This window comes from Canis aureus, chromosome 31 (genome assembly GCF_053574225.1).
Source record: "Canis aureus isolate CA01 chromosome 31, VMU_Caureus_v.1.0, whole genome shotgun sequence".
Classification (NCBI taxonomy): domain Eukaryota; kingdom Metazoa; phylum Chordata; class Mammalia; order Carnivora; family Canidae; genus Canis; species Canis aureus.
Genome location: NC_135641.1, coordinates 23209826 through 23277463, shown reverse-complemented (window position 1 = coordinate 23277463; position 67638 = coordinate 23209826). Strand labels below are relative to the sequence as shown.

The window sequence follows — 67638 nt, the reverse complement described above, 5'->3', positions numbered from 1 at the left end:
GTGAAAAAGCCAGATGCAAAATGGTACATTTTGTTATTTTAATGTTATTTTAATTTTATGACATAAATACACTGGGAAAAGACTGGAAGAAAATGTGCCACATCTTAACAGTTGCTATTGCTGATAAATCAAATTATGTGATTTTTCTTTTCTTTTTTTTTTAAATAATTTTCTCTATTTTCCGAGTTGTCCGCACTAAGCATGGTTATCTTTGAAAACAGAAAAAGAAAATTAAAATTTTAGTGAGTTTGGAAACAGAACACTGTACAAGAAGCATGAAAGATGACCTCCTGTCTCCTTGGGTCGCTCCCTCATCCTTTAATTTTGATTGCTAATATCCCTCAGGCAAGAAAGACATTCTTCTCTGCAGATTTTTGGAGGAAAGAAGCTTGTTCTGTTGTGTCTCAATTTCTGAGAGAACCGGGTTCCTTTTGGGATTAGACAGTGTCAGCCAGTGTCAGCTGATGGGAGAGCTGGCTCTGAGGCCTGCGTTCCCTGCGGTAACCAAGCCGGCAGCCTCCTGACCGCGCTGGGCAGTCAGACTCCCAGGGCTGGAGCGCCACCTCGTGGCCACACGCATCCCTCCCCAGGGCGGCGTGGCGCCCAAGCGCTGCCCCACGTCAAGTCCTGCGAGTTACCAGACGCCAGCCGCAACCCACCTGTAGAACTCCCGGCCTCGCCTCGTGTGGCCTCGAACTTTGGTGCCAGAGAAGTTTCCGCCGCGTTGTGAAACAACGTGATGTACCAGGAACAGTCAGGGACCAGGTATATGCTTGGGAGGCCTGAGCCATCCTCAGGACCTTCCAAAGGACGGGCCTGCTCCGTCCTCTGAGAATGAACACACACACACACACACACACACACACACACTCTCACCACGTGCTCACACCCCTTCACTTTTCTCCCCTTCTTCCTTACAGAATTCAAACTCCACGACACAAATTGAATATAAAGCCCAGATTCAAAAATGAATAAGTAAATCATAAATAAATAAATAAATAAATAAATAAATACCCAGATTCAAGTGCCTTGGGAGAGAGGTCAGTCACAGAGAAGTAAATTTGTACCCAGGTACAAGTGACTTGGCAGATCTTCTCAGAATTCCATTTTTTTTTTTTTTTTTTTTTTTTGGCATGGGTTTGGGAGTCCCATATTTTCTCCATGAAATTGTGTGTGGTTTTATGGTGAGATTTCCAAATGTGCTATCTTGGCTGGGTTGACAGCTACAATAGCTCCCTTCTTCAAAAAAAAAAAAAAGGAAGGAAAGAAAGAAAGATAGATAGGTAGATAGATCCCTTTGGTCCAGTACCTGAGGCAGAATTGGGAATCTAGAAACCCCCTCAAGACTCACTTGGACCAAGAGTTGCAGGTAAGAACAAAAACCAACCTTCTATCCCCAACTCTAGGAAATCTTGTACCACAGGGATCAACAAGCTTTTCCTTAAAGGGCTAGATATAAATATTTTAGGCTTTGTGGGCCATATGGTCTCTAACTATGCAACTCTGTCATTGAATCATGAGCACAGCCGCAGGCAACACGTAAACAATGGTGTGCCTGTGTTCCAATAAATCATTATTTGCAAAAGCAGGCTTGGAACTCTGTAAGGAAGAAGAGACCCCCTGCTCTGAAGAGATGTTAGTGCTGGATAGAACCTCAGAAATCATCTAAACAACATCTCACTTCACGGCTGGGAGAACCGCAGCTAAGAGAGGCAAAGAGCATAGTGGTTCGTGCCTGCCAGATGAGAGATGGCATGGGCCCTCCATCAGCTCTGATGGACTCAGTGTGAGGGACACACAAACACCACTTCCTTCTCAGAAACCCTGTTCTCTTTCCCCTTCCTCGGAGAAATGGCTGACGGTGCTCATTGTCATCACTTCCCCTGGCCTTTCTGTGAGACATCTGTGCTAGCCACACTCTGCTCCAAGCCACTCCAGCCTGATCGTTACTGGGGGCTTACGGAGTTCCAGACGCGGTGCCAGGCAGCTCCTGTGTGTCCCTCATTTCATCTCTGCAACAGTCCCAGGAGAGAGGGATGTGATAACCTTTTTAAACATATGAATCGACTGAGGCTGGAGAGGTTACATGTCTTGCCAAGATTCCACAGAAAGCTTAGGGGAGAGCCAGGATTTGCTTACTTCCCCAAAGAGCCTCTGGTTCACTGACGTTGATTCTAGAATTTAGACAGACTGGCTATATCACTCCCTCCACCCAGACGGCATCGTCAAGGACCACCTCAAGGCCTCTTTCTTCTCCGTGAAGCCTTCTCCTACCCTTCTTTGGTCACCTATAGCACAGATCATGTGACCATCTATGGCCTTCTGTTTTGTATTGATCACTGTGACTTCACGTGCATTAACCTTTTTACCTCACCTTTGCTAGAAACTCCTCAGAGATACCACTAACAAGTGGCTGGTATATACTTACTGTGTGCCAGACTGCCCTTGCCATCTTCACTGCTACCACCTTGGTTCAAGCCACCGTCCTCTTGGATTTGAATTATTGCCAATTTGGTCTCCTTGTTTCCACTCTTGCCTTTTCATGGTCTCTTTTCAACACAGAAGTCACAATGATTCTGTAAAAACTGAAGTCCGTTCGTGTCCTATCTGCCCATACCTCTAATGGCTCTTTGTGTCTCTCAGAAGAAAAACCCATGGCTTACAGGACCAGATCTTCTATTAGCTCTGGCCTCACCTCCCACTTTCCCCTGACACTTGCTCTGTTCCAGCCACATTGGCTGTTCTCTTTGCCCAAAAGCCTCTTGCCCTGAATATTCACAAAACTCATTATTTACCCCCATCAGAAGGTGCTCAGATGTCACTTCCTCCAGGAGGCCTACCAGTTGTCTCACTTAAATCTCACATCCTCCCCTTCCCACTCTCTCTCCACATATACTCACCCAGCCCTGGTTTTCCATAGCACTATCACCTTCTAACACACAATATATTTTACTTCTCTACTATTTTCATTATCTGTCTCCTCTACCAGAATATGAGCTTCACGAGGGCAGAGCATTAACTGTTTTGAACTGTTTATTTTTGGTTCCTCAATAAGGGACTGGCAAATAGACATAGGAACATCAGGGACTTGCCTGAGGTGACTCAGCCAGCAAGCAGCAGAAGTCGGCTCAAACCCTCATCTGTCACTCCAAAACCTGTGTCTTGCCTACAGAGTGATATGGCCTCTCATAGATTCCCAGAATCCCAGGGCAGAACCCAGTGTAGACATGACCTAACCCCAGCATGCTCCTTTTTTAAAATGAAGAATCTGAGTAAGTCTATTGACTCACCCAGTGCCTCACAGCTAGAAGGCAACAGGCTAAGACAAGAATCATGGCCTCAGAGTGTCATTCCAGTCTACAAGTGACTTCAGGCTTAGCAGCCAGGGACTAAATACCGCATTTTATCTTTTATAGCAAAAGTCACGTTCTTAGATTAGATCTTATTGGCCAAATGTCTATCATTCCTTGGATTAAATTATTTTTTGTATTTGTAAAGCAGTTTGAGTCTTTTGAGGCACTCAGATCAAGACCATTCTGACTTTGAGATTTGTTTTTACTTCAGGGTTGACATTCTGGGGCCAAGTTTAAAGGCAGCTGTAGGACAGTGGTAAAGAATATGGCTCTGGGGATCCCTGGGTGGCGCAGCGGTTTAGCGCCTGCCTTTGGCCCAGGCGCGATCCTGGAGACCCGGGATCGAATCCCACATCGGGCTTCCGGTGCATGGAGCCTGCTTCTCCCTCTGCCTATGTCTCTGCCTCTCTCTCTCTCTCTCTCTCTCTCTCTCTCTGTGTGACTATCATAAAAATAAAATAAAATAATTTAAAGAATATGGCTCTGAAGCCAAAGTGCCTGGGTTTAAGTCCTGGCTCTGCCTTAGTGATCTTGGGGAAGTTACTTGTAGATCTTTCCCTCAGTTTCCTCATCTGTAAAATGGAGACAATCAGCACAGTGCCAGGCACCTGCTCAGTGTTTAGTAAATGTTAGTTATTCCTATAGTGGAGAATGAGATTTGGGGATACTTGACACTGGGTTTTACAGACTTTGGTGCCCCTAACAGGATTGGGTACCAGCATAAGTTAAAGGCATCATCTTTTTATCAAGGGCCTATCTGGGAAGTGTGGGGCGATCTGGCTTCTGAAATCTGGTGGAGGTGTGGGAAAAGAGGAGGGTGAAGAGATGTGCCACATTTATACATTCATCTAGTCATTTGTTGAACTATGACCAGAGTCGCCTACGGGGCAGAGAAAGTGCTCCTTGGCTGCTTTGCCTGCCACCAGTTATGTCTTAATTATGCACCAAGGAAGAAAGGCTAAATTGCTGCCACTGATACTGCAATATTTTCTCCATGCCACAGAGCCACCTCAGACTGTGGGCAAAGAAGATGTCCCCAAAGGGTAAGGGGACGCCGGTCAGTGGACTGCCAGCATTGGAATTCCCAGGAGTTCTCACTAAAACTATGGTCTTTCAGGCCCCAACCCAGACCTGTGGAACCAGGCTCTGCAGGTAGGGCTGGGAACCTATCCCTGTGGAGTCAAAGTCACCTGGGGGATTCCGACCAGGGGACCCAGGTCAAGAGGAGAACGCTTTTCCTGCTGCCACAGAAGGTCAGGCAGATGAGCTAGAAGAAAAAACCTTCTTGTCCAACTTTCCCATGAGACATGGAAAACTAAGACTTGAAGTCACAAAGCTAACTACTTAGAGAAGGGACATCAGTACGTGGAGACGGGAAGTGTAACCCTTTGTGTTTCTAGTCGGAGATCCCGCTCTCTGTGAGGTCCAGGGCAATCTGCTATACCTCTCAGCACTACACACAGAGCTAAGACATAGTAGGCACTCAGATGACGTGTGTCTACTGAAGAGAAGCCAGGGAAAGAGGCAGGAGGGAAGGAGAGGACAGTAGGTGTCTGGCTAACTTTAACTGCAACCTTCCAGGGTGCCTGGCTGGCTCACGTAGTAGAATATGTGGCCCTTGATCTCAGAGTTGTAAGTTGGAGCCCCATGATGCTCATAGAGCTTACTTTTTAAAAGGAGGTAGTGCCTGGGGGCTCAGTTAGTTGAGCATCTGCCTTTGGCTCAGATCATAATTCTGGGGGTCCTGGGATCAAGCCCCACATGGGGTTCCCTGTTCACCAGGGAGTCTTCTTCTCCCTCTGCCCCTCCCCCCTCGTTCATGCTCAATCTCCGTCTCTCTCAAATACACACACACAAATAAATAAATAAGATATTTTTTTAAAAGACGGAAAAGAAATAATTGCAACCTTCCATTTACCTAAGGTGTAGTAATCATGGGCTCCTACATAGTGAGCAAGTTTTCAAAGAGGCTGCCATGCAGACACTGGTCATGGGGACACCAATGAACCAGAAATACTCCTCTGCCTCTCCCTTCCCATCAAACTGTGGCACCTCCAACTTGCCACCTACTCAGGCACTTGACCTTCTCCAGGCTGCTATATATTACATGCTTTGGACCCAGGTGCTTGGCAGCCTGTGCCACCAGCTTCCCTAATGGACAAATTATTTCTACGGATGACTAAATATGTATAGAGACTAGAGGACAGGTGCTGGGTCCCCTTCACCCCTCCTTACCGCTCTCCTTGGAGAGGGAGCTCTTCCAGTATCAAAATATATTTAAGGTATCATACAAAAGGCCATCAGTGGGACGCCTCGGGGGCTCAATGGTTGAGCATCTGCCTTTGGCTCAGGGAGTGATCCTGGGTCCTGGGATCAAGTCCCGCATCAGGCTCCCTGCATGGAGCCTGCTTCTCCCTCTGCCTGTGTCTCTGCCTCTCTCTGTGTGTCTCTCATGAATAAATAAATAAAATCTTGAAAGAAAAGAAAAGAAAAGAAAAGAAAAGAAAAGAAAAGAAAAGAAAAGCCACAGCATTAGCAAGCAGAAACTCCACTGTGTCAAAACGCTAAAGCCCTCAGCCTGCTCCTACTAGGGTTGGAAGACCCTGGGACACTGGGAGGTGGTGGAGAGGAGAAAAGAAAAGACGGGAGGGAGGGCAGGGAAGAAAGGAATTCCTGGGACTTGCGGGAAGGGAAGCGAGAGGCAACCTGCTGGGAACAGTCAGGAAAATTGGCCCCTCCCTCTGGGCTTTCAGTGTCTTGGTGGTCAACTGCCACATTAACACACACACACACACACACACACACACACATATATATATACACATAATATTTTCTGCTAATGGATTCTATCTGCATATCATTTGGATACGGAGGGCATAATTGAGGGAGATATGGATATACACTTCAAAGTTTATTTACATAATATATAAAATTTGTATGTGTAAAATATATGCTTACACACAAATATATTTATTGTCTCCTTTTGGGGGTTTTAGTTACAAGTTTTCTTTTCTTTTTTAAAGATTTTGTTTACTTATTTTGAGAGAGAGCATGAGCAGGAGGGAGGGACAGAGGGAGAAGCAGACTCCCTCCTGAGCAGGGAAGGATCCCTGGACCCTGAGATCCTGACCTGAGCCAAGGCAGATGCTTAACCAACTGAGCCACCCAGGCACCCCTAGTTCCAAGTTTTCCAAAGTACCTTCATCTCTCTCTCTCTCTCTTTCTCTTTCTTCATTTTCACTCTTTCTTCTTTTTTCCCCTTATAAAACCCATGTGACAGGCAGAGAAAATATAATTAACCTGGTTTTAGTAAATGCAGAAAGTGAAGCAGAGATCGGTTCCATAGTGAATGAAGATCTGAATTAGAATCCAGAGTTCCTAAAATACTCCTGCCCAAAGTTTATCACTAAAAGATAAAAACTGTAAATGGCATCATTAATTTAAGAGACATTCCTTAAACAATTCAATCCTGCTCTTAATTTTTTGAATTGTGCCACTTCTGCAAGAGGCTGACCCCATCCATACATTTTTAAAATACCATTTTCATATTTTTTCTAATTTATATACATATATATCATTTTTACATAGTACTGACATGGGGGAAAAGTAGATCTTATAATGACAAAGCAGTTCCCTGAGCCCCAGGGCTGATAATTATCTCTATCTCCAGAAGTAACGATTTTCATCTCTTAGCTGTTTCATTACATCTAAATAACATATTAACTCTGCTAATTCTTTGTTTTTTCAGTATATTTCCTAAATTCCCGCTATGAAAGATGAGCTCTCATTTTTAGCGTTCTCTCTCGATTTCTCTCTCACGCACACACAGTCCACCACCATCACCGCCACATGTATACATAATTGCCTTTTGTTCATCCTCCCAACACCGCAACTGTGGGTTAGATCAATAATCAGGGCTTATGCACAGCTGAAGCAGAGCCATATGACATTCTATGGTTACATTTGCTTTTTCTACAAACTTTTGTTTTCCCAGGAGTTAATCATTGTGGATTATTTGCTTGTTTATTTCTTTTTCTGTGTACCCGTTACTAATTCATCCCCAAATTCTCTGCCAGATGTGTGAATATACTCATTGCACTTTTGTTCTTTCCTTTCCACTCTCAGGGTAACTTCAATATATGGAGTGTCCTTCCTGCCACCCCTCACATGCCATCTACAAACAAATGAGAACCAGAGACTCTAATGACTGGCTCCATTACACGGTCCCTCTCAAGTATCTGAGGTCTGGAGATTTAGACAGGTGCAACGTAACACTGATTGCACAATCCAAGACGCCTCTAACAAGTACCCAAAGTACATATATTTCATAAACGCCAGAGGGATGTTGTGGAATGAGGTCTATATTTTTGCCCAGACTGAAGACCTACCCCCTTTCCAGGGAGGGCAGAGCAGCCAGGGAGGATGAAAGGAAAGTGCTCAAAGACGGTTGCCACCCAACATGCGTCTTTCTCCTGGTCCTTTGGTTGAGATGGTTCCAGAAGTTGGCCACCGAAGCACCTTCTAGAGCAGTGTCCACTTCATCATTCAGGGAGGAACACTTTTACCACCTGGGCACCAAGGTCTCAGAGCACCAGTACATTTGGTGGAATCTCAAACTTGGTCAGTGCTCTCACAGTGAACTTTTTGCACCAAATGACCCTGGTCATAGAACCATCCTCAGCTCCGGCTCAGGAGCTAAAGGTCAGGATCAGGGAGATAAGAAACACAGGAAAGGGCAGCCTGGGTGGCCCAGCAGTTTAGCACCACTTTTGGCCCAGGGCGTGATCCTGGAGACCTGGGATTGAGTCCCACGTTGGGCTCCCTGCATGGAGCCTGCTTCTCCCTCTGCCTGTGTCTCTGCCCCTCTCTCTCTCTCTCTCTCTCTCTCTCTCTCTGTGTCTCTCGTGAATAAATAAATAAAATCTTGAAAGAAAGAAAGAAAGAAAGAAAGAAAGAAAGAAAGAAACAAACAAACAAACAAACAAACAAACAAACAAACACAGGAAGGACCAGAAAGAAAGTTCACTAAAAGAAGTTGAGCTCTACTATTCAGAGTAGAGCTGCTGCAGTAACTGCTTCAAAAGGTGCCCCCCTGGCTTACCACGGGTTTTTAAACTAGGTTTCAGAAGCACCTTTGCAGAAGCCATGGGGGAGAAGAAAAATGGCAGAGGCTTGAGGCAAAAGATGGCCAAATAAGCAGGGTGCCAGACCCTGCACCCCAGATTCAACTGAGCAACTCTCCTCTTAGCAGGTTAAAGATTTTGAGATTCTTCATACAATTTTATTTTCAAAAGAGGTTCCTAGTATGTTCTCTTTCCTAAGATAAATATACTAATGGAATATAGTCAGATATATCACAAGATACTCCGTGCCACTGCCACCCTAAACTACACACAGTCCTGCACTAGCCGTGTGGAAAATTCTCCATACCACTGCAACCAAAAGAGACAAAGATTTATATTCAAGGAAGTTTACCCACAGTATTGTTTGAATGGAAAAGAATAGGGCACAATCTAATGTTTGCCACTAGGGAATCGAGTAAGTAAATTATGGCATAACCATAGACAGAATGGTGTATCTCCATTAAAAATTACATTTTCTAAGAATTTGCCTGATATGGGAAAATGAAACATAGTTATATGGGATCAGTAAAATAGAAAACTGCATACAGGGTGGGATTCAAGGTTGTAAAGAAAAATAATTGTATACATACACACATACACACACGCATTCACCCACACACATAGTCTAAGACTATTGAAGGCTCTTATGTGCAATATATTGGAGGTAGAGCCCAAGGACTGGGCATAATATAAAGATATCACACTCACACTTTTCTTACAGCATAGTACTATGACACACACATTCTAAGAGGTGACTGGAATAAAAACTAAAAAGAGTACCTGGGTGGCTCAGTGGTTGAGCGTCTGTCTGCCTTTGGCTCAAGTCGTGACCCCGGCCGGGGTCCTGGGCCCACAGGGAGCCTGCTTCTGCCTCTGCCTATGTCTCTGCCTCTATGTGTCTCTTGTGAATAAATAAATAAAATCTTTAAAAAAAAAAAAACTAAAGGTCTATGAGGACATGGCAGCACTGTTTATGATAGCCAAAAGTTGCCAACAACCCAGAACACAAACCTACTACTTTTTAATTAAGCTAATCCCCACCAGGGCAAGTAGTGATCCATTAAGAAGACTATGTGCTCACAGAAAACAGAAAATGGTGGATGCCTTTTTCTTTGTTGTTTGAAGGCATCCTGAGCTGATGGCCAAGCATTTATTTAGGGTTCCCTTGATGAAAGGAGTCTGTGTTTTGGGTCCACTCAGAGAAGAGAAGGGGTAGGATTCTCTGCTGCTAATGTTCAGCTGTACACAGCCTTGCGTGCGTTTGCCTCTTACTTCCAAGGGTAATTAAGTCAACCCAGTCACCTCTCAACTAGAAGGCTGTATAACATGACTAAAGCTGTGGAGTGTCACGGTCCTGGGTTTAACTCCCAGCTCTACCCCTTATTAGCTGTGTGACATTAGACAAGTTTTACAATTCCCCTAAGCTTCGATTTCCTCATTTATAAAATGGGGGTTGTAGTAGTATCTACCGCATATCAATATAGTGAGGATCAAATGAATTTAAACCACTTAATCTATGCGGTACAGTCTAAAGAAATTAACTGCTATTATTTCTCAACCCACTGCTCTCTATCAGGCTAGTTTCCTCACCGCAACCAGCCTCTTACCCCATATTGTCATCCATCTTCTTCACTGCACTAAACTGATATGTGCTCAAGCAGCAGCAATTAGCTTATCAAAAAGGAAAATATAGAAATAAATCTGCCTGGAGGTGGGGGAGGCATAAAGCACATTCCAATCCAAACAAAAGACTTAGTGGTTAGCGGAGCTTGGGGGATCTGGAGAGGTTGTCTTGACTAGGGTGAAGCAAATGAGGCACTTGCCTCAGTATGCGATTTAAGGGATCGCCAAAAACTCCATGATGAAGATAAGTATTTTAATGCAATCACCAAAATCTAAGGTGAAAAAGTTTCAAAATGTTCAGTAAGGACAGGATGCAGCAAGGCCAGGATTAGGGTGAAGCAGGTGAAGGCTAAGTCTCCTTAGCATGTACAGAATTCCTGAGCATCTTAAATTCTTTGATTTTATCCAAGAGAGCCACTGCTGTCTGGCAAAACACACATTTGTGTAATTTTCTTTTAAACTAGAGGATTCCCTCTCTGTAGGAGCCTGACCCAGGATCCTTCATCCTTCTGGTTCTCTTTGGAGAAGACGAAGCCTTGGTGTACCTGCATTTCCCAGAGCAGTAAACAAGAGTGTGTGTGTGGGGGGGGGGGGGATCCCTGGGTGGCTCAGCGGTTTGGCACCTGCCTTTGGCCCAGGGCGCTATCCTGGAGTCCCGGGATCGAGTCCCACATCGGGCTCCCGGCATGGAGCCTGCTTCTCCCTCTGCCTGTGTCTCTGCCTCTATCATAAATAAATAAATAAATAAATAAATAAATAAATAAATAAATAAATAAATAAATAACTCTTAAAAAAAAAAAGTGTGTGTGTGTGTCTGTGTGTGTCTGTGTGTGCTCTCTCCTCAGAATGGGGACAAATTCTCAGGGGAGACAATTTGATTAGCCTAACTTGGGTAAGTATCCACCCACAAAGGCAGTCCCGGTGGTGCAGCGGGTTAGCGCTGCCTGCAGCCCAGGGTGTGATCCTGGGGACCCTGGATCGAGTCCCATGTCGGGCTCCCTGCATGGAGCCTGCTTCTCCCTCTGCCTGTGTCTCTGCCTCTCTCTCTCTCTCTCCGCATCTCTGTGAATAAATAAATAAATAATTTAAAAAAAAGTATCCACCCACAGTCCCCTCGGCTGAAACATTGTGTGCCCTACTCCATCCCAGTCACTATGTTAAGTATTAAGGATATATCTACTCCTTACAACAACCCTGTGATTTAGGTATTACTGCGTTGGCTTTTCAGATGAGGAAAGTGAGTTACATCTAAGTCCCCCGAACTAGGAAGTGGCAGAGCCAGGATGAGAATTCAGTTTTTTTCCGGTCTGGCTGCAAAGCCCATGCTGTCTTCAATAAACACACAGCCTCCCTTTCTTTATAAGAAGGACATGATAACTGTTCAATATTATAGTAAACTAACGCTACGTTATTGGTGTTCTAAAAGGGGAAAAATCACTTGTCACTTGGGGAGAAGCTGAGTAAAGGGGGAAAATCGGAATGTTGTGCCCAAGATCGCGAACCCAAGAAACCACCAAGAAGCCGACACCGATGCAATCACACGAGGGTTTATTTACAAACTCGAGCCTGGGACTTGGACCCCGAGACTAAGAGGCTCAGCAACTTTATAGGGGCCAGTGGCCAATGGGATACGCAGAAAGTTGCACAGTCATGCTGCTCCGCTAGGCCAGATTTCTGGTTAGGGTGTGCCCTGTTCATTGACTAGGGCGGGGCAGTATCCCTGAGCCGATTTCCGATTAGGGTGTGTCCTGGTCTTTGATTAGGGCGGGGCAGTGCCCTAAGTAATAAGCAGGTCAGCACAAGGCGGGTGCAGCCCAAAATAGAGTCAGTCCTGCTCTGCTTGTCCAGGGGTAGGGGATTTTGTTCAATTTCCTGGGTCCCACAGGAAGGACTTATTAAAGGCCTCATTCTAGTTTAGATAGGATCTAGGATTGAAGAACTTGATAAGAGAGATACTCCTGCTAAAATGATAAAGCTTTACAAGCCTGTGACTGCTTTAAGCATTAAAAATTTTTAAATGAAGTTCTTTACTTGTGTTTTTGTTTCTCAGATTTGAATGGATTTTTCTTATCAAATAATGCATTCCCCTGAAGAGGATTTAGAAAATTCTAGTAAGTGTAAATTAGGATCATTTTCCTCATAATATCACTACCTTCCTTGAGGGAATCACATTTAACATGTTTGATCCCATTTTTTGAAATTCATTTTGTCTTTTAATAGTTGAGATCATTCTTTACATACAGTTGGGTAGCTATTGAGGAGTAAAATAAAGATGAACAAAAATAAAGGTGAATAAAATATAATAAAATCGTATTAGTATATTCAAGATTTTACTAGTCAGGACTCTCATTTGCAAATAGACACTGATCATGAAAATTATTCAATAGTTATCAGTCCATTTTAGAATCTTTAGAAATTCTGAGAGCAGGGATCCCTGGGTGGCGCAGCGGTTTGGCGCCTGCCTTTGGCCCAGGGCGCGATCCTGGAGACCGGGGATCGAATCCCATGTCGGGCTCTCGGTGCATGGAGCCTGCTTCTCCCTCTGCCTATGTCCCTGCCTCTCTCTCTCTCTGTCTGTGATTGTCATAAATAAATAAAAATGTTTAAAAAAAATTTTAAAAAGAAATTCTGAGAGCAAATCACAGAGACTGAATGATCAGGACATGCCTCTAAATGATGCTATAGAACTGGTCTGGCAAAGATACCAGGGCTGCTGCCCCTGAGTGTAGCCACCACTTCTTAGAGCCACCAACACAGCTTACCTTGTGTGGGGGACAATGGAGCTTCAAGATAAACCTCTATACAAATGGGACTGTAATTTACAAGAAAAGCAGCACCACATAGGAAAGGACAAGTTATTAAATACTCAGTGTTGAGGAAGCTGGAGATACCTATATGGGAAAAAATAAAACAATCTGTGTCCCACACCACACACAAAAGTAGACTGTACTTGGAATTTAACCTAAATGTGATAGATGAAAACAGTAAATAGAACAAACTATGGAGTATCTTTGTTACTTATGATCAAGGAAAGACTTCATAAGTAAAATTTCTCAGTACACTCGTAGCCAGTTTAAGACTTTAAAGGGAAGATGTCACATACAAGAGCTACAGCATCCATCAGATGCTGAGAAACAAGCCATGCAGTCTGAATCAGAGCCCCTAGTCTGGGAAGACTAGTGTTAATTAAAACACACACACACACACACACACACACACAAAACTACGCACTCAGTTTTAATGGTATTGGTCCTATAAACATTCTGAAGAGGGCATTACTAACATTAAGACATTCATTTTCCCATAGCAAATCAGCAAAAGAAAATCTCTCCTAGCAGATTTGTCTGATAAGACAAATATCCGAAGACAGATTTTTAACCTTCTCTCTCACTTCTGTCTGGTTCAGAAAATTTTTCTGCATGCTGAACTCTCTTTTATTTCCTCCTATGTTGTCATAACCAAAACTGTGCAACTGCTGTGAAATGTTTTAAAAAAAAAACATAAAAAGAAAAACCTAGAGGAAAATGCAAGGGTACATTTATTTTATGTCAGGATGAGAAAGGACGTTCTTAGCTAAATAGAATTTAAAAATTCCTAACAAAGAAGATACGTAGCTCTGATTACATGAAAATGTATAGTTTCTTGTGGTCAATACATTGAGATAGCTACCCAGCTCATAGTGATTTCCCATTGACCATATTTGTGCCACTTCTTTTGCCAGTAAGAGAGCTGTGTCCCAGGATACGGGTAGGCACGTGACCCAGCCTAACCAATCAGTCCTTCTCTCTCCAATTTTGTCCTCCATTCATTCTACTACTATTTATTGAGTAGAGATTCAGTGATGAGCAAAATATTCCTGTCCTCTTGAAGCTTACAGTTTTGGGAAAATTAAGCATTAATCAAAACAAAGCATAGAAAATTGTTAAATAAATTATGTACAGCCAAATGGCGTGTAATATTATACAGCCAGCAGTATGCATGCAAGATATAACAGCACTTTTATAGTTAGAGAAAGGAATCCAATTAAAATATTGCAATTGCCAACAAGTCACAGGGAGGCAAGTTTCCACCTCACGTGGTCTAGATCTGCCCTCGGCACCATAAGCCTCCTAAGCACTCAGCTGTGCTCACAGGCATCCTGTGGTCTGGTCTCTAGGCTCCTGGAACTGCCAAACACTGTCATCTCAGTGCCTTTGTGATTCCCTCCAAGGAACACTGCTTTCTTGCTCTTGAAATAGAGCATCTTCATAAAAATAGCTTGGTATAAAGATCATGGTACATATTTACAATGGTATACCATGAACTGTTTTTAAAATATAAGCTAAATCTATGTGTACTGATATGGAAAAAATATTCAGTGTATTTTAGGTTACTAAGTGAAAACAGCACGTTACAGAATAGCATGTTAAAAGAATATGTGGGCAGCCCCGGTGGCTCAGCGGTTTGGTGCCGCCTTCAGCCCAGGGCGTGATTCTGGGGACCCGGGATCAAGTCCCACGTTGGGCTCCCTGCATGGATCCTGCTTCTCCCTTTGCCTGTGTCTCTGCCTCTCTCTCTCTCTCTCTCTGTCTCTCATGAATGAATACATAAAATCTTTAAAAAATAAAAAACAGGGGGATCCCTAGGTGGCGCAGCGGTTTGGCGCCTGCCTTTGGCCCAGGGCGCGATCCTGGAGACCCGGGATCGAGTCCCACGTCGGGCTCCCGGTGCATGGAGCCTGCTTCTCCCTCTGCCTGTGTCTCTGCCTCTCTCTCTCTCTCTGTGACTATCATGAATAAAACAAAAAAAAAAAAAAAGAAAGAAAATGTTAAAAAATAAAAAACAAAAAAAAATAAAACAATATGTATAGCATGATTCCATGTGTTTTGTGAAAAAGAAATTTATTTTATCTATCAAACATCTAAATTTCGTGTTTTTACACTAAATTTTAACTGGGGAAACTGAGTAATGAAACTGGTAAAGAAAGAGGAATGGAAAAGAGAACTTTCCCTTTTTACATTACATTATTATTGGAGGGCTTTTTTTATCCTCTGCCTATATTATTTATATAATAAGAATTCTGAGACACTTTGTTGTTGTTGTTGTTGTTTTGAGACACTTTGTAGGTTAAATGTCTGAGCTCTAAATGTTGTTATTTTGGTATTCTAGGTTTTTGCTACCTTTATCTCTTTCCCATATTTCTGTCTCTAGAGAAGGTCTCTATTTTATTTTTTTAAGCTGAGTTTTTCCTTAATGCTCAGAACACTCCAAAGCAGATTGGTCATTTCATGGTTATTTATACTATGCAACCATAGTCATCATACTAATTAAATGTTTCCTTAATTTCTTCTCAGTTTTAAGCTGGTTCATGAAAACCTGCCTTAACTAAGTCTCCAAGTTTTGACTTCCACATTCATGTTTTCAAGCAACGGGCAGGTGTTGAGTCACTTGATCTACTATTATTCTCTGAAGCCACCTCCACATCACTCCTTTAAGGATACTGCTTATTCAATGAAAAGTTTCCTTTACCATCTCTATACTGGTAATTCCAGTTCTATACATTCTACTCAGATCTCCCCTGAGTCCCAGATTGCTATAACCATTACTAACTGGACATCTTTGTTTGGATGTCCCAGCAAAACCTCATTTTGATATGTCCCAAACTGAACTCATCATTCTGTCCGCTTGCCCTTATTTTCTATTCTGGTTAATGGCACCATTGTCCTTTATCTTGTCACCCAAGCTAAACCTAGAAGTTGGCTTTACTCTTGCCTTCATTTCCACACCCCAGCAGAATTTTAGAGGACCATTCCTGGGAGCAATGCTGAATCAGGGTTCAATCAGGAGAGGTAAGCACACTGCACATGGTAACATGAATACAGAACTTTTTTGTTTGTGTGTGGTTCTCAAACAACTTTTAATAACCAGAGGTACCCTCTAGCTGTTCACTTCCTAGAAAGACAGGCTTCATCCAGCTGTACAGCCATGGATCCAACAGGCCACTTCTGACCTCCTTTTTGCTGACACAAGAATAAGGCAATTTCAAGTAATTCCCATGGAATTTTCCATTGTGTTTTTCTTCCTTAAAGGGAATTTATCTCTTCTGATAAGAGCTTTTGGGTTTTGCAAACTTTCCAGTTTCAGATATGAGCAAGGGAGACCGGTCAGAGTTTCTGAGTCACATTCCAAGTTAGACCCTCCAGAGTTTGCACCCCTGAGTCATGCCGAGCCCTGGAACCACGGGATTTGAGGAAGGAAAGCAGCGAACCTGCTCACACCATTCTACCCAGCACAAATTCCCCAGCAGCAACTTCCTGTTTGGGCTTCCTGTTTGTTCCAGAAGATTCTTCTCTAGAGGCCAGTTCAGTTCTAGAGGCCAACCACATTCCTTGGCTCATAGCCCCTTCCTCCATCTGCAAAGCCAGGCTTTCTCCTGATATCACTTCACTCTGACCTCAAACTTTTTTTTTAAGATGTTATTTATTTATTTGAGAGAGCATGAGAGCCAGAGAGATCACAGAGGGAGAGGAAGAGGCAGAGGCAGGCTCGCTGCTGAGCAGGGAGCCTAATGCTGTGCTTGATCCCAGGACCCTGACATCATGACCTAAGCCAAACCAGACGAACCAGACACTAGACCAACTGAGCCACCCAGGTGCCCCTGGCCTTGAACTTTTAATATAAAGAATTGTTAACTATAACTGGGGCTGGGGCAATGAGAAACTAACTAGTTTTTTTACTAGTAAAAAACTAGTAAAAAATAGAAGGATCTTTGAAGAAATAGGAATAGCAGATATAAGGAGAAGCCCTACCTCTAGGTCTACCTCAGAGTCCCCAGAAAAGACCTCCTTCTCCTCAAGAGCTGAGGTCCAGCCCTTTTCATAGAGAGCATAGTTGTGGCTCACTGGATTGCAGAGAAGTTGCTAAGGTGCCATCCTGGCAGAACTGAATAGAAATTTACCCTCTAGAATTTTTTGGAAATTTTCCTTCTAGGATGCTAAGGTAAGCTGTTCATGGCGCAGTGTCTCACCTACAAAACCACCTGATGTGGTACCAGGGAAAGCCACCAGCTGCTAGATGCTGCTGGGTGCTGCTGGGTACTGTGCACTGTAGGAGCAGAGCACTGCAAAAGCTGCAAATACAGGTAGCCCCGGTGGCTCAGCGGTTTAGTGCTGCCTTCAGCCCAGGGCATGATCCTTGGGGTCCTGGGACCAAGTCCCACATCAGGCTCCCTGCATGGAGCCTGCTTCTCCCTCTGCCTGTGTCTCTGCCTCTCTCTGTGTGTCTCTCATGAATAAATAAAATCTTAAAAAAAAAAAAAAAAAAAAAAAAAGCTGCAAGTGCTGCAGGAGCCAGAGGCCTCTGCTACAAAGCCTGGCTGGAGTTGGGGGTGGGTGCTCTAGAAGAAGCTGCTGGCTGCTAAGAGCTGCTGGTAGCCATGCACTGCAGGGGCTGGGATCTGGAGATGCTGCCAACACATTGCAGAAGCTCAGAGCTGAAGAGAGCTATAATCTCTGTTGGAGCTGGTCACTGGGGAAGCTTCATGTGCTGCAGGAGTCTGTGGAACACTCTGGAACTAAGAAATAAACCCTTTTCTCCTTGTAATGCCTGCACAATGCCCTGTACTGACAAAGCTTTAGTGCCAACTGGCAAAAAAGCATAGATAGATAGATAGATAGATAGATAGATAGATAGATTTTTTTTTTTAAGGACCATATCTATTTTCACAGAGCAGGCAAAAAGGATGAATTTGGAGCAATGAGCACAGGAAGTCAGATCCATTCATTCTCTAACGCCATTGCGACTGCTGTGGTTCAGACTTACTTGCTCAGTCTCTTTATTCCTTGTCTGGAACATTTAAAGAGGAACTGATTGCCTGGCTTGGCTGCTACTGGCCCAAATGATAACGTTGTATAAATTTGCAGAAGAAGGGCCTTCCTTTGGGTGTACAAAGCACATTGCCTGGGTATCAACCCTCCTGGCCCCTTGCTAGGCATGCCCTGCACAGCGGACTGCAGCTCTCTTATTCCTCATCTGCCCCTAGACTCCAGTCTTCCTTGGCCACACCACTCCACCACTTTTCTACAACCTAAACTTGACAATATAACTTACCTTTTAACCCCTCAGCACTTCCCTATTCCCTACTAAAAAAAAATCTAAAACTCCTTAAAAAGGTATATATAGTCTTCTGTGATCTGCCTCTTGCTTTCTTCTCCAGTTTATTGAATAACTAAATGGACAAGAGCAAAACCATAAATCAAAGAAAGAATGAGCTCCTGAATTCGTAGAAAGGACAGAAATTGAACAAGGGTCTAGTCTCTATAAGTAGAAACAATAATCAAATTTGGGGGCAGCTATGGCTTTTCTGTAAACTGTGGGAGTAAGTCTCAGTTAAGAGAGTACTCCTAGGCAGGCACCTTATTTCCTTTTGCATATACTTCCCCTACCAAGACAAAGTATTTATGGTCATTTTTCCCCTATGTCTTCGCCTTTTATCCATATATTCCCATCATCAAGATCAGTGAGGCCAGCCTCTCAGAGTCTACCCACTCACTGTTTCCTCTCCATTCCTGCTGCCAGTCCTTTCCACCTTGTCGCCACAGCACAGGAACCACATCCCACACAGTCTCTCATTCAACAGCCTGGCCCTGTGTGTTGGAGATATAGACATGAGTGACACATAAGCTCTCCAGACTGACCTCCATGTCTTTGTCCGTGCCAGGACAATCTTCCCTGCTTTCAGCTAGTCAGTCTCCTGCTCAGGAACCTAAAAAAGTACCTGTTGCCTATTCAATCATTTCTAAATTCATACTTTGCTTTCATTCACTCAACAAGTGTAACTAAAGGCTTACTACATGCCAGGTATTGGTACTAGGTATAAACCAGTGGATAAGATAGGCATGGGCCCTGTCCTCAAGGAATCTTGTGAGGAAGAGAGACATAAAAGCCAAAATCAGAGAAATAATTATAAAATTATTGTTTAACTACAACTGTTATAAATAATATGAGGGGTGCTTATAAAAGCACGTAAACAAGAGATTTAATCTAAACCAGGAAGCAAGGTGAGGCTTGAGATCTGAGTAGCAGCCCAAGTATAGGTGTGTTTTGGGAAAAAGGGTGGTTGTTGAATATCCCAGGAAGAGGGAACAGCTTATTCAAAAGTGTAAGATTGAGGATACGAGGAGTGCGAGAAACTGTGTGCCTATAACATGGCAAATGAGTGGAAGAGTAGCAGATAAGGAACAGATCATGCAGAGAATTAGAGCTTGTATTAAGGTTTTTTGAATTTTATCCTAAAAGTTATGAAAGCCATTGATCATTTCAGAGCATGTGGTACCATGACGTGACTTATGTCTTTTTCCCTCACCATTATATTATGAAAATGTTCAAACATAGTGGAGAGAATTGTACAATGAACACCTATCAGTTTGTTCCTGATCTAATTTTTAAATTACATCACATTGACAAGCATCTAGGTGTTAAAAAGGAGGAAAGAAATTTAATTTCTTCTTCTCGGGGAGGCTACCAGAAAGTTCAAAACTGGTACAGCTTGGCCAATAAAAGAACTAGAAATTAATAAGAGCATAAAAACACCAGGGATCATTGCAAAATTCAAAACAATTATTGGGGGAAAATGTACTAGAATTTCATCTTTATAAACTATAACTCCAGGTCCAAGGTAATGGTTTGAAGAGTTTTATCACTATTTTTTTTTTTTTTTTTAATGATAGTCACACAGAGAGAGAGAGAGGCGCAGAGACATAGGCAGAGGGAGAAGCAGGCTCCATGCACCGGGAGCCCGACGTGGGATTCGATCCCGGGTCTCCAGGATCGCGCCCTGGGCCAAAGGCAGGTGCTAAACCGCTGCGCCACCCAGGGATCCCACTATTTTTTCTTATTAGAATTTGAAATAAAGTGCTTAAAGCTGTAAAAACTCCACAAACACTAATTCAATTTTTAAGATAATTGGAAAATTCCTTAGATAATTGATCTGATGAGGCCCTGATATAGGTAAGGGGCATGGAAAAGAAAAGAAAAAATTTTTATTATACAGAAAGAATTGATGAGCTATGTTAACTAAATAAGGAGGGGAGAAGTTTTAGCAGAGACATTTAGATAGCCAAGGGAAAAAAGAAGGAAAAAAAAAAGAGAAAAAATAAATAAAAAAAATAGATAGCCAAGGAAGGGATTATTAAAATGATTATTTTAATTTTTGGACATGTTAATTTTTATAAGCCTCTGAAGTATCCAGGTAAAAATTCAGGCAGGCAACTGGAATTTAAGCACAAAACTGAGGAGGGTGTTCAGATGTGTGAATATAAAGCTGGAAGCCAGCAGCATGTAAGTCGCTGATTAAAAACCATGAAAGCAGTGGAGGATGGCTCTGGAGAGTATGTAAAGAAAAAAAAATAGGACAATTGTCACCTTGAGTCATCACCAAACCTCTGGGTCAAAGGTGCCTTAAATACTGATGCTGAACCAAGTAAGACTCAAATTGCCAATTCTTACGACTCAATAATAAAAAGACTGATAACTCAGCTAAAAAATGGGCAAGGTGGGATCCCTGGGTGGCACAGCGGTTTGGCGCCTGCCTTTGGCCCAGGGCGCGATCCTGGAGACCTGGGATCGAATCCCACGTCGGGCTCCCGGTGCATCGACCCTGCTTCTCCCTCTGCCTGTGTCTCTGCCTCTCTCTCTCTCTCTCTCTCTCTCTGTGACTATCCTAAATAAATAAATAAAATATTTTAAAAAATGGGCAAGGTATGTGAATAGACATTTCTCCAGGGAAGATCTACACATGATCAATAAACACATGAAAAGATGTTCAACATCATTATTAGGGAAATACAAATCAAACCCTCAATGAGATACCATTTCACACTTGTTAGGGTGTCTAGGATTATTATTATTTTTTAAGATTTAAAAAATTTACTTATTCATGAAAGACACAGAGAGAGGCAGAGACATAGGCAGATGGAGAAGCAGGCTAACCCCTGGGGATTGATCCCAGGAGCCTTGACCCCAGGACCCCAGGATCACGACCTAAGCTGGAGACAGATGATCAACCACTTAGCCACCCAAATGCCGCAGTGGCTGGAATTAAAAGCTCCTCAAAATGTTAAACATAGAATTAGGATACAACTCAGCAATTCCACCCCTAGGTATATTCCCAAAATAATTGAAAATGTATGTTCGACAAAACATCATAGCTGCTGTGATTACTCATAATGGTTAAAAAATGGAAAGTGCACTTTTGGGTACAAAAGTCTATCAACCAATGAATGAATAAATAAAATGTGATATATCTATATAATAAAATATAATTCACTAATGAAAAAGAATGAAATACTGATACATGCTACAGCATGCACAAGCCTTAAAAACACTACATTAAGAAGCTAATCATAAGGGACTTCATATTAAATATTTCTGTTTATATGATATGTTCAGAATAAAAACTATAGAGACAAAGTAAACTTCAGATTCCTTAGAGCTGGCAGGGTTGCAGGAGGGTGGAGAGGGAGATGTACAATGACTATGAATGAGTACAGGTTTCTTCTTAGGGGTGATGAAACTGTTCTAAAATTGCTGTGATGCCTGCACAGTTCTATATGTACAATAAAAACCATTTGAATTATTCACTTTATTTTTTTAAGATGTATTTATTTGAGAGAGAGCGAGCACGGGGCAGGAGGGGGGAGGTGTGGAGTAAAGAGCAGAGCGAGAGGGAGAAGCAGACTCCCACTGCGCAGGGAGCCCCATGCTGGGCTGGATCCCAGGACCCTGGGATCATGGCCTGAGCCAAAGGCAGATGCTTAACACTGAGCCAGTCAGATGTCCCTAAATTAGTCACTTTAAATGGGAGCATGGCATGGTATGTAATCATCTTAATAAAGCTGCTTAAAAAAATCAAATGGCCCTTTGCAGGTACCAAAAGTACCAAACCAGCCAGGTTATCATACTTCCTTTTTAATGGGTGATGGGTACATAGGATAAGGTCTGGATAGTACTGTGTTTATAAAAAAAAAAAAAAAAAGTATAAGTGAACAAGAGCAGTTGAAACCGAGGCTGTTCAAGAACTGTCTATCACGCCATTGGGTAAGAGAAGAGCAGCCCGGGTGGCCCAGCGGTTTAGCGCCACCTTCAACCCAGGACCTGATCCTGGAGACCCGGGTCGAGTCCCACGTCGGGCTCCCTATACGGAGCCCGCCTCTCCCTCTGCCTGTCCCTCTCTCTCTCTCTGTCTCTAACAAATAAATAAAACCTTAAAAAAAAAAATTAATCTTCCCTCCAGTGACATCATTGCAGTAGGCACCTCTGGCGCTTAAAATCATAGTTTACACCCGTGTTTAACGGTTCTTCCTTTCTGGACCACTAACTTCTTTCAGAATAGAGATTGTGTCTGATGTCAGCACCTGGAGATCTGAGAGTGCTTCACCATTTAATAGGTGCTCAAATGAAGGTTTTTTTCAGGAAGGATGCATCCACAACTGAAGCTAAATAAATGCAAGGCGGTAAACCATGGGTCGCAGTAGAAGGACATGGGGTCTCTCCAACCAAAAGGCGGCACAAAAACTAATAAAGCACAAGAAAGGAATCAAGGATGGGAAAAAAGGGCATCTCCTCCTTCCCACCGCCGCGACGCTTTCCCTGGAAAGTTCCAGAAGAGATGAGGGCGTGGCCGGTGACATCACCACGCCCCTCGGCGACCACCAACCGCAGGCGCAGGCCGTCCAGCACGCTTACTTTCCCGCCTCGCTGAGACCCAGAGATGGTGGGTGGGGCTGGGCGGGCTGCGAGGCTTACGTCACGTCCGGTTCCGGACGCGCCGCCGCTAGAAAGGGAAGACCGAGCGCCGAGGGGCGGGGCCAAGAAAGCGCGCGTTCTGAAAGGGGAGGAGCCGGCTTAAGGAGCGCCGCGTCACGTCCGGCAGACTTAGAGCCCGTGCGGAGGCGGTGCGGAGCGCTTCGGTACTCGGCGGCTCGGGAGCCCGTGCGTTCTGTGAGGCTGCGGCGGAGCCTCTATACAGAAGGCGCCAGAGGTTGGCAGCTTCGATTGAAGCCCGTCGAGCGGCGACAGCAGCTAGGAGTCATGAGCGACAGCGGCGAGCAGAACTACGGCGAGCGGGTACGTAGAGGTGGTGCAGGGGGCGGCCGTGTGGTTCCAGCTTGCATCTCTTCCCAGGCCCGTCGGCCTCGGCTCCGGAGACGGGCGGTTTAGACTCCGAAGTCTGAGTCTTGGAAGCACAGGAGTGGGGTTTTAAAAGCCCTTGCGAATAGTGTCGTTAGTCACGAAGTAGGCCACTGGCGGGTTTGTGTGGCCCGCAAGTCGAGACGGCGGTTTTTTTCCGTTAGAAGAGGGGAGAAAGATTAAAAATGGCCGCTGCGTCCCTTTGGTGTTGGGGGAGGGGAGCGGTATCTCATTTCGCCGTTGCTCTCCTGCGAAGCCTCGCTGCCGCCATCTTGGGCCGGCTGGCCGGGCGCGCTGCCAGAGGCACAAAATGGCGGAGCAGCCGCGCGTCAAGGCGGGCCCGCGCCTCACAGACCGAGCGGGGGGAGGAAGGCAGCGTTCTCTGGGAGGGTTGGCCCATCGTTTAGCTTTAGAATCGTTTTGTGGACCCCGAAAAGACGGAGTCTGGGGTGTTCTTGGGCCTTTTTTACGTCGGGGAAACTAATCCGAGGTAGACAAGTTCTGGGCCCGTTAGAGGGGGTTTCGCGCGGGCTTTTTGTCTGGCCTAAAGGGAGTGCTTTTTTCCGATATCGAAAGTGTTTTCTTTCAAAGGAAAAAATCGTTATCGGTATCCGATGGACGACACCCTGAGGCTACAGAGGTTTTCTTGTTTTATGGAGCAGATATTTATTTTCTAGGGGACTGTGTAGAAGAAACTGACGGGCAACCATGTATGGCGCCGTTATTTCCTTTGTTTTGAGGCATTCTACTTCTGTGAGCCACAGCTTATGTTGGTACACTTTGACTTTGCCTCCACTTAACCCAAATGTTGAGTTCGGTAGTGGTTTGATTAGATTGCGGGAATAAGACCGCTTCCGGGCTTAAAAAACGTGTGGTAAATAAAGCGTGGTTGCAAGCCTTGGGTATTCATGAAGATGCAAAAATACACAAAGCTTGTCAATCTCGGGCATTCGGAGGATATGGAGAATTTCTTCGAGTGAGATTAATGAAAAGCACCAGAGAACTTGATTTTTTTTTTTTTTAACTTGGTAAGGATAAAGAAGTTGGGTGCTTTGACAGTTGACTTAAGTTTTGCCTTCTAGTGCCATCCTAAGATCTCAATAGCGGTCGTCAGGTAAATCTATTCAAATACACTAGCAAACTTCTATGAAACCGATTTGGGGCCCTTCATTAAGAGGGCATTTTTTAAAAACTTCCTGTCTTAGGCCCTGAAACTTTGTAAAATTTACTGTGTAATTTTGGAACCAAATCTGATTTAACTTGAGTAATGAGGCTTCACCTATTCAGAGAATACTGGCTTTTTACATTTTCCTTTAAGACGGTTGGTTGCACCAACATCAGTGCCTGTACGAGTATTTTTAAGCTCTTGCTGTCCACCGTAAGAAAGTTTGGACCCAACCTACAAATTGTTAAGCAGTGATTGCTGATTCTACCAGTTGACTATATACCGTTGAATCTAGTCATCGGTGTTTGGAACGGGGGAAGCAAATGATAACTTTTAAGTCTTCGGTTTTCTTAAACAATTACTGAGTACTTTTTTGCGCTGCGAAGAGAATACAAAATGGCCGGTTTCTGAGAAGCGCTCTTAGTTGAATATACCTGAATAAGTTACTTGGAATGGTGTGCTTGTGAAAACGAACATTGCCCAAAAATAAATTGTATTTTACATAAGGGAGGAAATTGCTGAAGGTAGGTTCCTGGCTTGAAACAGCTCTGGGTTGCCATCCTAATAATTTGACATTTTTGATTTTTTTTTTTCTGGTTAAAAATATAAATCCTTGTTTTTTCCACAATTTTGTTTACATAGGTTAGGTATTCGCTAAATTCTTATAAAGGAAAGTTACATGTTAGAAATTGATTTTTTTTTTTCCTTACATAAGTTTTGAGTCCTGGAAGCATTTCTAAACTTCGTAGTTTTATTTGGCATTTTGTTTTGTATGTAGATTGCTTTCCAATTGGTGTATTGGAAGCCGAAGAGATTAGAATAGACCTTAAAAAAGGTTGTGATTCCTAAAGAACTCTGGCAAAACCCTAAAGCTTAATGGAACAGATTAGATACGATGCCATAAACAAGACTTAAGTGTTTGTAACAGGTCTGATTGGCTAAAAACATCCTTTGAACTGAAAGCCGTGAAAAAGTTGGATTCAGGGTAATAATCTTGGACATACCTGTTAATAGCGTCTCTGGAGCCTGAAAAATTGTAGTAAATCCACTCTAGACCCTTAAACCTATCAAACTTGATGTAAATCATTAGTAAAAGCCTGATTGGCACCATTAATGTAATCACAAATCTCCTTGGTTTGGCTGGAATTCCACCCAACCCTCCCTTAATTTAGCAGTCCAGAATTGAGACGTCGCTGTTCCTGAAGCCCCAGCATAGTTCCGGAAGTATTTTTTCCCCATTTCTTTAAACTTTAGAAGTTCATTTCCTAAATAGGCTGGTTGCTTGTGTACAATAAATTGTTTGATCACCCCTATTGAGTGAATATACTGACACTTAGAACAGTGGTTCAGTGTGTGCCCCTATTTCGTTTTAAATGCGTACTCACGGTATATTCTAGAATTTTTGTCCACATCACATTTTAGTTATGGCAGAGTAGTTGTGGAACATTTCTCATGAACGTTGATAGATTTAAATTAAAATGTCTCTAGAGTCACTTCCTTGATGTAGCCGAACTTGTGCAAAATAAAATTTTTCATTTCCGAGTATAGTTCTTTTCCAGTACTTTCCAAAAATTACTGGCAAGCATTTTTGGGGAATAGTTGACCACCTTTGCAAAAAGAAGTATTCATAGCAGTTGTGTCACAATCTGGACAAGTAAGAATATAAGAGTTGGCTGCAAGTTTGGAGGTGAGGTACATGGTGATACTTGGGTAATCTTTAAGGACCAGTAATGGTCATAATATTTAGGATATGCGATGTTTGTGTGGTCTTGTTACTAGTTTAATGTTCTGCCTTCCTAATGATTGTAATTTCTTTAGATTCTGCAAATACATCTATACTTAGAATCCAGACACAAAGGAAACACTATTGTATAGACCAGATGGTTTTGATTTCTGTCCTGCTGTCAAGATTACAATAGCAAGCAGTTTAAGAAAATATTCTGGTAGGGTATTGGCTATGGTTTTTGTAGAAGTAATATTTGCAATGTAGGTACATTGTCTTTAGTCTTATTCTTTGTGGAAATGATTAGCATCTGGATACCATCCCATCAAACTGCTTTTCAGATTTCTGCAGTTTTTCTCTTCTGCTTAATCTTGGGTTGTCTTTCTGTATTCTTTGTTTTTAGCCCCTAACTTTGAATTCTGATTTTCAAAAACTGAAACATCTCAATCTATTTCTAAAGAATTACAGCCATCGCACCAGTTCCTTTAATAAAGGATTGAATTTCCAGTGGGAGGAAATAGTTTGCTTTGTTTTACTGTGAGTCTGGTTAGGTACAAGTCTCTTGAAGAAACCAGGTTGAAGAATATTTTTCTTGGTTTTAATGTTGATGTTATCTGGAACTAGAAGGTGGCATTTTCAAACTGAAATTACAAGTGATTACAAGGTAAGTACTCGTTTTGTCAAACGATTAAAGAGGAATCCGGTGATGAGAGATGTTAATATCATTTACCTTTTCTTCCTCTATCTCCAATAAAGCCCAAAACCTAAGTGATAAACTTAACATTTCATAGTTCACATTTTGCCCAAGAGAATAACAGACCTACAATTGTGTATATTTTTTGAGCCTTTGCATTCTGTTATGATTAGTTTTCATTTGTGAATTTTTTTTATTTTATTTTATTTTTTTTAGAGGGAATAGAGATTGATGTTCAGGAAATTTTAAGTGTTTTATCCAAGCTTAGTTTTTTGGGGATGTGGGTTAACAACCAATTTTAGGTGGTGGTGTCACTTAGTTTTGTTTTTAATTAAGCCCAAAAGAGCTTTTCACTATAGCAAATTAGTTTTCAGATTCCCCAAAATCTTTTTGAATTGGGTTGTGGAAGTTATTTTCGGATTGCTACTTTGATCAACTTAGATTGCCCAATACTGCAGCATGCATGTATGAGACCCCTTTTCAGAGTCTATTATTGATGCAAGAGATGGGCTTACAAGTCAGATGAGCCAAGGAATATTCTGTCTTTTGAAGCATTTTCTCCACTCAATCTTCTGATAGTGTTTGACCACAGAAAATTAAATAGTCCATTGATATGAGCATTAACCTTTAAATTCATAGCAGGATCAGCACATTTTTCTTTGCCCTGTTTCACGTTTTAAAATATTACCTTGTCAGTTCCCTACGGAGTTTATACACGTTTTTAAAAGTTATTTGAATTCCGGTTGTAATCCCTAGAGTCATTTTAACCAAAATTGTGCTGATGATGGGAGAAGTTTCTGCTTATTTCTAAGTAGGATCTCTTAACCAAATGGACAATAACATTAGCCCCAGTAGTTAGTTGTCTGGTTTTGTTAAAGTGGCCACTTGAGCTTAGTGTTAGTAGTTGAGTTGAAATAAACTTAATATTTACATTATCTGCCAGCATGTTTTGATCTTCAAAAATAAAAGGGAGATGGTTGGGAAGGGATAATTAAAAAGGCAGGAAGGCGTCCATATTGAAAAGTTACGATACCTAGAGCTTTGGCCTCCGTTCTAGTATATTTATGTATCTAAGGCCCTGTATCAGTATGTTATCCTTAGGTGGCCTTAAAGAGGAAACCTGCTTGGGCATTCTGATTCCATGATTACATTTGTGCTGCCAGCAAACATTTCCCATTACATTTTAGTGATGGATATTAAAAGAAAATCAATTACTGTGACTCCCTTAAATAAAAAGCTATTTAAATTTTTTCCTGGACTAAACGATAATTGACTTTTTAAAAAAACTGGACTGAAATTTGTGCTTTCTTAGGAAAGACATTACAACACTTCCCACGATAGCCATGGTTGTCTTTATGCCCGGATATATAATGGCTTTTTTCCTTTTTTTTTTTTTTTTTTTTTTTTAAGAACCTTTAACCTTGCTCACCCCAAAAGAAAATAAAACTAATAGTGAGGAAATTGTTAAATGAAAGATCATAAGGTGAAGTACAGGATAACAAGGAGAATGAGGATGCTTTGTGAGGACTATTTTGTTGAAGGTATTCAACAGACACTAGAATACTTTTTGATCTGTTTAGTGATGTGGTTTTTAATTTCAGGAGGTGAGCTATAATTTTCTCTCAATATTGCCACCTTTAAAAAGTAGGGTTTCTCCTTTGGACTGCAGAAGATTTTAATACTTTGTTCATTGAGGGGGAATTTACAGGAATCTTTGAAAACACCACTGTTGGATTCAAGTTTGTTCTGCTTTCCTTCATAGCTACATGGATATAGTAGTTGGTTGACCTGATTTTGTCTTTTTATGATTTTAGTACTAAATTTAGTAGTTAGACCATATTTTAAAATGTCACTAGAGCAGTTTTCTAAGGGTGGGTTTTGAGCACTTCAGTCCAAATTTTGATTTCCCTGATGTTGTCTTCTACAGCGCTCTTTAAACATGCAGTACAAAAGTGTGTGACATTAAATACATTTTGTTACCTTATTATCTAGACAAGTCACAAGTTGTAAAACCTCTCCAACCCTGAGCCTTGTCATTGTACAAATGAATTGTCCGTGCTTTCCTTTCTTGCACTTCTGTATTAATGTGTCATTTTTTTACTAGAAATGTGCTTTTGACACTTGACATTTTCTATTGATGAATACAATAAGTAAGAAGTGTGAAATGTAAAGTTCTTAAATGTTAGATTGAACAGCAAATGTTCAGTTGCGCACTTCGCTTTCAATTTAAGCATGATAAAAATTTATTTGAAATAGACAGTTGAGGTTGATACCTTATATTTTAGAACCAACAGGAAGCTAGTTTCAGTTTTTTGAGCTGCATACTCTAGCTTTTTTTTTTTTTAATCCAAAAAAGGGAATTTTTTTTCTAGTTTCAGTTTTGGCACTGGATTTTATCCTGGAGTTTTAAAATATCTTCATCCTGTTCTTTTTCTATTAAGGTTAATGTTGAAGAAGGAAAATGCGGAAGTCGTCATTTGACAAGTTTTATAAATGAGTATTTGAAGCTCAGGAATAAGTGAAGCTGAAATTTGAAAAAATAAAAGAAAGAATGCATGCTAATTATCAGACCAGAAGTCCCACTTGTAGAATATTGAGCAATTTGTGTGAAGTGGGGAAGATGAAAGAAGTCAGAATTTGAAACGGAAGAATGAAGAAAAGAAATAAAAATGAAGTTAAGATAAGAAGTAATCTGGAATCAGAAAGCACTACGCTAAGTAATTACTAGTCTGTTTATGTGTCCCTGTATATTTTGCTAAACATGCATGCATTATTTGTTTAATAGAAGAAAATATATACAGGGCAAAGAAGTGCCTTCCAGGGGAAACGTTTAAATTAGGTAATTCTAATTTTAACTTCTTAGTCAAATGATTGAAATGCAATTTAAAAAAATAACCCTTTGTAGTCAAATATGAGGCAGGAATGAGCTCTCCAGCATGGGTAACAGTTGCTTCATGTTGTCCCTCCAGATTTTTTCATCTGACTCTGCTGGTCCTGGGGCATGAGCGAGTACCTTCAGAGTTGGAATATATTTGTCATAGTTTTCCCAGAGACTGTTGCCAGGACAATTATAGAACCAACTCTCAAAATTTAAGCAAACTAGTGAACAGGGTAGTTAGCTCCTTTTGGCATTAATGAAAATTTTTCTTTCCAGATGGCATAGTGGAAAGCTATGACCTCTTAGGCCCTACCTTTTAAGTTGCAGGTTCTATATTCACAAGGATGATTCTTAATTCTTTCCTGTTTAATGCCTATTCCAGCTGAATGACTAGGATTACTGCTAAAAAAATACAGTACCTTCCCTTAGAATGAGGTGGGTCACACAAGTGGACAGGATCTCTAACTCGGTGGCATTAGTGGTAGTTGCTTTTCATTCTGAAAACCGCTTTATTCCTTTTTCTCATTTTCTGCAATTAACAACTGTTATACTGATGTGAGTGGTATGGATTATAAAGTAGCTTTATTCTGGTTCCCCACTCCCACTAACTGGGAAAAAAACTTTCAAAGTTCTATTATTTCCCCTTCTGTGTGTTTTTAGTTGAATAAAAGAACCAGGTGATCAGTGTAATGTTAACTTTTCAGTTGGATGCGACAAGTAACGGGTCAAAATTATATCCAGTGGTAGCTAACCAACAGTTGTCTTCTGTTGGGAAAGCTAAGGGTATCACTTCTCCTTCCTGAAATGAAGATAACCTAAACTTTCTCTGAGAGTTTTCAGATCTTCTAGCTCTTGGAAAAAGTGGCTTAAGTGACATTTCTAGAAGGATCTCTTTTCTGGAGGTTTTTAGGGCCAATTGTCAATGGAAGATTTGTGCTTTTTATAATTCTTGTGTTTTGCAAGGAGAAGAAAATTATTCCCATTTATGGTAGTATCCGGCACTTGTTTTGTCCCAATTATTTGTAAAATATTTTTGCCATGTATAAGTAACATTAAGTTAATTTGTATTCTGAATTACTTACAGATTAGGTAGAGAGCTAAGGTAAAAGAGATGTGAGTAGATACTCTGTTTAAGTCCTTGTATTCTATTATTGGGAGATCTGAAAGGTCCTTGTCCAAAAGAGGAAAGACCTATTAGGCCTCTATGTGGAAGGAAAGTAGTTTGGAATTGATTAAATGGCCAAAGCTGGGTAGATGTATGGCAAAACTAAACAGTGATGCTGGTGGACTGTCCTTCAGGGTTTCCCCCACCACCACCCCTTGGCCAAAGCATCTTGGAGTATGACAGTGCCTCCTTCTCTCACCCTGTCCTAGTTATTAGGGTGGTAAGAGGGAGATGGATGGGCCTCTTGTCCTGGGCAGGTGGAACAGAGAAAATGAGAGAAAGTTCGAGGAAGATGCTTTTGCCAAGAAAAATCAGTAAGTAGGAAATATAATACTCTGAAATTGAATAAATAATTAGGCTTTAATTAGCATCTTGTATGGTGCTCATAGGAAATGGTCAACTCCAGAATTACTAAAATGAGCTTTAGTTTAGGGACCTGTATTCTTAAATGCTGTGTAGGTTTACTGCATTATCTGTTTAAGAGCCACTGTTTAAAATCTAAATAATTGAATCCAGTTTCTAAAATAATACAGGAGAAACTTAATGATTTGATTCACATGGTTTCTACTTCATCTCTTTCGAAAATGTCTTTCTAAGATACTGCCATTCTTGGAATAGGAAGATGAAGTTATTTTGTTGAAAGGATTAGGTTTTTTCCTGACCTGCTCTTTTTACGTTCTATATTGTTAGTATATGACTAAGATCCAATCTATAAAAACTTGATTCTCTGAGCAAAAATTCAGGGAATTTTTTGGCTTTATGTTTATTAAGTTCATGGTCCTTTTGCTTGAGGTATTAATGTCCAGAGTAGTGTTTTTGGTAGGGTTTTAATGCATTGACACAAAATTTTTCAGCCCTGTGAGCGGACTTTAGAGTTTTCTTTGTGAGGAGGCTTTCCCAGTTGGTTGTGTAGATTTGCCCACTGATTAAGGTTTAAAGTTAACTTTGAATTTAGATTTGCCTAATTTAGGTCTCCTTTCTTCTGGACAGGCTAAATTTTCTTGAATATGTTTTCAAACCAGTTAATGGCCAGCATAACTACAAAAAAGGGGTTTAACTTCTTTAAGAAACATCCTTGACACGAAAGGTGGGAAGAGATGGAGACATTGTTTAGGTGTTGGTCTAACCAAGCTTCAGTATTATAAAAGGGAAAGTCTTTGCATTTTTGGCTGGTGTTTCTATTCCTGGTCTAAGAAGTGATTGCTCACAAAATGTATATGCATATAGCCAGTCAGTTTTAGGGCCTGAGAGAAAAGCTTAGAGTTTCACAGATAATGTGTCTTTGGCCCTTTATCTTCTTTTCTTAGTGTGAGCAGACTAGTAAAGCAGGTTAGAATAAGGTTTTTCTGTTTAGTGAAGCAAGAGGCTTAAAAAGATCTTTCTATCCTCTCTTCTTTTATATTTTGGCCCCTGGGCTTACTATTTGTTGACTACAAGTATTTTATTGGTAATCTTTTAACTCTTATTGGGAGTTAAGGTGAGCATATTCCGCTCTCTTCCAGAGTAAAATGTTTTCTTTGGTTTACAGTAACAGCTATAATCATTCCATGAAGTAATCATTTCTAGCATTGAAATAAACAAAGGCAGTTAACCTTGGGGGTCCCTGTTTTCTAGTTTTTCTTTTAGATTTGCTTTTGCCTGTGATGTCAGAAACCACACCCCTATTATTGAGAATTTCTTTGTCCAAGGAGAGGAGGGCAGTGGATTGTGCTTTTAAATGTCTGAGTATGCAGAATATTTCCCAGAGAATGCCAAGAGATTATTTATTGGGGTCCCTAAAGCTGCAGTACACCTTTAACCATTCCTTGTTGTTAAAGGTAGCTGTTTTCACTAATAAGAATATCATCTTTTTCTTTGAATCTTTTTACAGTCACTCATGGGGGGATGGAGAGGAGGCGGTCACATTTTATGTCCCTTCACACCGTGTTTTATATAATGAAGTCTTAACTGGGAAGTTTTCTAGAATTGTTTTCAGGCCTAGAGACCAGAAGTTGTTTTGCTGGCTGAGTTACTTTCTTTCCTATTCTAAACTTGAGTTTCTTTTGTATTGCACATAACTTTTTTTCCCTGAGCATCATAGAAGTGATCTTTCAAATTTTCTCCCCTCATGTTGTAGATCACAGAATGTAATCTAAAAAGGCTGTAACTATAATTTAATATCCTATGCTATTCTTTTTAAGAATGTCCAGAATACTCTGAAAATCTACCACACAGGGAGGTCTCCTGTGAGCACTTTTATCCAATAGTTTCAACATTGTCTTACCCCCCTCCAAAGACTTACTGTAATGTTTTGGTTCCTTTTGAGTCTGGCCATTTCTGCTTTATCTTGGGTAGAAAGGCTTTACTAGACTTGATGCCTTTTAATATGCCTTAAGTTGGATAACCTGAAATAAGGTTGTCATCTTTGATATACATACCTTAGCTATCAGCCTCCGTGGGTTTGTTCTCTTAATCCGCTGTTTCTGTTTTGGCGCCTTGGCAGAATATTTCCTTAGTTCCATTATTTTATATGGGTGTCTTTTCTGCTGAGTTGACTGTATGCTTTGGCTCATTGATGAACCAGTTACCCTGTTTACTACCCATTCTTTCTCTGATTTCTTTAGAGATCTTCATTACTGTGCCACTCATCTACCAGGTAGTCTAGTTTTGATGGGAAAGCTATACAGTATATACCTAGACTTTGGTTTTTATGTACGATTCTGAACTCCCTCCCTTCCTGGACCCAGATAGAGCCCCTGATTTAATCTGTTCTTGTTTTAATATGTCCTTTATGTACCTTTCCTAGTTATTTATTCCTTGATCCCTATCAGTTTGCCCTGGTTCATCTCCATTTAGCCAGGGAAGCTGTAGATTTCTGGCACTCTTTCAGCTCTTCCTTCTGTACAGTTACTACCTTTCTGCCATGGCTCCATCTGGTTGCTTTGAGATTCTTAAGGCCCTCCCACCATGGTTAGATGGAATAAGGTTTAGTGTTCTTCAGGCTGGTCCTTGCTTTCCACTAAGTTTCTGCCTTTTGCTAGGACTTGAAACAGATTGTCCCCTGCCTCGATTTTTCTCCACTCAATAATAAATATAACTTGAAGTTTGAGGTCTTATGGGAAAAAAAGGAATTTTAAAAGTAAGTTTTGTGAGTCTCTCAAAGGATTTTGTTTTATTGATGGCAACTTGATTGAAATATAGGTATAAGGTACAGGTGTCATAGTTAATAAGATTCTTTCTCACCCTAGTCTTTATGGAGTAACAATCCCAAAACACAATCCTTGGACAGTTCCCTTAACTGCTTGGCTTTGGCACCCCTTTCTGAAGAGTGGGGTCAGTTAACTCTTATCCCTGCTCCAGAAAAGGTGGAAGTTTAAGTTAATTGGCCTATGTCAGTTGGAGCAATGTAAATATACCAGGTATATTCAATTCCTGCCCTTACCTATGTTTTTCTTATCTTGGAAGGGGATTGCTTTCCCTCACCATTTATCTCACAGCAGCTTATTTGTTTTTTAAAGTTGCCCAGAAAGTATACAAATTAAACTTTTGACATCTACGTGTAGGAATCCCGTTCTGCTTCCAGAAGTGGAAGTGCTCATGGATCTGGGAAATCTGCAAGGCATACCCCTGCAAGGTCTCGCTCCAAGGAAGATTCCAGGCGTTCCAGATCAAAGTCCAGGTCCAGATCTGAATCTAGGTAAGAAAGACTGTCTTGGGATTTTCTTCTGTTACTCTTAGCTTTGAAATTGGTGTGTGCTTTGAAAATTAGGAAGATAGAGAGGGTTAGATCATTTGTTGGCTTATTTAATATTGGTACTAGCAATGAACTTAATCATAAGTTCTGAGACAGAAGACTAAGTGGTTAAGAGCCTGGGCTTTTGGCGTTAGGGTTCAAATCTTACCTCTATTTTTTCTGGCTTGGGCAGATACTTAACCTTTTTCCACCTTAACTTCCTTATCTTTAAAAGGCGAGTTAGTGAGCAGTAGTTCTTCAGAATTGTGAGGATTCACGATGAGTTTAGGTATGACAGACTGCAGAACATTGGCTTTCGTAACTACAATTCTTGATAAATAGGTGTAGTCTAATATACATGTGTGTACAAAACAAAAATACCTTAACACAGCGCCTTTTTTTTTTTTTTTTAATGTTGATGAATAGTAGGCTATATGTCCTCCTTTGCCCAGGACAAGCCCCAGTTTATGCCTATTGTCAGGCATAATTAACTGTACTTCTTTTCTTTCTTAAATGTATCCTGTCTGGTTTAGATGACAGTTCATATGATCACTGTAGTTAAGAGCAATTGATTGGTTTTAAAACACTGCTGGAGGAAAACTATGGTGATGGTGATTTTATCTTAAGTGAATGATGGGCATAATGGGAGAAGCTGAAAAATAGAGGGTGGTATTCTGAGGGGGAAAGTGGCCACAAATCAAGCTAGTGTGAAGTGCTGCATGTCTTATGAGTATGAAATTTTTGAGTGTTCGTCTTGAGCATGTTAGTTTTGATCTCCTTGATCTTAATTATCTTAAATGGAAGAGAGCTGGTAGTGGTTTGGAGCTCTTCCTAACAGAATTGAGATGACTGTAGATAAATTAGAAAAATCTTGATCTCCTGTTAGTGTATGTCTGAGTTGTGTTCTATCACTTTAACTCTAGATTAATTAGAAGAAGTGAAAGCTGCATCTTACCAGTTACTTAGTTATGACCTTGAAGCCTTTGTCTTACAGGTCTAGATCCAGAAGAAGTTCTCGAAGGCATTATACAAGATCAAGATCTCGGTCCCGCTCCCATAGACGATCCCGTAGCAGGTCTTACAGTCGAGATTATCGAAGACGGCATAGCCACAGTCACTCTCCCATGTCTACTCGCAGGCGTCATGTTGGGAATCGGGTAAGGTGAAAAAATTATTGTTGAAGCAGTTTCCTTTTGTTTTGAAATAACTGATTATATTTGTTAATGGACCTTTAGCGGTGAATACATGAGTTCTTTAATGACTTTTTAGTGTTTTGAGGATAGTCTCTTCAAAGATACTTAGGTAATGGTGTACATTTTGTCTATCAGTCACACGTAAGCAAGACATGACGGTGTGGCTCGGCTCATCAAATAGGAAATCCACTTTTTGCATTACTGTTAAAATACTAATGTTAGGTCTCATAACATGTTGGTATGTACCATACTAATATTATTGGATTTTTCTGGGTTAGCTTTATTATTTTTTTAGAATGCTTTCTTGGTTTTCCCATTTTAATTTTAAGTGAGTTCATTTTGAGTACTTTGTTTTTCCTTTTAGCTTATAGAGATAATGCTATTCTTATGCTTAGAATAAATTCCTAGGATGTGAATCCCTTGGGTAAATTCCCCCTCCTGTTTCCCACCACAAAAATGCCAGTTTTGATATTCACTAGTATGAGTCCCTGTTTCCTCCTCCATTCACACACGGGTTTAATTCTGAGGGTGAACTTCATTTTGCCGTTTTTCTGCCCATTCTTGGGGGGCTTGGGGGGCAGAGGGAGGGATTCTTCAACCAGGTTCCATAGTTAGCATGGGATCCCACGTGGGGCTTGATCTCAACCCGGAGATCATGATGTGAGCCAAAATCAAGAGTCGGGTGCCTAACCAACTGAGCACCCAGGTGCCCCTTTTCTGCCTGTTTTTAATGCTTGCAGCTATTGCCATAACACTAATTTTAAATTCTAATTGTTGGTATGCCTGGTTGGCTCAGCAGTTGAGTGTCTGCCTTTGCCTTGGGGCATGATCCCGGAGCTCTGTGACTGAGTCCCGCATCAGGCTCCCCCACAGGGAGTCTGCTTTTCCCTCTGCATGTCTCTCTCATGAATAATCTTTTTTTTTTTTAATTCTAATTGTTGATTTAAATCTACTTTATTAGTGACATTTGAGGTAATTTATTTTAACTTTGGTTTATGATAAATTTTGAAGTTTAAAATTTATTTTCCCATTTCTAGGCAAATCCTGACCCCAACTGCTGTCTTGGAGTATTTGGATTGAGCTTGTACACTACAGAAAGAGATCTAAGAGAAGTGTTCTCTAAATATGGCCCCATTGCTGACGTGTCTATTGTATATGACCAGCAATCTAGGCGTTCCAGAGGATTTGCCTTTGTATATTTTGAAAATGTAGACGATGCCAAGGAAGTAAGTTAAAAGTCTACCTGTATCTTTGTAAAATAGTGCTACTATTGACTCTTAAGTACTAATGAACTTGGATAGGACAATTTTTTTAGGGTATGTTTATTTATACATTTACTTATAAATATGTAGAAAAATCTAATTTATAGTTTAGTGGATAGTTTGTGGCTTCGTCCAGGGTGTACATAATAACTTAATGTATCTTTCAAAGGCAAAAGAGCGTGCCAATGGAATGGAGCTTGATGGACGTAGGATCAGAGTTGATTTCTCTATAACAAAAAGACCACATACCCCAACACCAGGAATTTACATGGGGAGACCTACCTAGTAAGTTTTCTTTTTAAGATAAAGATGGATGGCTGAGTGCATTTTCTGTAAGAACTCTATGTACTAGGAGAAAGTCTGAGGTTTCATCCAGTCCTGCCACTAGGACTATAGTGGACTAGGACATTATAGTCCTTGGAACTATGACTATAATGCCATAGATCATTCTGGGCTTTTTTTTTTTTAACTCAGTAAAACTGTTCAAAAGAATATTCAGTGGAGACATGGTACTTGTGCTGCACACTGTAATTGGTAATTAATAGTCTTGATTAGAGCATTTTTTCATAATGGAATCTTAATTATTATAGTAAAGTCAGCTTTGTAACATTACTTGTGTGCATGTTTTAGTTTTTCTTTAAATATTCTCACTTCTGAAACGACATTCATCCAAATATTTTAATTTTCCCTCCTAGGAGAATATGTGGGCTTAACAAATTAACTTTTGAAGGCAAGTTTAGCAGAATGTGTGTATCCCTTAACCAAAAGGTTTTTTGTTGTTTTTAGGTCTTTTTTTAAATATATATATATCTACATTATTATAGGGGCCAGAGAAAGGACAGTGTTTAATGTCAGTGGAATCTTAAACCAGGAATATTGTTTTCCAGTTAACTTTCCTATTAGAAAAGGCCCATCTATGAATTAATTAGGGTAATATTTATTAGAAAATAATCTTCATTTTTTGCCCAATAAAGGAGAGTAAAGAGATTATACTTGAAGCAGTTGTCCAGTCATGTCTTTAGAGCTTAGCTGTGGCCTCCAAGACCCAAATGAGCCATCGTGCTATTGTCTGAACAGTTTTAAACAGTAACAGTCATATGTAGTTAAATAGGGAAGGAATGACATATGGTATCTTATGAAGGTATATTATTATTCATAGTGGCAGCTCACGCCGTCGGGATTACTATGACAGAGGATATGATCGAGGCTATGATGATCGTGACTACTATAGCAGATCATACAGGTAAGGTAACCATAAAATGAGATTTAAGTTGCCAAAAATTAAAAGAAGTATCTCCTCCTGAATCAGTTGCAACATAATTTAAGGCAGTGCTACACCTAAGTTTTCATCTTTATTAAAATCACTTTTTATATATTAAATACAGAAACCTAGATTTTTTTTTTTTTCAGAAACCTAGATTTTTTTTAAGGTTTAAGTGTCTAGTCAGTTTAATATGTACATGTATTTTTTTTTTAATTTCTTTTTACATTTTTATTCATGAGAGACAGGGTGAAGCAGGCTCCTTGCAGGGAGCCTGATGTGGGACTCCATCCTGGGTCTCCAGGATAATGCTCTGGGCTGAAGGCGACGCTAAACTGCTGAGCCACCCGGGCTGCCCCTGTATTTTCTTAAACGTCAAGTTGTAAGCCAACTGAAATCCTTTTAAAGTCATTGCTTTATAAAGCCATTTTTATTGTTTCTAATGTATGATGCACTGGAGAAACGGAAAAACTAAGTCTTATAAGAGTGCAAAGAAGTAACTGCTAAAGAGCAGTAATTTAGCAAAACAATGGCTAGAAGTTTTTTTTTTTACTACCAAAAGATTTCATACGTTTTTCTTTTTAGGGGGTTAGTATGGAAATAAATACTTAGAATACTTTTGAAGATAAAAATGGGGTAAAATTATTTTAGCTGCAGCAGGTCACTTAGACCCTGTCTTGCTTGTGAAAATGTCAATTGTATAATAGGTACTGACCCCAATAGTAATCCTTGATGCCTTATTGAGGTGTGGGGGCCTTTTTCTTTTTTTTTTTTGGTACATTATTTGGAATGTTTAAAGAAGTTAAAATGGTCAGCCTACTATCTGTGGAAGTAAACCTTTAAGCATGCTTCTGATACTATGGTCCAGCATTTTATCCCCAACAAAAACTTTTTTTGAGAGAACATTTGTGTGTTAATTGGCACTTAGGGATTAATCTATGTGGGGGCTTAGAACGTTAAACTTTCAGGTTTTAATTCAGTTAAGCATTTACTTTTAGAAATGTAATTTGTTCTGTTACTCATTTTAGCCACCAGAGAGAGCTCTATGCCAGTTTGTAAAAAGGGTGGCAAAGGTAGCACTTAAATCACTTATTTAAAAACTACTTTTTACTTCTCTGGGAGTTATAATTTTACTGTATAAATGTATCATTTTTAAAACTTTAAAAAGAAATGTGTTGCTTTTCTGCCTTTACAGAGGAGGTGGTGGAGGAGGAGGAGGATGGAGAGCTGCTCAAGATAGGGATCAGATTTACAGGTATGGCAAAGTATTTAAAATCTGCACAGTAAAATGGCTCACCTAAAGACACTTGGTTTTTACTAGAAGTATGTTTTAGTAGTTAATTACAAGTTGCATACACAAATTGGATTGCATGAAATTCATAAAATACTAAAACTGGAACCAGTGATAGTGTGTATATACATGACTTCATTTTATGTTTACAGAAATGAATTGGGCTTATACTAGGCAATTACTCAGTGGCACCATTTTGAACCTTAACATGAGATAGTACAAATTAATGTCACTGATAAGCATTTATTTAACTTTTCATTCGTTATAGCTATTTTTTTTGTACTATTGCATTTTTGTTAGCTTTTAATGAGCATCTCAATAAGCAAGTGAATATACAAGTCTTACAAAACCACTTTGAAGCACTAGTAAAATTTATTTTGGGAGTTCATCAAAAGGTGTTTGGGTTTAGTGGTTTTTGTATTTAAAACAGACTTTGAAAATAACATGACTATTGGTGATCTTTGTCATTTAACTTCAATCTATGGAGTCTTAGATGGTTTTGACATTTGTTTACAGAAGGCGGTCACCTTCTCCTTACTATAGTCGTGGAGGATACAGATCGCGTTCTAGATCTCGATCATACTCACCTCGTAAGTTTTTACCTTGATACGATTTTATGTATTACAATAAACTTCTTGAATTTAAATTATGGCAGATAGTTAATTCAGGTAGTTTTATCTATATTATAACATACCCTCCATTTTTGTGTGTAAGTTTCAAGGAAGTATATTGAAATGATCTTGGAATCTTGTTGCTAACCCAAAAATAGTAAATGTATACTACATTCTGGTCACCATTTGTTGTAGCATTTTTTTTAAAGGGGAGTGCTTCTAATTTTGTACAGCCTGGAAACAATTGGGTGGCTTTAAAAACTTAGTTCTTGTGGGTCAAGTTACACTTCCATAGCTATTTCTATTTAATGTCAGTTCTTTGATTTCTAGTGTAACCCTTAATATGAGAGTCTTCCTCTATTTTTACAGGAGAGAATCTGATGCATAGAATTTTCGAATGGTAGAATAGTCTGAAAGTCTCAACATTAAAGTATACTTGATAAATATGCTTCAATACTGAGAGACTAATGATTATTTCTTCCTAGGTCGCTATTAAAGCATGAAGATGAAGACTTTCTGAAACCTACCCTAAAGTTGGGATATTGTTTGTGGACAATATTTTTTATTGTCTCCTGTTTAAAAAGTGAACAGTGCCTAGTGAAGTTAGGTGACTTTTACACCTTTTATGATGACTACTTTTGGTGGAGTTGAAATGCTGTTTTCATTCTGCATTTGTGTAGTTCGGTGCTTTGTTCAAAGTTAAGTGTTTTCAGAAAAGTATGTTTTGCATGTATTTTTTTACAGTCTAAATTTTGACTGCTGAGAAGTTTCTATTGTACAAAACTTCATTTAAAAGGTTTTTCTACTGAATCCAGGGTATTCTGAAGATCGAAGCCTGTGTGTAAAAATGTTACCAAATGGTAAAAAGCAACAATAAAGTTTGGTTTTTACTTTTCTTTCTAACATCAATGCTTAGCAGAACTGTTCAGATTAGGTTGTCAGTAGTAAATTTCAAGACAAAAATACCCATTTTTCTCCAATCCATGAAACATACTATACTTACTATACCTGCAACTAAGTGTTAAAAATTATGCTCTGTAACCCTGTACTGCTAGTATTAGAACTAAAAAATTTTCAATACAGCCAATGCTTAATGCTTCTATAACTGTGGATTTGTCAGCCTTTATGTAATCTGTATTATATAAAGCAGGGGATAAGAAAAGAGGTACACAATGTATGCCTTTAAAAGGCTATTTCTTAAAGCTGTTACAAGGGGATAATGGTATTTCAACTAGTTATCAGCAAGTGACAAATACATTCCACCACAAATGTACTCTTGTTCTTCTAGCTTTTAGACTATGGAAAAAACTGAGTGCTTCAGAGTTCGGAAAGAGAAGGGAACACTACACCTGTGTTGTGGATGAACTGAAGACTTTGCCTGTTCATTTTTTAAATATTATTTTCAGGTCCTTTGCTTACCAAAGGAAGCCCAATTTCACTCAAATGTTTTGAGAACTGTGTTTAAATAAATGCAAATGAAAAGAGTAAAAGGCTGGTACAACTCAGTTGACATATAGAAGATTTTGTTTCAACCTTGTTACTTCTAATTAGAGGTTTTTTTTTTTTTTTAATAGTTTCCCTTGTACAGTATTCCTTGGGCTGAAATGTGGTGGTTTTTTTGCTTTTTTTTAAAATATATAAATTGTACATTCCTGGAAAGCATATATTAAGAGGGGAGTTAGGTACATAAGTGTCTTCATTTGGATGGTGTTATATTAAATAAGTCTAGTCTCTACACTTGTCCTGAAGATGGCCAGTTCAAGGTAAAGTGCAATAAGTAAGCAGGTAATTTTATCAAAATCACTTAATATGTCCCAGGTATTTTGTAAAACATTTTACACATACTCCATGGTAGTCTGTAGGCAACCATGAGCTATAACTTAAGTTACTTAAACAGCTATTAAATGGCAGTGCCCGGATCTGGGTGTGGGCAGATCTCCATCCACAGCCTGTGCTCTAATTTATGATGCCATTCTGCCACCAGCTTAGGTAACCATATGAAAAAAATAATAGGGTCACCTGACTGGCTCAGTTGGTAGCACATAGTAATTCTTGATTTCAGGGTAGTTAAGTTAAAGCCCCATGCTGGGCATGGAGCCTACTTAATACATACGGTTTGTAGGCAATGTTTGCAGGCCTTAATTCATCACACTGGGTAATGTCTCCTGTGCATACCTCAAACTTCGGAAACTGTCAAGTGGATAAAATTCTGCATGTTTGTGCTTCTAAACACCTGGAATTAACTTTGTATCTGCTAGATTATTTCACAACCAGTTTGAGAGTTAGAATTGGCCCCTCACATAGTTGTAGAATGTGATCCAGAAGGGGCTGGATTATATAGTTTTGTAGGGATAGTGTACGTGATGGAACATGCTACCACTTCTAGGCCCTCTTGATAAGGGAGGGGAAAGGGTAGGGTAGGCCAGCACCAAGGCAGTGGATGTGAGAACAGTGGGCATCTGGTGCAGGTCTTAGTGAGGTGCCCTACCCAAAGACCTGCTTGATCACATTATAGTGTGTGAGGTAAGAAATATAAAAGATTTCCCAGCCCTCTAATTGGACTCTGATCTAGAGTAACTTTGGAAAGCAAAGCAATCATGCCTAATTGATGCATCTGAGAAAGGTGTTGGCTTGCAAGTCATGTAATCCACTCATCCTGCCAATAAAGTTGTAAACTAGTAGTAATCAGTTGGGACTTTGGGACCTGGAAGCATTTTGTCTTAATTGCTAGCAGGAATGTAATAGGCACCAAACCCTGAAGAAAATGTAGAATTTACAGGTTTGATGAGTGGAAACTCCTTTACTGTTTTGGGATAGAAAACAAGTTGTCAATGTGCTCTGTTGGTGGTCATCTGGGGAGTCTCTTGGGTTTACTGTTGCTGTCCAATTTGAAGACACAAATAATGTCAAAGCCATAGGAGAGACATTGGATAATTTAGTGATTGGATAAATTAATAAGTCTTGAAATTCTTAACCTCCAGGCAAAAGAACCCAGGTTTTTATATGCCAGTACTAAGAATACATTGTTTACAGCTGCAGGCCTGATTGAAAACAAATGTAAAGTTGATTGGGAGGACTGCTGAATTAAACTAGTTAAAAAAAATTCATAATCATACTAGGGTCTTGTGAAAGCACACATTATTCAGGAAGTAAGTCAGATCCCAACAACTGGCATAAGTTCCTGTTTTTTTGTTGTGCTTTTTTGGAGGCCTTTGAGAACCCCAAGCCCTCCAAAATGCTCTTGATTCCCTTGCATAAGGAAAGTATGCCTCAGGATAAAACTAACAATTCTCAACCTCATTTCCTGCTAATCAGTATTTCAACCCTGCAAAGGCTCAAAGGGAGAAATTACGAATTATGCCAGGAAAAAGTTTGACCCAGAAGAATTTTGTTTACATTAGCAAAACTTGGTAAATTTTACAGGGGAGGATTTATTGATAGGAGTGTGGACACCAGCAGACAGATCTGCTTGTGTTTCAGACAACAGACAGATCTTACTTGATTATATAACCAAAAAATCTCTGGATCTTGTGAACATAGGCCTGACACAATAGAGAATTCATAAGACACAACTCTTTGAAGAAGAGTCCAAAAACCCGAAATAAGAACCACCTGTGCATATGAACTTTACCAGTTTTGCCAAGGGGTTGTGCAATCATTTCTGCACTTAACTTTGTACAGGAGACAGAAATACCAAACTTACCAGAAATACTAGATACTGGCTTGCAGTTAAACTAGTTAATGGGAATTAAGGAAAGACACTTGTGACACAAAAAGCTAAAACTTAGGGCTTTGAACTAAATGAACTAAATGATGAGATTCTGACATTTGTAAGGGGGGGGCAGGTATCCCCTCTCCAATCCTGTGCAGGTTTTAACTAGTATCCTTTTATTTGGTTAAAGGCCAAATGGAAGGCATTTAGGGCATTAGGGCTTAATAAAAGTCATCCTGTCCCTAAGGATTGCAGAGGAGTAGTGGTGGCTCTGGCAAATAATAGATTATGCAGATGTGATTTTCCATTCACTTAGTTTTGCCAATGTGTAGATGGACGGGCATTTTAAGTAGGAATGGGTACTACTTGAGAATAAGTTTCCTTATTAGGACAAATAGGGCCCTTGATGCGTGCCTACAATCTAAAAGGTTTTTTCATCCTGGTGAACATCAGAAGAAACCTTTACGTGGGAAGAACAGTTAGTTCATCTTTACATTGAGAATTTTTGAATTCCCGAAGGTAGGCAAACTTACCCTCTGGATTGAATCTGGCCAGTTTGTTTCCAGCTTTTCAAAGCCCTAACCATTCACTTAATGCATTGTGTATGACCACCTTCACATTTTTATTTTTATTTTTTTATGATTTAAAGGATTTTATTTATTCATGAGAGACCTAGGCAGAGGGAGAAGCAGGCTCTCCCGCAAGGATCACAGTGCAGGATTCCATCCCTGATCCCAAGATCAGGACCTGAGCCTAAGGCTCAACCACTGAGCCATCCAGGTATCCCCACTGCCTTCACATAATGGCTGCATTGACTAGTTGTGACAGACCGTGACTCAAAAAACTGCCAAGTAATTACTGACCTCTTAGAGGAAAATTTCTGCATGCTGATAACTAATTTAGTCCACAGGTGACTGATCCACCTCTCTCCACCCTGAGCCTGATTTATAGGTAGCTCTACCCTCTCTTCCTGCAAAACCCAGAATTAGACTGTTGAATGTTTTAGACCCACTTAGGTGACCCTGATGATTAACGGTAGTTTTCCTACTGAGAACTAAGTTTATATCTCCACTGTGTTGGTCTAGAAAACTGAGTTCATGGCTATTTCCTGGACAGTGTCTTGTGAACTCACTCACTATATGGCTAATTGGCAGCAGGATAGGAGGGTTGGTAATAAAGCAAGGGTAATGAAAAGTTTATCCCTTCCCCCAGCAAATAATGAAAATACCTAACCCTTAGTTTCACTCTGAAGTATAATCCTAGAAGCTTTCCGATTTTGATGGTGAAAACTGAAGTCCTAAGAAACCAGGTATCTGGTATGAGGGATCCTGCTGTTTTGTGCCTATTAAACTTTAATACTTTGAGTGCATCCAAGGATGAGTAATATTGGGAATACAGCACAACTGTCTTGCATTATTCATTCCATTCACTGGTGCAGAATTCCCCACTATGAGATCTGATGATGGAATTACATCATAAATTTTGGCATATCATAGGAAAACCATTGTGCTAGGATGAGTACCTAGAGCTCTAAGCAGGGAACAAAAATGCCCTCTGTTTTAACCTTACATTCAATTTAACGTTACACATTCAACTTTTATAAATAACGTGGTCAGAGAAGACATTTACTTAGTATGACATTTGAGTAGAGAAAAGAGGTAAAAGTGAGCCATATGGATATCAGAAAGAATATTGATGGACATATGTTGGTTTGTTCAAATCTAAGGCACACCAGGGAGGCCAGACCAGCGTAAGTAAAAAAAGGAGTAAGATTAAGTAGGAAGCAAAGAGCCATTATCAATTTGTGATTTTTGTAGACCGTAAGGAAAATCTGGCTTTTACTTGTAATGCCATGAAGAACCATTGGGAGTGTTCAGTGGAAGAGTGAGCTGATGATAAAAGCTCGCTATGGAGTGCCAGTCGATGTGTAATGAGTAGAATGTGGTCCTCATCATCCAATGGGAAAGATTGGGACGTAGAAGGGATTTCCTTATAGTATGGAAGACGAGCATGTTCTAGAGAGACTTGGGATGCTATGAGATCCCAGGATCCCAGTAGAGAGGCCCTGGCTAGGCTTGGGTCAGATGACCCCAGTACTCCTGGGTTTATGATCATGTTTACAAGAGTGTAAGCCATAAAACCAGCATATAAATGTGAGGTTTTTGAGAGCCATACATATGGAGGCTGAATGGTCACTCGGCAGAATTTAGTACAGATGGGTCTCTCTAGACTGATCCATACTCTGGAACATTTGTTTCCATAATTAAAACTCTCTTACACTTAGTTGCCAACCTTTTCAACCTTGTGGAGTTCCTCCAGATACTCCCAAGGGTGGTCAGCTATTGCTGTGTAATAAACCATAAGAACTCAGAAGCATACAGCAAGTATTTAGCACCTGATCTCAGCTAGGCTCCCCTTCTGGAGGACAGCCGGTGTTTGTTACTTCAGACGGCAGTGGCAGAGACAGGCTGGCTTCACCCTGCAGGTGTGTGGGTCTGCTCCACATGTCTCAGCCTCCTGGGAAGAGTGGGCAAGCCAGCACATGTTCCTCTCCTCATGACAGCAGAAACACAAGATAGTACATTTCAAGCTAGTGCTTGTCTTGTCTTTGCACGGCAAAAAAGCAAGTCACGTGGCCAAGGAAAAAGCCATGGGATGAGGAAATTACTACTTAAGTTGGGGAGACTGCAGAGTCCCGTGCAGAAGGCACAGATAACAGCCGGCAATCTACTGTACCAGGTTTCCCATTGCTGGTATTAGTGTGTTGTTTTCTCAGTTTCCCAGCAAGCAGATCTGTCTAGGATACTCCCCAGTGAGTTTTGCTGCAAGGCAAAGACTAACATCAAAGATGCAGAAAATCCTAGATATTAACCCAGCCTTTTCTGTTTATAGAGCGTATGCATGTGACCAGGCTTGGTCAATCAGATGCATCCAAACCTGACATCTGGAACCAATAACCCCCCAAAAGTAGGGACAGTAGAAAATCTATTTGAGGGGGTCAGCTTCTCAAAAGGTGAAGGATAGGTGCGGAGGAGGGTGAGGGATGAACCTGGGAGTGGGAGGTATTGCTTGCTCCAGTGGCCAGATGGCTTGTCTGTGTCAGCAGCAGCGGGCAAGCTGTGATGACCAGGGTTTGGCAGTGCTCGTGACCACACTGAACTGACTGGTGTAACTTTGGCTGTTAAACTTCCTTCCAAGCCTGTTTCTCCCCTCTTCCTGCAGAGTCTGCAAACTACCAAGTGGTCTTATTCAAAAAATATAATAAAACCACCTCCTTTTCTGCTTAAATCAGCTGGCATTTTCTATTTTTTACAACCAAGAATTGTCACTGATAATACTTCTCAGTTGTGATGCTGAATTGGTGGCCATCTCAATTCCTAGCCCTTCTAATCCATTCTTCACTTAGCAGTGAAAATGAACGTCTTAAAATATAAATAAATCAGACCACATCACTCCTTTGCTTTGAAATACATACCCCCTCAAACCTTGTCATGACCTTAGCACATTGTCTGACGTGGAAAGAAAAAAACAATGCAATCTTTCCGTGGCATCCTGTTGCCTTTAGACTTAAATCCAAACTCTTAGTAGCCTGCAAGAATCTTCATTACTGAGCCAACCACCTAACACTCCAAGTTCCTCCCAACTATTCTCTCGCAACTGTCTTCTGCATACCAGGAGGAGCTTCCTTGGTTTTAGGAATGTGCAGCAGGAGCTCCAACAGTAAGCCACTTGGGAAGAGGAGGAGAAAAAGGTAAGATGGAGACACCCTGGAACTGGGTGCCTCATGATAGTACTTCTCAGGCTTGGAACCAATTTTTTAATCCTTATTTTGCTTACTGCCTGCACGGCCTTTGTAATTACAATAGTGTTTGTTTTAAAACATGCTTCGAGAAGTAAGCAGCCTAAATTTTTTAAACTTCTTAAGCTATAAAATAGGCCTACAGTCTGATGTTGTTTAAACTGGCTTATTTTCTCAATATAATGGATATATTTTTTATTAAAGCTAATAAGTTGCCAGACTCGTAAGACAAACACTCTTCCTCCTCCGCAAAAGATTGTCTCATTAGGCAATATAAAGAGAATTCTAACAGTATTTGCATATTATGAGGATTCTCTGCTTCAGTCTAAGACTTATTTGAAAGAAAGTTTTCAAATGACCTCTGGTTTCCAAATCAGCATGTGTAAAGGACCTTAGAAATCACCACTCCATCCTAACAAGTAAAAAGCTGAAAAATTAACAGCTCATTTTAGATCCATAAGAGAGGTGAGGTCACAGGGCAAACTGCTGCTCCCCAAATTGGGGCCAGACAGGCAGATAGAGGGAATCACAATGTAACTGGAACAGAATCCCACAAGTAGAAATCTGTGAAAGCACTAGTTCCCCCAGGAAAAACTAACCAGACCCTAACCTGGGATTTTATCAGAGCCTAGTGACCCACAGAAGAGAAATCTTCAACTCCAGCCTCTTCTAGCCTTCTGTTGTTGGAGGCGGGGGGGGGGGGGGGGGGGGGGCGGTTGTGGGGTAGGGGAACTCAGAAGCACTTGTGAAGTTTACAGTGCAGAGGTACAGACATGCTAAAAGATTGAGACCTAATCCCGGGACTATAGACCACTTTCTTCCACCCACATTACTAAAGGCCTACACCAATCCTTTTTCATTCATGTCTGGCTATCAAAAAAATTAGAAGGGCCAAACCCACAGTTTAAAGAGCTAATAAGCATCAGAACCAGACTCAGATATGGCTGGGATGTTAGAATTAACAGTGAATTAAAGCAACTGATTAATATGCTAAGGGCTATAATGGACAAAGTAGACCTCATACAGGAACAGATAAGCAAGGTAAACAGAAAACTTCTAAGAATCAAAAAAATGCTAGAGATCAAAAACACTAACAGAAATGAAGATCTTTAATGAGACAGGATATTGCTGAAGAAAGAATCTGAGCTTAAGGAATGCTCCCATAGAAACTGCCAAAACTGAAATGCAAAGAGAAAAAAAAACCCAATAGAACGAACTATCCAAGAGCTATGAGACAACTACAAAAGGCATAACTTACATGGAACAGTAACCAAAAAAGAAAAGAACACAGAAATACTTCTGAAACAATAATAGCTGAGAATTTCACCCATATTCATATCAGATTGCTGTAGACTGTGTCCTTCCCCCCCAATTCATGTTGAAACCTAATCAATAACCTGTTATTTGGAGGTAATTAGATCATAAGGATGGGATTGGTTCCCTTATAAAAGAGAGCCCAGGGGCGCCTGGGTGGCTCAGTTGGTTAAGCGTGTGCCTTCGGCTTGGGTCATGATCCCAGGATCCTGGGATAGAGCCCTGCATCAGGCTCCCTGCTCAGTGGGGGAGTCTACTTCTCCCCCTCCCTCTGCCTCTCTCCCTGTCTTGTGCACGCGCTCTCTCTCTCAAATAAATAAGTAAATCTTAAAAATAAATTAAAGCCCAGAGAGCTCCCCTAGCTCTTTGTACTATGTCAGCACACAGCAAAAAGACAAAACAACTATCTATGAATCAGGAAGTGGATCCTCTGCATCTGCCAGTGTCTTGATCTTGGATTACCAGCCTCAATGACTGTGAGAAATGCATTTCTATAGTTTATAATCCACCTAATTTATGATACTCTGTTATACCAACCCAAACAGACACCAAAGTACAGATCCAAGAAAACTAGATTACACCAAACAGAATAAATGCCAAACACACACCCCTAAACAATAACAACCAAATTATACCTAGGCCTATCATTTTCCAACTATAGATAATCAAAGATGGAGGAAAAAATCCTGAAAGAAGCCAGAGGAAAAACCTTACCTATAGCGTAGCAAACCATTACATCTCAATTTTCAGAAATGATTAAACCAAGGAGAACAATGTGAAATGTTCAAAATATTGAGAGGGGCACCTGGGTGTCTCAAGTCAGTTAACCCTCCAACTCTTGATTTCGGCTCAGGTCATGATCTCAGGGTCGTGGGATTGAGTCCTCTGTCAGGCTCCACACTAAGCATGGAGCCTGCTTGAGATTCTCCCTCTCCTGCCACCCTGCCTCCAGCTCATGTGCAATGGCTTGCTTGCTCTCTCAAAAAAATTTTTAAATAAAATTTAAAAATAAAATACTAAGGGAAAAAAGCTACCAACTTAGAATTCTGTACCTCGTGAAAGTGTCCTTCAAAAATGAAGGAGAAATACTCTCAGGTTAAAAAAAAATTGAGGGCGGGCATTTGTTGCCTTCCAAGAAATGTTAAAAGAAGCTCTTTAGAAAGAAGGAAAATAATATAGAAAGAAGGAAAATAATATAGATCAGAAACTCAGATCTACATAAAAGAAGAATAACGAAGAATTAAGTGAAAATAAACTTTTTTCTTATTCTTAACTGACCTAACAGTTTGTTCAAAATAATGCCAACAGTGCTATTTGATTAACTATTTGAGTATGTGTGCTTTCACATATGCTTATAAAGTGAAATGAATGACAGCAATGATGTAAGAGATGGGAGAGAGGAATTCAAACTTTCTTATTAAAAAGTACTCCCAGGCAGCCCTGGTGGCTCAGTGGTTTAGCGCCACCTTCAGTCTGGGGCATGATCCTGGAGACCTGGGATTGGGTCCTGCATCAGGCTCCCTGCATGGAGCCTGCTTCTCCCTCTGCCTGTGTCTCTGCCTCTCTCCCTCTCTCTCTCTCTCTGTCTCTCATGAATAAATAAATAATCTTTGAAAATAAAATAAAATAAAATGTACTCCCACTAGTGGCAAAGCAGTGTAGTGTTATTTGGAAGTGGATTTGTATTAGTTGTAAATGTCTACTACAAGCTCTCGGACAACAATTAAAAAAAATTTTTAACTATAACTGATTAAGTAAGGACAAAGTGGAATTATAAAGTGCTAAACTAAAAAGCACAGGAGACAAACATAATGGAAGACAAAAATAGTACAAATAGCAACATATAGAAAATGGTAGAGATTAACCCAACTACATCAATAATCACCTTGACTATCAATGATACAAACACACAAAAGAGATTGTCAGAATGGATAAAAAAATAACCCAACTATATGTTGTCTACAATAAACCCACTTTAAATATAAAGACACAGGGATGCCTGGGTGGTTCAGTCAGTTAAGCATCCAACGTTTGATTTTGACTCAGGTCAAGATCTCATAGTCCTGGGATCAAGCCCTGTGTCAGGCCCAGAGTAGAGTCAGCTTGAGATTTCTCTCTCTCTCTCTCTCTCTCTCTCTCTCTCTCTCCCCACCCCATGCCCCTCCCCTCACTCATACTCTCTCCCTCTAAAATAAATAAAAAATTTAAAAATAGAAAGACACCTATATACATATAAAAAATAAGTAGATGAAGAAAAATATACCATGCTAATACTAACAGAAAGCGGGGAGGTGGATGGGGGGGATGGGGTGACTGGGTGACAGGCACTGAGGAGGGCACTTGATGGAATGAGCACTGGGTGTTATACTATATGTTGGCAAATTGAACTTAAATAAGAACAAATATTAACAAAAAGCAAAAAACAAAACTTAAGGTCATAATAAACACATTTTTTTTAAGGTTGTATTTTTAAGTAATCTCTACCCCAACCATAGGGCTTGAATTTACAACTCTGAGATCAAAAGTCACATGCTCTACTGACTGAACCAGCCAGGTGCCTCTAAGCATTGTTTTTTTTTAAGGTAATGTCCATGAATTTTCTTCCTGAAAAAATTACTATTTTCTCTTTGTAATTTGTTGTAATACACTGTGAGACTATATAAATATACTGTTTCTCACTACAAAAAAAAGTAGTTATATTAACTTCAGACAGCTGACTTCAGAGTAAGTAAAGTTATCAGAGTTTAAAAAGAGATACTACATAATCATAACAATCATAATCATAAAGGGGTCAATTCTTCAAGAAGATAAAACAATCCTCAGTGTATGCACCTAACAGAGCATCAAAATATGTGAAGCAAAAACTGATAGAACTGCAAGGAGAAATAGATGTCTCCAATAGTAGAGCTAGAGAGTTCAACTCCCCTCTATCAGAAATGGACGGACCAAGCAAGCAGAAAATCAGTAAGGTCATAGTTGAACTCAACAATACTATCAATAAACTGGATATAATGGACACCTGTGTAGACCAGCAGAAAACATATTCTCAAACTCACATGGAATATTCACCTAGATGGACCACATGTGGGCCATAAGACAAATGTAAACAAGTTTTTAAATATGGAAATCAGGGAAATCAGGGTGGCTCAGTGGTTGAGGAGCTGCCTTTGGCTCAGGGCGTTATCCAGGAGTCCTGGGTTGAGTTCCCTGCAGGGAGCCTGCTTCTCCCTCTGCCTATATCTCTGCCTCTCTCTCTGTGTCTCTCATGAATAAATAAAGGAAATCTTTAAAAAAGAAGGAAATCATACAATGCCTGCTCAGACTAAAACAGAATTAAACTAGAAATCAATAACAGACAACTGGAAAAGCCTCAAATAATTGGGAGGTCAGACAACACACTTCTAAATAACACGTCAAAGAAGAAATTTCAAGAGAAATTTAACAATATTTTTAACTAAATGGAAAAAAACCCCACAACTTACCCAACTTGAGTGATGCAGTGAAAGCAGTGCTTAAATAATATTTTTAGTATTGACTACAAATATTAGGAAGAAAGGTGTAAAATCAGTCATCTAAACCTCCACCTTAGGAAATTAGGAAAAGAGCAAATTAAATGCAAAAGAAACAGAAGAAAATAAATAATTATTAAAATTAGGGCAAAAGCCAATAAAGTTGAAGGTAAGAATTCAAAAGAAAATCAGTGAAAACAAAGCTAGTACTTTAAAAAGATTAATAAAATTGATAAACTAGTGAGGCTAAGGAAGAAAGAGAGAGGACACAAATTACTAATATCAGAAATGAAGGGGCAGCCCAGGTGGCTCAGCGGTTTGGCACCGCCTTTAGCTCAGAGTCTGATCCTGGAAACCTGGGATCGAGTCCCACGTCGGGCTCCCTGCATGGAGCCTACTTCTCCTGCCTGTGTCTCTGCCTCTCTCTCCCTGTGTCTCTCATGAATAAATAAATAAAATCTTTAAAAAAAAAATGAAGAAAGGGTCCTTGCCTCAGATCCCATGGACATTTACATGATAATAAAGTACCATGGGGATGCCTGGGTGGCACAGTAGTAGTTGAGCATCTGCCTTCAGCTCAGGGCGTGATCCCGGGGTCCTGGAATTGAATCCCACATCGGGCTCCTTGCAAGAAGCCTGCTTCTCTCTCTGCCTATGTCTCTGCCTCTCTTTTTCTGTGCGTCTCTCATAAGTAAATAAATAAAATCTTTAAAAAAAAGTACTATGAACAACTCTATGCCCACAGATTTGACAAACTAGATGAAATGGACCAATTTCTTGAAAGACACAATCTACTAAAACTCCTACAAGAAGAAATGGACAATTTGAATGACCTGATATCTATTAAAGAAATTAAATCAATAATGAATAATCTTCCAAAAATGCACCAAATCCAGATGGATTACTGGTAGATTCTATGAAACATTTAAGGAAGAATTTAATGCCAATTCTCTTTAGTGTCTTAAAAGATAGAAGCAGAGGGAAAACTTTCTAACTTATTCTAGGAGGAGAGCATTGTCCTAAAACCAAAACCAGAAAAAAACATTACAAGAAAACTACAAACCAATACCTCATGAACATAATATAAAAATATTAGCAAATCTAGTCCAACAATGTATACAAAGAATTTTACAGCATGACTAAGTGGGATTTATCCGAGTTGCAAGACTGATTCAACATTTAAATATCAATTAATGTAATCCATCACATCCACATGGTAAAAAAGAATAATCACAGAATCATATCTACAGATACAGAAAAAGCATCAACAAAATCTAGCATCCATTAATGATAAAACTTAGTAAACGGAGGTGCCTGGCTAGCTTAGTCAGTGGAGCATGTGACTCTTGATCTTGGGGTTGTCAGTTTGAGACCCATATGTGGTATGGAGTTTACTTAAAATTAAAAGTTTAAAAGAAAAAAAAAGCTCTCAGTAGACTAAGAATGAAAGGGAATTTTCCCTGCTTGATAATCTACGAAAAAACCCAAAACCCTACAGCTGACATCCATCACACTTTAGTGAGAAACTAGAAAGCTTTACCACTAAGATCAAGAACAGATGCCATTCCTTTTCAGTATCATCCTGGAAGTCATAGGATGTCCTAGGCAATAACACAAGAAATGAAATTTAAAAATATACAGACTGAGAAAAAAGGAATAAGACTGCCTTTACTCATAAGGGACATGATTGTCTATGTAGAAAAGCTTAAAGAATCTACAAAAAAAGTAAAAATAAAAAACTGGAATTAACAATTCTAGCAACATTGTAGGATTCAAGGTTAATAAATAAAACTCTGTTGTTTTCCTATATATCAGCAATTAACAAAGAATTTGAAATTAAAAATAATGCCATGTACACTAACAAGAAAATGAAATAATTAGGTATAAATCTAACAAATTATATAGAAGACATATGAGGAAAACAAAGAAACTCTGGTCAATAAAATCCCAAGAATACTAAATAAATAAAGAGGTATTTATCATGGATAGGAAGACTCAATATTGTCAAACTGTTGGTTATTTCCAACTTGATCCAATACAATAGAGATCTTTGAGAGTTATTTTGTGGATACTGACACACTGATTCTAAAGTTGATATGGAGAGTCAAAAGAACCAGAATGATCAACAAAATATTGAAGGAAAAAACAAAGTTGGACTTCAAGACATTCTAAAAGCTACAGTAATCCAAAGTAATATTAGAGAAAGAACAAATAGATCAACAAAAGAGAATAGAGAGCCCAAAAATAGACTCATATAAATATAGTTAACTGATCTTTAACAAAGGAGTAGAAGCAATACATAGGAGAAAAGATGGTCTTCTCAATAAATCATGCTGGAATAACTGAACATCTACATGCAAAAAGTGGGGGAAAGGGAATGTAGACACAGTCCTTACACCTTTTACAACAATTAAGTCAAATTGGGTTAGAGACCTAAATGTAAAATACAAAACTATAAAACTCCTAGAAGATATCATAGGAGAATACCTAGATGATCCTGGATATGGTGATGATTCTTCAGCTATAACACCAAAGGAACAATCCATGAAAGAAATAATTGATAAGATTTCATTAAATTTAAAAACTTCTACTTTATGAAAATCTCAAGAGAATGAGAAGACAAGCTACAGACTGGGAGAAAATATTTGTAAAAGATATATTTGCTAAAGGACTGTTATCCAAAATATACAAATAACTTCTTTTTTTAAAGATTTATTTATTTGTTCATGATAGACAGAGAAAGAGAGAGAGAGAGAGAGAGAGAGGGAGAGAGGCAGAGATACAGGCAAAGGGAGAAGCAGGCTCCATGCCAGGAGCCGATGTGGGACTCGATCCCAGGACTCCAGGATCGCACCCTGGTCCAAAGGCAGGTGCTAAACTGCTGAGCCACCCAGGGATCCCCCAAATAACTTCTTTTTTACAAGTAAACTCTACACCCAATGTGGGGATCAAACTTATAACCTCAAGATCAACAGTCCCATGCTCCAATGACTGAGCCAGCTAGGCACTCCTGCAAAGAGCTCTTGAAATTCAGCAATACAAAAATGAACAACCTGTTTAAAACATGAACCAAAGACTTTAGGAGACATCTTCACCAAAGAGATACACAGAAGGTAAATGAGCATATGAAAAAATGCCCTACGTCATGTCACCAGGATATGCAAAATGAAACAACAATGTGATGATATCTCTTAGAATGTCTCAAATCCAAAACCTGACAATATCAAATGCTGATGAAAATGTGAAGCAATAGGAATTCTCATTCACTACTGGTGGGAAGGCAAAATTGTTTAGCCACTTTGGAAAACAGAATGGCAGCTTCTTGGAAAACTAAACATACTCTTACCATATGATCCAGCACACTCCTTGGTCTCTTTACCCAAAGAAGTTGAAAATTTAGGGGCCCCTGGGTGGCTGAGTCTTTTGAGTATCTGCGTTCAGCTCAGGTCATGATCTCAGGGCCCCAGGATTGAGCCCTGTGTCGGGTTCCCTGCTCACCAAGGAGTCTCTTTCTTCCTCTCCTTCTGCTCCTCCTCCTGCTTGCATGTGTGCTCTCTCTAAGTAAAATCTTAAAAAAAAAAAAAAAGAAGTTGAAAATTTACATCCGCACAAAAGCCTGCACACAGATGTTTATAACAGCCTGATTCATAATTGCCAAAACTTAGAGTCAACCAAGATGTTCCTCATTGGGTGAATGGATCAACTATGGTACATCCAGAAAACAGAATATTATTCAGCACTAAAGCAGCCAACTTATCAAGCGCTGAAAAGATATGAAAGAAATTTAAATGAATATTACTAAGTGAAAGCAGCCAATTTGAAAAGTCTACATAACTATATGATTCCAACTATATGACATTCTGGAAAAGGCAAAACTGTGGAGACACTAAAAATGTCAGTGATAGCCAGGGGCTCGGGGTGGGGGAGAAGGATGAATGGGCTGAGCACAAAGGAGTTTTATGCAGTGGAAGTATGCCGTATGACATTATAATGATGAATACATGACTTTACACATTTTTCTAGACCCACAGAATGGACAACAGGAACAGTGAATCCTAATATAAACTGAGGACTTTGGTGATTATGATGTTTCAATGTAGGTTTATCAGTTGTAACAAATACACCACTCTGGTAGGGGATGTTGATAATGGGAGAAGCTATGCATGTGTGGGCTCACTGGGTATGTAGGAAATCTTTGTACTTTCCTCTTAATTTTGCTGTGAACCTAAAATGTCCCTAAAGAATTAAGGTCTTAAAAAATAAAGTCTTTCTTTTTATAAAGATTTTATTTATGTATTTGAGAGAGAGAGCAAGAATGAGTAAGGAAGAGCACGAGTGGGGGAGGGGCAGAAGAAGAGGGACAAGCTCTCCGTTGGGCCAGGGAACCCAGCGTGGGGGTGGATCTCTGGACTGTGAGATCATGACCAGAGCCAAAGGCAGATGCTTAACTGACAGAGCAACCCAGGTGCCCCCCAAAAATAAGGTCTTAAAAGAAAAAGTTAGAGTTATACACAACCCAACAATTCCATTCCTTGTTATTTATCCGAGGTATCTGAAAACATATGATCATACAAAAACTTATACATGAATGTTCATAGTAGCACTATTCATAACAGCCAAAAAGTAAAAACAATCCAAGTGATCCTTCAACTCTTGGATGGTTAAATGTGATATGTCCATATAGTAGAATATTATTTGGCAGTAATACAAGGAATGGAATATTGTTACAGGCTACCACATAGATGATTCTTCTATATATTTTGCTAAATGAAAAAGCCAATCAAAAAAGAACATATGTTGTATGATTTAATTTATATAAAATGTCCAGGACAGACAATTTTATATACAGAGAAAGTAGTACATTAGTGTTTTTCTAGGGCTGGGCATTTGCAGGAGGAATAGGGAATGACTGGTAGTAGGTTTGGTAGTAGGTTTCCTTTAAGGATGACGAAAATATTCGAAAACAGATTGTGGTGATGGTTGCATAACTTTGTGAATATACTAACCGTGTTGAATTGCCCTTTAAGTGGATAAATTTTATCTTTATAAAGCTGTTAAATTCTAGTCACCAAAAGGCAGTATTAAGAGTGAAAAAGGCAAGTCATTCTGACAGTGTTGCCACATCTGAAGGAGAACTTTTTTTTTTAAGATTTTATTTATTTATTCATGAGAGACACAGAGAGAGAGGCAGAGACACAGGCAGAGGGAGAAGCAGGCTGCCTGTGGGAAGCCCAACGTGAGACTCGATCCCGGGACCCCAGGATCACGCCCTGGGCCAAAGGCAGACGCTCAACCACTGAGCCACCCGGGTGCCCCTGACGGAGAACTTTTACCAGAATATGTAGAAAAGGGCAGACAACCTTTGGAAGCCAGCTCCCCAAACAATCCCCACTGGTCTTTTCTTCCTGATTTTTACACCCTTGTCTAGTTAGTTCTCTCACATGCTGAGCTAGACAGACTTCTGCAACCAAGAGTGTTACACACATGACAAAATATAACTTCAAAAGCTAGGTCAGAAAAGACATGGAAGCTTCTGCCTTCCTCTCACCTGGGTCACTTGCTCTGGGCAAAGCCAGCAGCAATGTTGTGAGAAATGTCAAGCCACCCTAGGAAGAGTCCCCATGGCAAGGAACTGTGGCCTCCTGCCAACAGGCAGCACCAAGTGGCCAGCCATGTAAGTAAGCCATCTTGGAAGTGGATCTCCAGTCCTACTCAAGCCTGAGGATGACTGCAGCCCTAGTTAACCTGTTGACTACAACTTCATAAAACAAACAAACAAACAAAAAAAAAAAACAAGCCAGAAGCACCCATCTAAGCCATACCAGGTTTCCTGACGCACAAAAACCAAGATGAAAAATGTTTACTGGGGTTTTAAGCCAGTATTTCTTGAAGGTAACTATTACTCAGAACAGATAATATACAACCCAATTTTCTAAAAAATGGACAAAATCTTCAACAGACATTTCATGTAGAAAAGAAAAAAAGAAAAAAAGATAAGGGAGTGTCTAGGTGGCACAGTCAGGTGTCCGACTCCTGATTTCATCTTAGGTCATGATCTCAGGGTTGTGGGATGGAGCCCTGCATCTCTGTACTCAGCAGGGAGCCTGCCTGGGATTCTTTCTCCATCTCCCTCTGCCCTTCCCACTTGTGCTCGCTCTCTCGCTCTCTCTCAAGTAAATAAAGAAATCTTTAAAAAGTTTTACTTAATAAGACAAAAAGGATATGCAGGGATGCCTGGCCAGCTCAGTCAGCAGTATGTACAACACTTGATTTTAGGGTTATGAGTTCGAGCCCCACATTTGGTGTAAACATAACTTAAAAATAAAATGCTTTTTTAAAAAGTATATGCAAATAGCTAATAAGCTTAGCAGGGAAGTTCATATTAAAGCTGCAATGAAATATTGCTATATACCAACTAGAATGACAAATTTTAAGAGTGACAATAACAAGTGTTGATGAGGATATGGAACAACTAGAACTTTCATATGTTGCAGGCAGAAATTTACACTGGTACAGCCACTTTGAAAAACTATTTGACAATACATCTTAATGCTAAGTATTTATAAACCTTAAGACTTAGTAATTTCACTCCTGAATTTATACCCCTGAAAACTGAGTAGCTTACATCTATAATAAACATGTACAGGAATACTCTTAGTAGATTTATTCATAATAGATCCAAACTGGCGACAACTCAAAGGTCTTTTCTTTTTAAAGACTTTATTTATTTATTCATGAGAGACAGAGAGAGAGAGAGAGAGGCCGAAGGCAGACGCTCAACCACTGAGCCACCCAGGTGCCTAACCCAAACATCTTTCAACAGGAAAGTAATAAATAAACTGTGGTATACTTATACAATGGAATACTATACAACAACAAAATAATTAACAACTGCTACATTGATTACATGGATGAATCAAACTGCTTTAATATTGTTGAATGTAATAAGCCAGACACAGAAGAGGACACACTGTATGACTCCACCGATATGAAGCTGAAAACCAATAAAACAAACTGTTGTTGATAGAAATTTAAAAAGTGATTACTTCTGGGACGTCTGGGTGGCTCAGTGGTTGAGCATCTGACTTCAGCTCAGGGTGTGATTCTGGGGTCCTGAGATCCAGTCCCGCATCGGGCTCCCCACAGGGAGCCTGCTTCTCCCTCTGCTTGTGTCTCTGCCTCCCCCTCTCTGTGTCTCTCATGAATAAATAAATAAAGTCTTTGAAAAAAAAAGAGTGGTTACTTCTTAGGAGGTTATATTGCTTGGAAAGGGTCATGAGGGAGCTTTTTGTGTTACTAGAATATTCTATATCCTTTTTTTTTTTTTAGAATATTCTGTATCTTGATCTGGGTGTGGTTACAGGACTGTAATCAGATGGAAATTCATCAAGTTGTATAACCAAATTCTATATACATTTCAATAATCAATACCTCAATTAACAAGTTAAACTAAAATGGAGGGATTTATATAAAACACAAGCCATATAAAGAACAGAAGAAAATACTTAAAAATTATCATTAACAGGGACGCCTGGGTGGCTCAGCGGTTGAGCACCTGCCTTCGGCCCAGGGCGTGATCCTGGAGTCCCGGGATGGAGTCCCACGTCGGGTTCCCTGCATGGAGCCTGCTTCTCCCTCTGCCTCTGCCTGTCTGTGCCTCTCTCTCTCTCTCTCTGTGTGTCTCTCATGAATAAATAAATAAAATCTTTTTAAAAATAATATATCTAAAAAAATTACCATTAACAACATCTGAGTAGTAAGATAAAATATTATAGCTATGAATAAGAGTATATTACACCTAAAACTAAGAACAATTAGATAACAAGATAGAACTCTTCAAAAATTAAAGACATGATCGGTAGAATAGAAGTTCAATAAACAGTTGAAAGATAAAGAAAACTCCCAGGAAGCATAATACGAAAATCAAAGAGGTGGAAAGCACGAGTGATAAGAAGAAATTAAGAGTATTCCAAGAGATGGAGAATAATAGAATTTGCTGTGAGACCAGAGAATATGGGGGGGGGGGTAGATTTATTTAAGATAGAATACAAATAAATTTCCCAGAACTGAAGTAATAATTCTCTATATTGAAAATGCCCATTGAGTACCTGGCACACAAATCCATGTCATAAACGTTAAAGTATGCTGAAGAAAATCATAAAAGCATGGAATGCAACAGAGGAGATGGAAGGAGAGCAGCAGAGGAGAGGAGAGAGACAGAAATAGGGAGAACACAGGTCTCATTTGAAGAACCAGATAATGGGGCACGTGGCTGGCTCAGTCTGTAGAGCATGTAACTCTTGATCTCCAGGTCAGGAGTTTGAGTCCCACATGGGGCATAGAAATTATTTAAAAATAATTTTCAAAAAGCCCTAGACAACCAGATAATAGAATCAGAATAGGGACACCTGAGTGGCTCAGTGGTTGAACATCTACCTTCCACTCAGGGCGTGATCCTGGAGTCCTGGGATCGAGTCCCAGATTAGGCTCCTCGCAGGGAGCCTGCTTCTCCCTCTGCCTATGCCTCTGCCTCTCCCTCTCTATCTCTCATGAATAAATAAATAAATCTTTTAAAAAGATCAGAATAGCAGGGGACTTTTCAAGATCAATACAGGATGTTAGAAAAGAGTGGAGAAATGCCTTTAAAATTCTGAGGAGCCTTTTAGCTCCCAGAGCAGCGTCTTGGTGGTCGGCAAGAACAAGTGCCTTACGAAAGGTGGCAAAAAGGGAGCCAAGAAGAAAGTGGTTGATCCATTTTCTAAGAAAGATTGGTATTATGTGAAAGCACCAGCTATATTCAATATAAGAAATATTGGAAAAACACTAGTCACAAGAACTCAAGGAACCAAAATTGCATCTGATGGTCTCAAGGGTCGCGTTTTTGAAGTTAGCCTTGCTGATCTGCAGAATGATGAAGTTACATTTATGAAATTCAAGCTAATCACTGAGGATGTGCAGGGCAAAAATTGCCTGACTAATTTCCATGGCATGGATCTTACCCATGACAAAATGTGCTCCATGGTCAAAAAATGGCAGACCATGATTGAAGCTCATGTTGATGTAAAGACTACCGATGGCTATTTGCTTCATCTATTTTGTGTTGGTTTTACTAAAAAACGCAATAATCAGATTCAGAAGACCTCTTATGCTCAGCACCAACAGGTCCGCCAAATCTGGAAAAAGATGATGGAAATCATGACCTGAGAGGTGCAGACAAATGATTTGAAAGAAGTAGTCAATAAATTGATTCCAGACAGCATTGGAAAAGATATAGAGAAAGCTTGTCAGTCTATTTATCCACTCCATGATGTCTTTGTTAGAAAAGTAAAAATGCTGAAGAAGCCCAAGTTTGAATTGGGAAAACTTATGGAGCTTCATGGTGAAGTTAGTAGTTCTGGTAAAGCTACGGGGGATTAGACTGGTGCTAAAGTTGAACAAGCTGATGGATATGAACCACCAGTCCAAGAATCTGTTTAAAATTCATACATTTAATGGTGACAAATAAAAACATATTTGTGATGTTTAAAAAAATAAAATAAAATAAAATTCTGAGGAAAAATTATTTTCAACCTAAAATTCTATAGTCACTCGAACTTAAGTATGAGGATTGAATAAAAATATTTCCAAGCATGCAAAGACTCTCCTTCTTCGAAAAAAAATATTTATTTTCCGGGGCACCTCATTAGCTCAGGCGGTGGGACATGCAATTCTTGATCTTGGGGTTTTGAGTTTGAGCCCCATGTTGGGTTAAGATTACTTTAAAAAATAAAAATCTGGGCAGCCCCGGTGGTGCAGCGGTTTAGTGCTGCCTGCAGCCCAGGGTGTGATCCTGGAGACCTGGGATAGAGTCCCACATCAGGCTCCTTGCATGGAGCCTGCTTCTCCCTCTGCCTGTGTCTCTGCCCTCCCCCCTCCCCTGTGTTTCTCATGAATAAATAAATAATTCTTAAAAAAAAAAAAAAGAAGTCTTCACTTAAGAGAAATAAAAATAAAAATCTTTAAATGTATATGTAGTTCCTACATGATTTTTTTATTAAAATATTTTACTTATTTATTCATGAGAGACACACACACACACACAGAGAGAGAGAGAGAGAGAGGCAGAGACACAGGCAGAGGGAGAAGTAGGCTCCATGCAGGGAGCCCGACGTGGGACCCGATCCCAGGACTCCAGGATCATGCCCTGGGCTGAAGGCAGGCACAAAACCACTGAGCCACCCAGGGATCCCCTCCTACATGATTTTTAAGGAATGTCCTAGAAGATGTGCTTTGGCAAAATTAGGGCATAACTTTGGAAAGTGGAAGGAATGGACTCCAAGAGACTGAGCAACCCAGCCTGAAAAGCAGCCAAGGGAGGCCTAGTATGACAGTTGTGTGCCTGGCTTAGAGATGCCCAAGTCTACATTGGAGGGAAGTCTCTATGGGAATAATGAAATTGTGTTTTTTGCATTCAGAAAAATATTGAAAGGTTTTAACAGATTTGTTATTTTCCCAAATAGCTGTAGGAAGTTTAGTTACATGAACATGAAGAGCTTTGAAAATGAAAAGATAAAATGATTTTCAGCTCTAGGATAAAAAACAAAATTTGTAAAAGATAAGAAAGCCATTCATTCAATTCATCAAGAGAATATAATAATTGCATATATATGCACCCAACATCAGAGCACCTAAATACATAAAGCAGAATACATTAAGAGAATTCAAGAGAAAAATAGACATCAATACAATAATAGTGGGGGTGGGTACAACAACCCATGTTCAACAACGGATAGATCATCCAGACGGAAAAGCAATAAGAAACACTGGACTTGAACTATACGTTAGGCCAAATGACCATAACAGGACATTCCATGCAACAGCATGAGAATACATATTCTTGGGCAGCCCAGGTGGCTCAGTGGTTTAGCGCTGCCTTCGGCCCAGGGCGTGATCCTGGAGACCCGGATCGAGACCCACATCAGGCTCCCTGCATGGAGCCTGCTTCTCCCTCTGCCTGTGTCTCTGTCTCTCTCTCTCTTTCTCTCTCTGTGTCTTTCATGAATAAATAAAATCTTAAAAAAAAAAGAATACATATTCTTCTAAAGTGTACATGAAACATTTTCCGATAGAGATCATATGTTAGGATACAAAACAAGCCTTAACAATTATCATTCATTCATTCATTCATTCACTCATTCATTCATTCATTCATAGATCTTAAGTAATCTCTACACCCCACATGGGGCTCAAACTTACAACCCCAAGATCAAGAGTTGCATGCTCTACCAACTGAGCCAGCCAGGTGTCCCAACTCCTGAAAAATTTTAAGACTGAAAAGCATATTGAGTATCTTTCCAATCATAATTGGTATGAAACTAAAAATCATAACACAAAGAAATGTGGAAATTTTAAAAATATGTAGAAAATAAACAACACACACCTGAAAGACCAATCAGTCAAAGACAAATCACACGGAAAATTCAAAAACAAAGAGACAACCAAAAACGGATCGCAATATATCAAAACTTATGGGATGTAGCAAAATAATTCTAAAATGGAACTTGATAGCAATAAATGCCTATATTAAGAAAAAAGAAACATATCAAATAAACAATGCAACTTTACATCTCGAGGGATTAGAAAAAATAGAACAAACTAAGCCCAAAGTGAGTAGAAGGAAGGAAATAACATAGGCTAGAGCAGAAATAAATGAAATAGGGACTACAAAAACAACAGAAAAGATTGACAAAACTATAAGGATAGCTTTTTGGGGAAAAAAAACCCTGACAAATCTTTAAACTAAGAAAAAAGAGAGAAAACTCAAATAAATGAAGTTAGAAATGAAAGATGAGACATTACAAATAATACCACATAAATACAAAGGATAAGAAACTATGAATAATTATATGCCCACAAATTGGATAGCCTAGAGGAAATGAATAAATTTCTAGAAACAAATAACCTACCAAGACTGAATCATGAATAAATAGAAAATCTGAACAGACCAATGGTGAGTAAGGACGTTGGATCAGTAAACAAAAACCTCCCCAAAAAAGAAATGCCCAGGAACACATGGTTTCACCAGTGAATTCTAAAAAACATTTAAAGAAAAATTAATGTCAGTCTTTTCTGAACTCTCAAAAAAACTGAAGAAGAGGGTATACTTCCAGATTCATTTTATGAGACCAGCATAGTTTAACACCAAAGCCAGATAAAGGAAACTACAGGCAATTTTCCTAAGGTATACAGATGTAAACATTCTCAACAAAATATTGCAAACAGAAATCAACAGCACACTGAAAGGGTTCACCATGACTAAGTGAATAAGATTATCCCTGGGATTCAAAATGGTTTAACATATGCAAATCAATAAATATGACACAGTGCAGTAACGGGATGAACAATAAAGATCACATGAATATCTCAATAAATGCAGAAAAAGCATCTGACAATAAAACAGTATTTTCATGATAAAAATTGAACAAATTGGGTATAAAAGGAACATACCTCAGCATAATAAAGGCTATATATAACAAATCTACAGGTAATATTTTACTTGATAATGAAAAACTGAAAGCTTCCCCTCTAAGATCAGGAACAAAACAAAGATGCCCACTGTCACCACTCTTATTCAATACCATACTGTTAGTCCTAGCCAGAGCAGTTAGGGAAGTAAAAGAAATTAAAGGTTTGTAAATAGGAAACAGAGAAGCAAATTGTTATCTGTAGATGACATAATTGTACACATAGAAATCCTAGGAGTGACTAGCTGGCTCAGTCAGAAGACCATGTGACTCTTGATCTCACGGTTATGAGTTCAAGCCCCACACTGGGTGTAGAGATTACTTAAATACGTTAAAAACAAAGAAAGAAATCCTAATGACTCACTCAAAAAACTACTGGAACTAATCAAGGAATTCAGTAAAGTTGCAGGATATAAAATCAACATACAAATATGTTTTATTACTACACACTAATAAACTATCTGAAAAAGAAATAAGAAAACTATTTCATTCATAATAGCATCAAAAACAAAATACTTGGGAATAAATTTAACCAAGGAATTGAAAGATCTTTATAATAAAAACTATAAGACCTTGATGAAAGAATTGAAGAAGACAAATCAAAAATTTCCCATGCTCATAAATTGCAAAACTTAATACTGATAAAATTTACTGCCCAAAGCCAACTATGGATTCAACACAATCCCTATCAAAACTACAATGGTATTTTTAAAGAAGTATAAAAAACAACCCCAAAACTTGTATGGAACCATAAAAGGCTCGAATAGCTGAAGCAATCAGAAGAAAGAACAAGGGTGCTTGGGTGGGCTCAGTCGGTTAAACATCTGACAGTTGGTTTTATTTAGCTCAGGCCACAATCTCACGGGTCATGAGATCGAGCCCAGAGTGGGCTCTGAACTCGGCATCAGCTTGAAGATTCCTTCCATCTGCCCCTCTCCTTGTTCATGAACGTGCTCGCTCTCTCTCAAATAAATAATTTTTTAAAAAAGAAGAAGAAGAAAAAGAAGAACAACAACAACAAACCTGGGGACATCACACTTCTTGATTTCAAGCTATACTATAAAGTGACAGTAATTAAAACAATATGATACCAGTATAAAAATAGACAAATAGACCAATAACAAAACAGAGAGCTCAGAAATAAACACTAGCATATATAGTTCACTAATACTTGACAAAAATACCCAATGGGGAAAGGATAGCCTTTTCAACAAATGATGCTGGTAGAACAAAATAACTACAAGCCGAAAACTTGGAAAAATTGTACGGCTATCTTACATCACTCAAACAAATTAACTCAAAAGAGATAAAAACTTAAATATAAGACCTGATAGCATGAAATATCTAGAAGAAAACATAGGGAAGAAGCTCCTTGACACTGGTCTGGGGAATTATTTTTTGGATATGACACCAAAAGCACAAAGAAGAAAAGCAAAAATCATCAAATGGGACTACATCAAAGTAAAAAGCTTCTGCACAGCAAAGGAAACAATAAAAAAAAAATGAAAAGGCACACTGTGGAACGGGAGAAATTATTTGGAAGCCACTTATCTGATAAGGAGCTAACATTCAGGATATAGAAAGAACTCCTGCAGCTCAATAACAAACAAAAAATCTATCTTAAAATAGGCAGGAGAATTAATAAACATTTTTCCCAAGGAAGACATCTAAAAGGCCAACAGTACATGAAAAGATGCTCAACTAATCATCAGAGAAATGCAAATCAAAATGACACTGAGAGCTCATCTCATTATCTGTTGGAAGGGCTATCATTAAGAAGATAACAGATAAGAGGTTCTGGCAAGATAGGGAGAAAAGGGAAGCCTCATTCACTACTGGTGGGAATGTAAATTGGTTCAGCCACTATAGAAAACAATTTGCAGTTTCCTCAAAAAATTAAAAATAGAACTACCATCTGATCCAGCAATCCTGGGTATATACCCAAAGGAAATGAAACAGGATATTGAAGAGAGAGATGCACTCCCATGTTTACTGAAGCATTATTCACAATAGCCAAGATATGGAAACAGCATAAATGTCTGACAAGACATCCTGCCATTTGAAACAATGGATGAAACCTGAAGGCACTATGCTAAGTGAGGTAAGTCAGAGAGAAACACAAATACTGTGTGATATCCTTGATATGTAGAATCTAAAAGAGCCAAACTCATAAAAACAGACAGTAGACCCAGTGGTTACCGGGAGCTACAGAATGGGGGAATTGGGGATACACTGTTTAATGGTACAACCTTTCCACTAGTAGATAAATAAGCCCTGGAGAGCTAATGTATTGAATAATGATTATAGATCACAATACTGTATCATAAACTTCAAAGTTTCTAAGAGAGTAGATCTTAATTCTTCCCACCACAAGAAAGGAAAGATAATTATGTGACAGAGGTATTACTATAAATGTATTAAGTTAATGCATTATATATCTTAAATTCAAACAATATTATGTCAACTATATCTTAAATTTTTAAAGCTGCAATTTGAAAACCTAGCAAAAGAAATCATGATTGGGGTGCCTGGGTGACTCAGTCAGTTAAGTGTCTGACTCATGGTTTTGGCTCAGGTCAT

At 39.7% G+C, this 67638-nt stretch overlaps 1 protein-coding gene and 1 pseudogene across 5 annotated transcripts; both read left to right on the top strand.

The window, feature by feature from the left end:
• Positions 1-22908: 22908 nt before the first annotated feature.
• Positions 22909-41711, top strand: TRA2B (transformer 2 beta homolog). 5 transcript variants are annotated; one of them, XM_077879988.1, is made up of 10 exons: positions 22995-23203; positions 29290-29565; positions 34434-34567; positions 35598-35760; positions 36834-37022; positions 37228-37343; positions 38218-38301; positions 39515-39574; positions 40127-40200; positions 40707-41711. In XM_077879988.1, exons 4-10 carry the CDS (start codon positions 35728-35730, stop codon positions 40715-40717), a joined length of 567 nt encoding a protein of 188 aa, XP_077736114.1. In that variant the 5' UTR covers positions 22995-23203; positions 29290-29565; positions 34434-34567; positions 35598-35727; the 3' UTR covers positions 40718-41711. The 5 variants fall into 5 exon arrangements, with proteins under 5 accessions (XP_077736113.1, XP_077736112.1, XP_077736114.1 ...); XM_077879987.1 differs by lacking the exon at positions 29290-29565 and having other exon boundaries at positions 22909-23203; positions 40130-40200; XM_077879986.1 differs by lacking the exon at positions 29290-29565 and having other exon boundaries at positions 22909-23203.
• Positions 41712-48734: 7023 nt separating this feature from the next.
• LOC144302173 (small ribosomal subunit protein eS1 pseudogene) lies at positions 48735-62101 on the top strand (annotated as a pseudogene).
• Positions 62102-67638: the final 5537 nt, after the last annotated feature.

Bases quoted from the DNA above. Each gene is read 5' to 3' on its own strand.
- TRA2B (XM_077879986.1), top strand. From the start codon at position 23,168: ATGAGCGACAGCGGCGAGCAGAACTACGGCGAGCGG. The intron at 34,568-35,597 runs GTAAGAAAGACT...TTTGTCTTACAG, and splicing joins AGGTCCAGATCTGAATCTAG to GTCTAGATCCAGAAGAAGTT. The intron at 38,302-39,514 runs GTAAGGTAACCA...CTGCCTTTACAG, and splicing joins TACTATAGCAGATCATACAG to AGGAGGTGGTGGAGGAGGAG.